This window comes from Arachis stenosperma, chromosome 6 (assembly GCF_014773155.1).
Source record: "Arachis stenosperma cultivar V10309 chromosome 6, arast.V10309.gnm1.PFL2, whole genome shotgun sequence".
NCBI lineage: Eukaryota > Viridiplantae > Streptophyta > Magnoliopsida > Fabales > Fabaceae > Arachis > Arachis stenosperma.
The window spans coordinates 129273346-129338462 of NC_080382.1; the positions used below are offsets into that span (position 1 = coordinate 129273346).

Sequence of the window (65117 nt, forward strand, 5' to 3'; positions counted from 1 at the left end):
TACTTAGGGAGTGGTAATAACATATTAGTGAGGTAAAGATAAAAGAAAGATAAAATATGAAACAAAAGATAAAAATCGAAAAAAAAGTTGGTAAAATTTTAATGACAGAGAATAATGGTGATTAGTGAAGCGATCCAGGAACAACATAGTTGCTATTTGAATTGCGCTTAGGGTTAAGTATTACATTAATTGTTGAGATTTAGAAAGGATAATGAAAAAGGTTAAAATGCAGGAAAACCCACGAATTGAAAATCATTGATTATGGGAATAACCCACGAACTGTTGTGTGTGTTGATCTCGAGGATAGCCCACAAACTGAAGATCGTTATTTTGTTGTGTGTTGATCTTAGAGATGCCCACGAGCTGAGGATCACTGTTTTCCGTGTGCGTATATTATGGCGTCGAGCGTTGAGCCAACTGCTAGTAGTCACGAAGGAGTGATATTCTTAACCATCGACACATATATATGAAGGATGCAATGGGAAACTATATCTAGAACTAGTTCCTTGGTAATATCGGGCTGCAGGGTGTAAACCGAGACGTGAGCTCATGGCATGCATAGGACAAACATGCATCATACTTGGTTGCGTATTCTTTCTGTTATGATTGTTATATGAATGTATGTTTTCTCTGTTTGTATTCTATTCTCTATGTTTACTATGTGCTATTATCTTGTGTTTCTCTATTTCTATTCTATTTCTCAATTTTCTCTATTTATCTATTCTCTTTTTTTTCTGTTTACTGTGAAATATATTATTGACTGATAAGCACGACAAAAGTGATTAACATGACTAATTAGCCTAACTCTACTAAGAACTTTCCAGTTATTACCCATTCTCTCTCCTTTTCCCCTTCAGAATGAGGCATGAATACTTTCTCGTAATCCGCTAGTGGTCATTCTACAAAAGAATTCTGCTCTAGATAGTCTTTTAACTCTAGAGCAAGACTCATTTTCTGTTTATATGTATATACCGTGAGACCAGCCGACGTCTTCACCCCGTTTATCTACGAACTTTAACCTAGGTCCTCTGTACGATGTTACTGTTATGTGGCCACTCAACGAAGTACTAGAGAGATGCTCTTTAACGACGTATGATCGTGTAGAGGAGTAGTAGATGATCTTCTGCCTTTTGATGATGTTCCATCTGACTCGAGTTTTGAAGACCTAGAACGTACTTTTCTTTGATTTTGTAGTTTAGAGGGATTAGGTGAGTATAGAGTCTAGGCTAGCTTGGGCGCCACTTTAGAGACTTCTTAAACATGTCAGGGCTTAGAATGTTGTATGTATATTTATATATATGTATATAGTTATTATCTAGCTATATCTAGGGGTGTTCTAACTAACATCTATACTCTAATAAAGATTGGATAATTGAATGTTGTTAACTTCTTGAGATGTATATAAGTGTGGTTCAGTGGTTGTTTTTAATTATTGTATCTATTATTATATGTGAAATGATTATGATTGATTTCGTATAATAATACAAACATTTAAAAAAAACTACCTCGTAAAATAACTACGCTTTTAACAATGACTCACGCTCATATTATAAATAATAGATAATAATTAAAAATACAAGTTTGTAGCGCTCAATTTCTGGTATGATCTAAACATACTGAAAATTGGGTCGTTACATAAAACTTTTTAACACATATGTGGTTAGAATTGTTAATATTTGTTTTATATAAGTTCAACTATAGATTATGAGACGAATTATGAATTATGAAATTTTTGAAAATTTAGATAAATATTTTGTGCTAATTTTAATTGTAATAATATTAATTTTAACTAAAGATATTTTATATTGGGGGTATTTTAGTAAATTTTAAAAATTTAGAATCAACATTAATTTTAACTAAAGATATTTGATATTAGGGATATTTTAGTAAATTTTAAAAAATTTAGAATCAATAATAATTTTAACTAAAGATATTTGATATTAGAGGTGCTTTAGTAAATTTTAAAAAATTAAAATCAATAATAATTTCAACTAAAGATATTTGATGTTAGGGGTATTTTAATTTAAAAAATTTAGAATCAATAATTTTAATTAAATATATTTATTATTAGGGGTATTTTTATAAATTTATTATTAGAGATATTTTTTGTAAATTCAAAATAAAATTCAATGTAAAAAAATAATAATATTTAATTAGGTTTATATTTAATTTTTAGTTATTAATATTTTAATTTAAATGATTAAAGATAATTTTGACATATTACATAATATGACCAAAAAATTTAAATTCAAGAAAATAAAAATTTATTCATTTCTAAGATTATTACATAATATTCTAAAGTATTACATTTTATAACCAAACACAAAAATTTTAAATATTAAATAATTTTATTTCTAAATATTATATTCCTAAAAATAATATTCTTAATAATAAAAATTGTTCTTGCTAAGTTTGGCCGGTGTATAGCTCGTCCGTCGATGAATGTCTTCAAGCTTCTCGTCAGGATGAGTTATACGTCGGCAAGGAGAGAACAAAGGGGTGGGTACCTACAAAAGACACTCCGACGCTCAAGTCAGTAAGTGTTTAAGAGGTATATAATAATTCTATGAATATAGAATGTAAGACATGAAATGAAAATTATCATGTGTTATGTTGTGTTTATAATAATTCTATGAATATAGAATGTATTGTTTATAATAATTCTATGAATATAAAATGTATTATTGAGATTAGATATAGAAGGTTCTTTTTATAGGCATAAAATTGATGTTATGACCGTTTGGTCATTAAGATAGAAATGATAGAAATGATGGTCATTAAGTCGGTAATGAAGGTGTCAGTTACAAACAAAAGAATGAATGATAGTTAACGCCGAGTTATAACTCATAATGCATAATAAAGACTGAGTTATAAGGTGACGGATCACAGCCCCCAAGCTTTGTCCGTCGATCATATGATCCAGGCTAAGCTTAGAAAATAAAATGAGTTATAACTCGGTTAAAAGATGAGTGAATAATGATGTGGTGAGCCCCCAAGCTTAGTCGGGTTATTATGTCGGCACTTATTCAAAAAATAATTGAATGACAAAAGTCATTCAATCAAGATAGTTGTGTGGGGGGATACTTTTCCGCTTAAGAACAATTTTAGCATTTGATTGTATATGAACTGAAAAGTTCAGAGATAGATATCCATTGACGGAATCGATTGTATGATCCGAGGATATAATGGTTAATTGTCTTGGGAATTTTTTCGACCCACAACAACTTATTGATAAATTTTTCTCTCAAAGCAATTATTTATTGAATATTTACAACTTACAGTGAAGGTCTGACATGAATAACATAAATTGAGAAAATGAATAGGTATAAAGTCGTAACATATATTGAGTAATATATATTGTAAAAGTAAAATAGTTCAAAGTAAAAAAAATATACCTTAAAGTTGATAATTATAGAAAAGAAGACGACATATATGAATGTCATACATGCCATATGTGAATATCTGAATTTTGTTTTGTAGGACATGCTTTAATTTGATAATAAAGCAGTAAGATAACAGTTATTGATGAATTATACATTTAGTATAATGTTTCTAGCAGTTACAGTATGACGAGGGATATTCCTCGTGTAATAATAGTAAATTGCCTGTTTAAATTTCTACATTAAACAAATAGTAACATAAAATTTAATAGTATAAAATGAATAGTGTAACAGTTATATACAATTGATATATAATTAATTTTTGATGGAATCCAATTTTAATATTTAAACTCATAATTACTGTCATTTAATTTAATTGTATAAATGAAATCATTAAGCAGTAAGAATATAATACATAAGAAATAAAAATGGAATTGACATGGTTGTTATATGTCATTATTGTATAGAACATATATTGAGGTTTGAATATAACTAATAAATCAGTAAATATTAGCACACAAAATATAAATGCAAAAGTATGTTGAATAAAATATATAATTTTACTTGTGTAAATAGAGATCTTTGAAATACTAAGTAAAATTGATAAGTGAGTTTGTGTTCGAATTGATTGAAAGTCGAATTTGTTCTCAGATTGATTGAAAGCCGAGTTTGTTCTCGGATTGGTTTATTGATCAATTATGAGATATGAAATATTATGATATGTAAAAATGAAGCAATTTGAATGTATAAAGTACATACTTTATAAAAAGTTACGATAGATTAAAATTTGATAAGAGGTATTAAATAAAATCTTAAACAAGATTGTTGAGATTGGTTAAAAAATTTGAATGTAAATCAAGTTTTATGAACCTAAGGGGAGTGGGAATTATTTTACTCGTCCCCACAGACGGCGCCAATTGTTCTTGCTGAGTTTGGCCGGTGTATAGCTCATCCGTCGATGAATGTCTTCAAGCTTCTCGTCAGGATGAGTTATACGTCGGCAAGGAGAGAACAAGGGGGTGGGTACCTGCAAAAGACACTCCGACGCTCAAGTCAGTAAGTGTTTAAGAGGTATATAATAATTCTATTAATATAGAATGTAAGACATGAAATGAAAATTATCATGTGTTATGTTGTGTTTATAATAATTCTATGAATATAGAACGTATTGTTTATAATAATTCTATGAATATAGAATTATTATTGAGATTAGATATAGAAAGTTCTTTTTATAGGCATAAAATTGATGTTATGACCGTTTGATCATTAAGATAGAAATGATGGTCATTAAGTCGGTAATGAAGGTGTCAGTTACAAACAAAAGAATGAATGATAGTTAACGCCGAGTTATAACTCATAATGTATAATAAAGACTGAGTTATAAGATGACGGATCAAAAACTAATCCTTGAAGCACATGACCTCTAAGTTCTAGTTTAGATAGTTTAGAGTGAGCTTTGCTCCATAATTTTTTAATGAAAAAAGGAATAGGCTGTTTTTTCGTGAAATTAATAGGGGGTTAGGATAGAATTTGTCTCAATATTAAAATAGTATTTTCTCCTGTAATTTTAAAATATATACAATTTTCATAATAGTGAATAATGAAAGAATTAAGAGAAAATGATTTTTTTCTCCTGCTAGATATCTAAATGGTACTTTCTTTTTTATTTTTAAAATATACAATTTTTTCTTTTATAATAATTAAATAACATATATTTTAGTCTATTTGACTAAAATAATCTTTAATAATAATTATTATAATTATATATTAGTAATAATAATATAAAATATATTTATTATTAATAAAATAAATTTAATTTATTTTTAATTTTTTAACTTGTTACAAAATATTTAATTTAAAATTTTTATATATTTTGTGATTAATGATAAAATATTAAAAATAAATAAAACTTATTACTTTAAATATATTATTATTACTATTACATAATTTAAATATTTTAACGTTTTACAAAAAGATTTAATCGAAAATTTTTATATACTTGTGATTAATGATAAAAAATAAAAATAAATAAAAATAATTATAATAAATGTATTTTATATTATTATTTTTACTACTATTATATTATTAATAATAATAATATAAAATATATATTACTATTAATATAATATATTTTAATTTTTTTTAATATTTTTTCATTAATCATAAAATATATACAAAATTTTGAATTAAATATTTTTGTAATAAGTTAAAATATCAAAAATAAATAAAAATAATTACAATAATAATAAGTATATATTTATATTATTTATTTTTTTTGAAATAATAAAATAATTATCATTATTTTATATATAAAAATAATTATTAAAGAGTATTTTAATTAAATAGACTAAAATATATACTATTTAATTTTTATAGAAAAATGTACATTTTAAAAATAAAAGAAAAAAATATCATCCAGACATCTCATAGAAGAAAAAAGTGTCATTTTCTCATTAATTAAAGTTGCTCAAGATTGATATGGCACCAAATAAAAAGAAAAAGGCCGATGGTGATGGATGAATGATGATGGTAAGAACTAAGAAGAGACCCAGCAACTTTTACTGTGTCCACAAGATATTTAGGCCCATATTGTTTCTTTTTAGGACGGGCCTCTAATCTTTCGGCCCTGCGGGAACCATGTGCTTTATGACATGTCACATGTATAATGTATTCAGCAGTTTTGAGTCTGACCTTTAGGTGTTTTGTTTATATATCTATATATCAATATCTCAATATCTTATATACTCATAATTTAAATGAAACTGAATAAAATATGAAACAAAGCCTTGTTGAAAAGTACATCAACCAACATAAATAAAAGTTTAACCATTCATGCTTAACTATGTCTTCTCGATCTTAAGTGAAATCAATTGCAAATTGAACTCCAAAACTCCTATATAATTGACATAAATCTCAAATTTCAACCTAAAACCCAAGAAATATATTACTAAAGGGTTACATTAACATTCAATTAAAGTAACACATAAAAATATAAAACGCTAGATAAAATAGTTTATTTTACTTTATCCGAATAAATTTATTATCTATTATCTAATTAAAAAAATTAAAAGATGGCGCATGAGTGCATGACACTCTTTAATTACAATAAAAAAATAATTTTCCCGTTCTATTTGTAAAAAATAGTTAGAAATTAATTTGGCGATTGGATTTTTTAAGAGATATTTGATAATCAAATTTTTTAAAAGACTAAATTGTCTATCTAAATAATCGTTAGAAATTACCAAAAATATATTACTAAAATAAAAAGGTTTAATAACATTAAACTAATAACTTGCACCAAAAAGCTTTTAGAGTTTGACCATAATCAACCATGAGAAAAAAAAACGGTCCAAACAAATGAACAATAATGCATTAATTTGGAGATTAAAAGGTGCCAGCGTAATTCAATGATGCAGGAACATTATGGATGAAGCTTATTGTTACATTGACTCTATGAAAGTGCAGACTTATTGAGGGCTGCTGCATAACTCCCAAAGAGAGTGTTCGCTAGACTCTTTTTTTGGTAAAATGAACGTTTTAAGTTTTATTTTCGCAAAAGTTAATTTTGCAAGAGATTTTTTCGTTTTGTCTTATACACAGAAAAGAAACATAGAAGAAAAAAAGAGAAAGAGGCCATCATATATTCTGGTTCAGATTTTAAGTGTCATGAATCTTATGTTCAGTCTCCACCATAATCATGGTGAAATTTTCACTATAATCAACTTATTACAATCACCAATACTATTGAATTACAATCTAATTCAACTAGTATCTACTACTAAGCTTTCTTCACCAAAGATCATCTTCCCAAGTGCTGTCCCAACTTGGAATGGGAACCTAAACAGATTCAAACACACCAAGTGCTATCCCAACTTAACACGGAAAACTAGTCCTAGTTCAACAACCTAAACAAATTTTAGTGGCTCTTTTATGCATCTCTCTTGCCTTTTCTCTCATGACTTTTTCAACTCACATATTCAGCCTTTTCTCAATACAAAAGATGACACAAGATAGCCATAACAAATAAAATCATAAATGAATCTCTAATAAAAGAAAAAGAATTCAGCTCAAGTGTTGAGATGATGCTCTTGAATATGCTTTCTCTTTTTCTTCCTCTCAAATGTTGAAGTGAGGCATTTCTTATAGACTTAGCTTGCTCTTCCAATTTATTCTTCACTGTCTCTTCTAATTCCTCGTACCATCTACCCGTTGGAGCTGTCTCTGAGGACATGCAGTCATTTTTCATTCTGTTCCACTAACTCTATTGGTTGAGGAGCCATTCCACCATCTATGTTGTCCTTGGATTTGCTTTCTTTCTTGGCATGCATTTCTTTCTCCCTCTACTCTATTACCTTTGCTGTCCGAAGAACTGCTCTACTGCTTCTGCTCTTGTGCAAGTGTATTTTGCTCTTCCATATTCTGAATGTTGCTTTACTGATGTCCTTGTAATGAGAGTGACCCCAGCTGTCTTTATTTTTTGTCGTAGTGTTATAGCTGTGAGCTGTCCTTGTGTGATGCCAAATGTCCTTCTTTTCTTTTTTTGTTCCCACCATTGTATTCGGTGGTCTCTCTCTCTTGGCTAATGGGACTAATTTGTTGTTCATTAGCAAGAAATGGGTTTAAGTGTTGGAGCTATAACATTTTAAGATGCTGAAGCAATACTAACTTGGACTGGAGCAACATATAAATGGGCCTGCATCACTTAGCACACACATTAAACGAACTTGGGCTTTTATCCCAAATAATGTTTGTCATCATATATGAGCCCCAAATCAAACTTAGCTCAACAATTTCTTCTCTTGATGACAAACATGATAAAAGAGGATAATTAAATTTAAAATATTAATTTAAATGAGTTGAAGGCACTTCCCTTTGATGATGATCCGAAGTGTGTTGTACTCCTCCTCACTGTTAGCATTTTTTTCCCTTAGTCATGGCTTTTCTCTTCAAGTGGATAAAACTTAAAACAGCCAAGAATAATTTCTAAAGTAATATATCACAGTAACAATAACACCAAGCACAGAGCAATTAATACCAAACATAGAGCAATTAAAATTAAGCATAGTAATAGATATTAAGCATCATTGTCCATATCCTAAGCCAATGCTCACATGCTAACTTTTCTTTTTTTTTCTTCCCCTTTTGTCATCAAAGAGGAAAAAGATCCTACAAAAACTGTTAGTGGCTGTCCAAAAGAGTCATCAAGCAGTAAAGTAGTTAAGTGTTACAGTCATCTAAATGAAAAAAATCAAGTAAAACAGTCCAATTCACAAAAGAGATGAAAATATTCTAGGCATCAGAGTTTGAATCTTCGAAGGCTTCATCATCATCTTCATTGTCAGTAGTTGTAAGGCCAGCCTCAATGTCCTCCACATAATCCTTGAGTATCTGAATCCCCCCTTTTATTTTTTTGAGTGCATTCTCTTCCATAACTTCATTCCTCTTGCGCTCGACTCCATAGTTGATGAGAAGGTCGGTGAGACTGAAAAACTCTTGGAGCATATTTTTCATGATACCTGTAAGGACTCTGATCTTGGAGGAATTAGATGTAAAAATCAGTGAATTTTCATCATGGGATGAAACTTTAGTGCCTTCATCAGTGTTGTGGCACTTGGTCGTTGTTCTTTTTACGCGGCTGTGGCGAGCATGGGATGAAGGTAGCTCTTCGTCTTCTTCACAAAGGGGTCTCTTACCCCAAGAAGAAGTAAGTTGAGATGAACTGAGTTGTGAAACATTAGGCAGAGTGGAGGTAAGTCGAAGAGTAACGCCGGGACGGCGAGTTGTGGTTTTTGTGCGAGCCATTTCAAGAGAATTATTTTGAGGAGATGTGGGAGGAGAGTTGGTGGGATATGAAGAAGGAGATGATTCAGTATTTAGTGAGATAGGAGTGGAGGGTTGAGAACATGAAGAGTGAGCCACACTATGAGAGCCTATGCGGACTGCTCTTTTCATGCGAGCCATACTTATAGGACACATGTTAGTTTCAGAATATGAAGAGTGGAGTGAAGGAGAAGTGGAGGAGTTGAGTGTGAAAGGATGCATGTAGTGGAGCATTAATATAGGCCTTGGATAGTGTAAAGATTTTATCTTAAAAAGGATAAAAACGAAAGCTTTGAAAACTTTTGAATTTTATAGCTGCAACCACTGTAATTTCAATTTTAAAAATTTAACTTAAAATGAAAAGCAATTTAAAAGAAGGCCCAAAATATAAAATAAAGTTAAGTTTTAGGACCAAAAAAAAAATCTGAGAACCAAGTCCAGAGAGGGCCCATGGTGTTTTAACATAGGCGGCCCATTTGATGATAAACAAGTAAACACACCAGGTCCACCAAATCTCACTTGCTTCCAACGAGACTAGAATGCATCTCAAGGAATTAATGAAGCCTGGTCATCATCTGCTTAGAATAATCTCTTCTCGATTTAAGAGACAAAATTCTTAAACCAGAATATTAGAAAAATTAAGAAAAATTAGATGAATCAAGAATGCCTAATGAAGTTCGTAATTTGCAGAACCTCTCTTCTATTAATGGTTTACTGAAAATATTAGCTAGTTGATTTTCGGATTTAACAAACTGAATATCTAAATTTCCATTGTGCACATGTTCTCTTATAGAATGAAATCTAACTTCAATGTGCTTTGTTCTTGAGTGCAAAACAAGATTTTTTGAAATTTTTTTAGCACTCATATTGTCACAAAATAATGGAATATTAGATACTTTCAGTTTATAGTAAGCTAACTGAGTTTTCAACCATAGTAATTGAGAGCAACAAGAAGAGGCTGCAATATACCCAATTTCGGTAGTGGATATTGCTACTATTGCTTGCTTCTTGCTTAACCATACATTGAGTGATTTACCAAAAAAGCAACACATGCCACTTGTGCTTCTTCTATCAATTTTTTCTCCAACAAAATCTGCATCACAATAACCCACTAATTGAAATGAATCAGTTTTGGGATACCATAAACCATAATTAGTGGTACCAAGCACATATCGAATAATCCTCTTGATAGCTGAGAAATGAGATTCCTTGGATTTTGATTAAAATCTTGAGCACACACCAACACTATGTATGATATCAGGCCTTGAGGAGGTTAGATACATCAAGGAACCAATCATTCCTCTGTATCTTGTCTCATCAATATCTCTAGCATGTTCATCTTTGTCAAGCTTGATATTTGAATACATGGGAGTTCCCATTGGCTTAGCACATTCCAGCCCAAATTTCTTGACAAGTTCTTTGGCATATTTTTCTTGATGAACATAGATGCCTTCTGTAATTTGCTTGATTTGCAACCCTAGGAAGAAACTTAATTCTCCCATCATGCTCATATCGAATTCACTTGTCATTAGTTTAGCAAAATCTGAACACAAAGCCTCATCGACTGAACCAAAAATGATATCATCAACATAAACTTGCACAAGAATAAAATGATTATTGTAATTCTTAATAAATATAGTGGTGTCAATGGCTCCGCTTTAAAAATTATTTTTTAATAAAAATGAGTTAAGCCTCCATACCAAGCTTTAAGAGCTTGTCTTAAACCATATAAGGCTTTAGCTGGATTGAAAACATAGTTAGGAAAGGTTTTGTTTTCAAACCCAGGAGGTTGAGCCACATAGACCTCTCTATCTACTATACCATTGAGGAATGCACACTTTACGTCCATTTGAAATAGCTTGAAGCTGCAATGAGCCGCATAGACTAAGAGTAATCTAATGGCTTCCTGATCCGAGGGTCACCTGAAACTGTAGGTCGATCTCGGAAGAGATCTTCTGTACTGGTCGGAGTTGCTCTGTCCGACTTGTTGGACTTGGTAGTGGTGCTGATCCTTTGTCCCCGGAGGGTGAGGGGTACCTGCAAGGGATTCCGATGCTTAAGTTAGCAAGGGTATTAAGCAGGTATTGAAAAGAATCAGAGTATGAGTTATACCTGGGTGCTCCAGTGTATTTATAATGGTGTAGAGTGACATTTTCAGATAAGATAAGTTAGTTATCTTATCTTATCTTTATCTTCATGGGAACCGCCCTTATCTCTATAGGCTTGGGCTGCCTTTGGATTCAGGTCGTGTTCCTCTATTTGGGCCCTTTATTTGGGCTTCCCTGGTAATTTGGCCAAGCTCTTTGAGAAGAGGTCGGATTGTCCTGACCTTGAAGAGGTCGATCGCTTTGTAGAACATCCCGGGTCGGACAGCTCGACCCAGGGTATGAACAGTGCCCCTGCTCGAGCTTGGTCTTTATCTGGAGGTCGAGTCTTAGTTTTAAGACTTCGAGCCTTCTCGGGTGAAGCCAAACTCGAGCATTTTGTCGACTTCTTCTTTGTAGAATTCTCCTTTGAATGCGGAACATTTGAATTTTATTCTTTTGGAAACGCACGTCCCTTTGCTTTGGGATTGTGCGAAGGTTTAATGACCTCATTAATTCTTTTTAATGCTCCGTTTCTTTGTTCTTTTTTAATTTTTCACAAAACGATTTCTCTTCTCTGTTTCGTAACTTCCCTTTTCTTTCTCACCTTCTATTTTTCCCCTGAAAAGTTACGTTTCTTGGTGTCTCAACGTGGTTTTGGCGATCGTGAGTGCTTCCGACGGCAACTTCTGGCCTCTTCGTCTTCAACCTTCTTTCGCATTCTTCTCCTTTTTTCAGGTTGGTTTTGCTTTTTCTTTTGTTTGTCTATTTTGCTACTCTGTATTTGGTTTTGAAGTTCTGTCTGAGTGCATGTTGGAAAGCTTGAATCTTTGTATATTATCACGCTCGGTTTATCACTGTGATGCACGCCTTCTGGTCTTCTTTTTGCCCTTATGTATGCTTCTGGGTGTTTTTTCCTAATTTGGCTTTTTAGGGCTTCATATGCTACTGCTGATTTCTGAACTGTTGTTTTTTAGGAAGGTTTGCTCCTTTTGATAATTTTTGTTCTGTCAATTGCCTTTCTTTGGTAAAGGTTGCTTCGTAAAAGAATTTTTCCTTTTGGCAGCTCGTTTGATCTTTTTTCGCGTTTGTTTTTCTTTTTGGGATGTTGCTTTCTGGGAAAGGGTTTCTCTCTGTTCTTGCTGCGAGTTTTTGTTAGGACGTTAGCCTTGTAGTTGCTGCGTTTATCTTTTGTTCCTTGATTGCCTCCAAAGGATGCCCCTGGACCTTCTTGGTGTGTGTCCTGGGGTTTCTTTTTGCTGTTTGTGCCATGTTTGGACTGTGCTAGTTGAGTTGTTTTGATTTCGTCCGAGATGTTTTAGTAATCCACTCTCCTTTTCTTGTTTGTAGGACTAGTTGGCTATGTCTTCTCGTAAAAATATTGTCGATACGTCTTCTAAGGTTCCTGAGGGTATGTCCGATTGGTTGGACTCCCTCATTTTGATGTGTGTCTCTGTGGTCAATGCTGAATTCTGTGTGGAGCTTAGGAAGCATCACCGTCTCTGTAAGAATAGGGATCAAGAGAAGAATTATGAGTTGGTGGCACCTGACTCTGAGGAGAGGGTTTGCTTTCCTGCCCTGACCCAGGGGGAGCACCTTTTCTTTTATGCTTATGACTATTTCTTCAGCCAGTTGGACATCACCTTTCCTTTTACCTCGTTTGAGACCGATTTGTTGTGGTCGTGTAATGTAGATCCGTCCCAGCTTCACCCAAAATCCTGGGGCTTTATCAAGATTTTTCAACTTCTTTGTCAAGAACTGAATGATATCCCCTCTCAAACTCTTTTCCTTTATTTGTTTGTTTTGACTAAGCTCGGAATTTCTTCAAAAAAGAAATCCTCATGGGTTTCTTTTAGATCTGCACAAGGACACAAGGTTTTTACCATATACGATGAGTCTTTTAGGGACTTCAAGAATTATTTTTTCAAGGTTCGAACTGTTGAGGGAGCTCGTCCCTTTTTTTTGGAAGCGAATGGGGAGCCATCCTTCCCTTTATGTTGGCAGTAGAATGTAGTAGTATCCCGTTATACGTGGGAGATGCTTGATGAGATCGAACAGGCCTTTGTGACAGTTTTGGAAGATCTTTGGGGGAACCCCCTCATTTAGATACCCAAAAAGTGTTTGGGAGACCCCTCCCTCGTCCGAGATATATTGGGTATTACTTGATGTATACTATTTCTTGTTTTTTGCTTTTCCCCTTTCTTCTCAGTATGATAAATTGTTGTTCTTCATTTTTTAGAGATGGCCAAGAATAATGATACAATGAAGGCCTTCAAAAAGGCGAGGAAGGCCACTGCAGCTCAAAACACCTCGGCCCGTGTAGATGGGGAAGGGACTTCTCAGGTCCCATTGAAGCTGTCTGTGCCGAGCTCTCCTGGCCCGAGGAGAATGATCCCTACACCTCGGGTCTATTTAGTGGATCCCCCACAATCTTCTACTGCTGCTGTGGTTTCCTCTTCAGTCGTCCCTCCTCCTAAAAGACCTCGAACCGTTGAACCTTTCAATCTGGATGCCCCGGATTTTGACCCTATTGGCTTTGTGGACCAGCGGATCGCACCTTATGGTGCCCGCTCTATGGATGATGTATCTCTCCTTCATCACTTAGATTTTATAACTCGGAGTAGCGTTAAGATGGCTCATATGGGAGCTGCTCTGTATCGAACTGCCCAAAATCTCCCTCTGCATGCTACCAAAGCCTTCATGGAGGAAGCTAAGCGAGAGTTTGATCGGATGAAGGGTCTAAAGGAGGAGTTTGAAGTGGAGGTGACTAAACTGAAGAAGGAGTTGGAGGGGGAGAAGGCTAGCTCTCTTGCTTTGGCAGCTTCTGTGCGGTTGGCTGAGGACACGGCCTTGAAACACAAAGAAAGCTATGTCACGTCCTACCGGGAACTGATGCGTCTTCGGGAGGAGTTAGAGTCGGTCCGGGTTGATTATTCCGAGCTCCAGGGTCACCTCGTAGGCAGTGTAACTGCTGCTTATAAGAACATAAAGGAGCAGGTTCAGGTTCTTGCTCTGGAGGTTGACCTTACTTTATTTAGTTTGGATAATGTTGTGAGGGATGGCAAGATCATCCCCGATGATCCTGATAATGATGACGATGAACCTCCCTCTGAGCCTGTTGCCAAAGCTTCTGTCGTGTCGGCTTCTTCAACTCCTGCTTGTTCCGTAGTAGATCCTGATTGCCAGATATTGAATCGAGATGACGGGACAGTGGACGCAGTGCCTCTCCAAACTCACCCTCCTTCATCCCGTGCTGATGCTGTTGAGAAACCTTCGGGTGTTTAATCGATTTCTGTAACTTTTTGTGTCGATAGCCTGACTTGTGGGCTTTTGAGCTCTTTATTTTGTTGACTTTTGACACCTTTTTAGTTGCTGGTTTAGCAACTTTATTTTGATAAACAAAATAGGTTCCCGGCTTTGTAGGCTGAACTTTTTAGCCTCTGAAGCTGGCTATTATTATGACTTTCTGTTTTCATATCATATCTGTTTGCGTTTGTCTTGGTATCTTCGTAGTCTTTGAGAGTATTGGGATGATCGACTTGATTCCTTTGCCTGACGCTGCTTTCAAAAATTTTGAGCTTTGTTCAGGTCTTCATTAGGAATTATAATACTGAGATTGCCAATTTCTTCAACTTGGTTTTTGCCCGAGTTGTTTGTTTATAACCCTCCTTTTTGGACTTTACTTAGGTCTCTTCCAGGGGTAGCTTTATCATGTCGGATCCTGTCGAGTTACTTGGTAATCCTCTTTCTTGGACCTTGTTCAGGTCTCTTTCAGGGATTACCTTTTGTAACTTTATATCTTGGGCCGACTTCATCATGTCGGGCCTTGTCGAGTTACTTGGTAATCTTCTTTCTTGGACTTTGTTCAGGTCTCTTTCAGGGATTACCTTCTGTAACTTTATATCTTTGGGCCGACTTCATCATGTCGGGCCTTGTCGAGTTACTTGGTAATCCTCTTTCTTGGACCTTGTTCAGGTCTCTTTCAGGGATTACCTTTTGTAACTATATATCTTTGGGCCGACTTCATCATATCGGGCTTTGTCGAGTTACTTGGTAATTCTCTTTCTTGGACCTTGTTCAGGTCTCTTTCAGGGATTACCTTTTGTAACTTTATATCTTGGGCCGACTTCATCATGTCGGGCCCTGTCGAGTTACTTGGTAATCCTCTTTCTTGGACCTTGTTCAAGTCTCTTTCAGGGATTACCTTCTGTAACTTTTTTCGTAGGAGTCCGACTTCATCATGTCGGGCTCTTCTAAGTTATAGTAATCCTCTTTTATAGGGTTGGCCAGACCTCTTTCCAGGGCTTTACTTATAACTTGGTTGTTGTGGCTGGTCCGACTTCTTTGTGCCAACCAGTCTTTAAGTTATTTTATAGCAATCCATTTTATTAGGACCTCGTCGGGTCCTTTCTATGGATCACTTTCTAGAACTTCTTGCATTATTCTGTTTTCATCTTTGCTGATTTTGTAGAGTTCGGGTTTTAACCCTCGTTTGGTCGACCTTTTAATGAATTTGGTTTTCATTTTTGGTCTTTATCGTGATCGCGCAGTGAATTTGGTTTTCACTTTCTATAGATCTGTAGCTTTATAATCGGGCGATGAATGTTTTGGAATAATGCGGCTTGAGTGTTTGTAGAAAATCTAAATAGATTTTATTAAAAGAAAATGCAAATATATACATGCGGGGGTTAATTTCCTAAGTCGGGTGATTTGTAAGTCTTGGCTTGGTGCCTCATTAAAAAACCTTTTCAGGAAAAAGAGTGCGCCTTGTCCAAGGTCCTTTATCATCCCTAGCTATAGTACCTTCTTAGGTTGCAGGCGTGCCATGACCTAGGAAGCTCTCACCCGTCGAGTTTGGAAAGCCTGTAGTAGCCCTTTCCCAGCGCTTCTATGACTCGGTAGGGTCCTTTCCAGTTTGCTGCCAACTTTCCTTCACCAGGTCGAGTTGTTCTGATGTCGTTTCGGATTAGGATGGGGGGTCGTCCTTAGCAAAGGCCTGCTGTATTACCTTTTGGTTGTATCTAGAGGCCATCCATCGTTTCAACGCCTCTTCCCTTATCCGAGCTCTTTCTCGGATTTTCGGAAGTAAGTCGAGCTCTTTCCTTTGAAGTTAGGAGTTGGATTTTTTGCTATAGTGGATCACTCTGAGTAATCCTTCTTCGACCTCCACTGGGATCATTGCCTCCATTTCGTAAGCTAATCAGAAAGGTGACTCCTTTGTAGTGGAATGTGGAATCATTTGATATGCCCATAGGACTTGCGGGAGCTCTTCAGCCTAGGCTCCCTTTGCATCTTGTAATCTCTGTTTTAACCCTGCTAATATGACTTTATTAGCAGCTTCCGCTTGCCCATTGGCTTGGGGTGTTCGATAGAGGTGAATTGTTATTTTATATTCAAGTCGGCCGCTAGTTTTCTGAAGCCTGCATCTGTGAACTGGGTACCATTGTCTGTAGTGATGGAGTGTGGAATTTCAAACCTTGTGACGATGTTTTTATATAGAAATTTTCAGCTTCTTTGAGCAGTGGCGTTAGCTAGGGGTTCTGCCTCAATCCATTTTGTGAAGTAGTCTATTCCTACTATGAGGAATTTGACTTGTCCTGATCCTTGGGGAAAAGGTTCGAGAAGATCGAGTCTCCATTTTGCGAATGGCCAAGGTGAGGTTACGCTGATGAGTTTCTCTGGCGGGGCGGTGTGGAAGTTGGCATGTTTCTGACATGGTGAACATTTCTTTACAAATTCTATGGCTTCTTTTTTGTAGAGTTGGCTAATAAAATCCTGCCCGAAGTACCGTTTTGGCGAGTGCCTGCGCTCCGAGGTGATTGCCACAAATGCCACTGTGTACTTCTTCTAGAACTTCTTTTGTGTTGGAAGTCGGTACGCATTTTAGCAGTGGTATTGAAATCCCTCTTTTGTATAGAGTATTATTTATGATAGTATAATATTGTGCCTCCCGTTTCAACCTCTTTGCTTCTTTTTCCTCTGTGGGGAGTGCTTCTGTTTTGAGGTAGTTAATTATGGGAGTCATCCATCCCTGATCGTGACCTGTTATGGCTAGGACTTTTTCTTCTTCTGAGATTGATGGATTCTGTAGAATTTCTTGAATGAGGCTTCTATTGTTGCCCCCTGATTTGGTGCTGGCTAGTTTTGAGAGTGCATCAGCTCGGACATTCTGTTATCGGGGTATGTGACGAATCTCATGTTTTTCGAATTATCCGAGTTATTCTCTGGCTTTGTCCAAGTACTTTTTTATGATGGGGTCTTTGGCTTGATAGGTTCCTCCTATTTGTGAAGTAACTACCTGCAAGTCGCTAAAAATGATAAGCTTTTGAGCTCCAATTTCCTGGCCAACTTCAAACCAGCTAGTAGTGCCTCATATTCTGCTTGATTGTTTGAAGCAGGGAACCCAAATTTGAGGGAGAGTTCAATTTGGGTTCCCTGGTTGTTTTTAATTATCACGCCTGCGCCGCTTCCAGTTTTATTTGAGGAACCGTCCACGTAGAGATTCCATTTTATGGGGATTTCTGGTGTGTCTGTAAATTCTACAATGAAGTCGGCCAGGTGTTGTGATTTGATGGCCGTCTGAGTTTCGTATTAAAGATCGAATTCGGACAACTCGAATACCCATTGCAAGATTCTGCCCGCGAGGTCTGTTTTCTGTAAGATCCCTTTCATGGGCTGGTTGGTCCGAACTCTAATGGTGTGGGCCTGGAAGTATGGGCGAAGTCGTCGTGATGTTAGTATGAGAGCGTAAGAAAATTTTTCTATTTTCTGGTAGTTTAACTCGGATCCCTGTAATGCTTTGCTGATAAAGTATATGGACTGTTGCCCGCTGTCGTCTTCCCGGACCAGTGCTGAGGCTACTACCCGATTTCCTACCGCGAGGTACAATATAAGTGGTTCTCCTTCCCGTGGCCGAGTTAGTATGGGTGGCTGTCCCAGGAATCTTTTGAAGTCTTGAAAGGCTTGCTCGCATTCTGCTGTCCATTCAAACTCCTTTCCCTTTCTTAGAGTGGTGTAGAAGGGGAGAGATCTTATTGCCGATCCGGCCAAAAATCTGGACAAGGCTGCCAACCTCTCGTTGAGTTGTTGTACCTCTTTGACACAAGTCGGAGTTTTGATGTCAAGTATGGCCCGGCATTTATCCGGGTTTGCCTCGATTCCTCTTTGTGTGATCATAAAACCCAAGAATTTACCAGCTTCTACCGCGAAGGTGCATTTTGCGAGATTGAGTCGCATGCCATGTCGTCTTATAGTGTCAAATACTTGGGTCAGGTCGGCTAATAACATCTCTTCGTTTTGTGTCTTTACTAGCATGTCGTCCACATAGACTTCAATGATTTTTCCGATGTGATCCGAAAAAACCTTGTTCATTAATCTTTGGTAAGTGGCTCCCGCATTTTTAAGACCGAAGGGCATGACAATGTAGCAGTAATTTGCCTTTGGGGTTAAGAATGAGGTCTTTTCTTGGTCGGGTGGGTACGTTGGGATTTGGTTATATCCTGAGTATGCATCCATAAAGGAAAGATATTTATATCTGAAGGAGGCATCTACCAGTGCGTCGATGCTTGGGAGTGGATAAGGATCTTTTGGGCAGGCTTTGTTGAGATCGGTATAGTCAGTGCACATTCGCCACTTCCCGTTTGACTTTTTTACCAATACGACGTTAGCAAGCCATAACGGGGATTTGACTTCTCTTATGAAATCTGCCTCTAGTAAAGCTCATACCTGTTCTTCCACAGCTTGAGAGTATTCTGGTCCTAGCTTTCTACGCCTCCATTGTATCGGCCGAGATCCTGGGTAGACTGCTAGCTTGTGGCACATCAGTTTGGGATCTATGCCTGGCATGTCTGCGGCCTTCCACGCGAAGAGGTCGACGTTGTTTCGTAGAAACTGTACGAGTGATTTTTTTATGTCTCCTTTCAGGAGTGTACCGATATTGGTCGTTTGGTCCAGGGTATCCCCGATCTGGATTTTCTCTATTTCACCTTCAAGTTGTGGGCAGAGCTCTTCCCTCCTCTGAACTCCACCGAGCTCAACTGTGTGGAATTCTTCTCCTCTACCTCTGAGGCTTAGACTTTCATTATAACAGCAGCGCGCCATCTTTTGATCTGCTTTTATCGTAGCTATCCCTCCTGTAGTTGGAAACTTCATGCATAGATGTGGAGTCGAGACTATTGCACCGAGCTGATTTAACGTTGTCCGACCTATTAGGGCATTGTAGGCTGAACCTACGTTGACTACGATGTAGTCTATTTTGAGTGTTCTTGACTGACTTCCTTTTCTGAAAGTCTTGTGTAGCGGGATGTATCCCATCAGTTGGACTGGGGTATCTCCTAGTCCGAACAGGCTGTCCGGATATGCTCTGAGTTCCTTCTCTTCCAAGCCGAGTTTGTCGAAGGCAGTTTTGAATAAGATATCGGCGGAGCTCCCCTGGTCTATCAACGTGCGGTGGAGATTTGCGTTTTCCAGTATAACAGTGATGACCATGGGATCGTCATGTCCTGATGTGATGCGGGATGCGTCTTCCTTAGTGAAAGTAATCGTCGGGATGTCGGGTGCTTCCTCATTTCCTGCGACGTGATATACATCTTTGAGATGTCTTTTGCGAGATGATTTGGAGATTCCTCTCCCGTCAAATCTGCCGTGTATCATGTGGACATGTCTTTCTGGTGTACGAGGTGATCGCGCGGTTTGTTCGACATCTTCTGCTCTTCTTCTTTTTCTTTGCTCATCGTCATGGGTGGCCAGATATCGATCTAGCTTTCCTTCTCTTACTAGCTTTTCTATGACATTTTTTAGGTCAAAACACTCGTTGGTGGAGTGCCCGCGGATCCGATGGTATTCACAATATTCGGCCCAATTTCCTCCTCCTTTTTTGCCTTTGAGTGGCCGAACTGGTGGTATTTTTTTCGTGTTGCAAACCTCTCTGTATACATCTACAAGAGATACCCGAAGAGGGGTGTAATTGTGGTATTTTTTATTTTCTCTCCATGTCGATCTTCCTTCTTTCTGGAATCTTTGTCTTTATCCCGGGGGAGGAATCCGGCCTTCGAGGTCTCTCCCAGTTGGGAGTTTTCCTCCATGTTGATGTACTTTTCCGCTCGTTCCTGCACCTCATTCAGAGATGTGGGGTATTTCTTTGATATAGATTGACTAAAGGACCCTTCTCGCAAGCCATTAATGAGGCCCATAATAGCGGTTTCCGTTGGTAGGTTCTGTATGTCCATGCATGTCTTGTTGAATCTTTCCATGTAGTTGCGAAGGGTTTCCTATTCTCCTTGTCTGATTCCTAGTAGGCTCGGAGCATGCTTTAGCCTTGTCTTTTTGGATGGGGAATCTGGCCAGGAATTTCTTGGCCATGTCATCGAAACTTGAGATGGACCTAGGAGGGAGGTTGTCGAACCATCTAATTGCCGTCTTTGTCAAAGTAATCGGAAAGGCTTTGCAACGAACTGCATCTGAGGCGTCGGTGAGGTACATTCTACTTCTGAAATTGTTGAGATGATGGTCGGGATCTGTAGTGCCGTCGTATAAGGTCATGTCTGGGAGTTTAGAGTCCTTTGGGATTTTCGTCTTCATGATCTCCTTGGTGAATGGGTCTTGTTCCTTGCGGAAGTTATCTTCGGGAGGGGATCGACTGGCTTTATTCTTGACATCGGCTTCAAGTTTTAGGAGTTTATTCTCCAATTCCCGGTGTCGCCTTATTTCTTTTTGTAGGTCTTTTTCGGCCTCTCGTTGACGTAGGGCTTCTTCTTCAAGTTGTTTTAACCGGTCTTGAAGTGCATCCATGGCTCCCTCGTTTGTGGAGTTCTTCTTGTTGTTAATTTGGGAAGTATCTTTCGGTATGGTGTCTGAGTTTTTTTGCGACGTTCTTTCCTCTAAATCTGTAGTGTGGTCGTTGTCATGGTCGTCTGCCATGGTGATGGGATGACTTCCAGGATCCCCGGCAACGGTGCCAATGTTCCGATGGTCACCTAAAACTGTAGGTCGATCTCGGAAGAGATCTTCTGTACTGGTCGGAGTTGCTGTATCCGGCTTGTTGGACTTGGTAGTGGTGCTGATCCTTTGTCCCCGGAGGGTGGGGGGTACCTGCAAGGGACTCTGATGCTTAAGTTAGCAAGGGTATTAGGCAGGTATTGAGTAGAATCAGAGTATGAGTTATACCTGGGTACTCCAGTGTATTTATAATGGTGTAGAGTGACCTTTTCAGATAAGATAAGTTAGTTATCTTATCTTATCTTTATGTTCATGGGAATCGCCCTTATCTCTATAGGCTTGGGCTGTCTTTGGATTCGGGTCGTGTTCCTCTATTCGGGCCCTTTATTTGGGCTTTCCTGGAAATTTGGCCGAGCTCTTTGAGAAGAGGTCGGATTGTCCTGACCTTGAAGAGGTCGGTCGCTTTGTAGAATATCCCGGGTCAGACAGCTCAACCCAAGGTATGAACACTTCCATTCAAGTTACAGGTGTAAATGATTCATTGAAATCAATCCCTTTCTCTTGATCATAGCCTTGAGCAACCAATCTTTCTTTATTTCGGACAATGGTTCCATCTTTACCCAATTTATTTCTGAAAATCCATTTTGTGCCAGTGACTTTCTTTCTATTTGAGTGAGGCACTAAGGTCCAGACTTGATTCTTCTCAAATTGATGCAATTCCTCCTCCATGGCTAATACCCAAGATGGATCAGCAAGTACTTCTTGGATATTTTGAGGTTCAATCTTTGACATAAGAGTATGTTATTAGATTTGACTCTTTTCAAAGATGACTTAGTAATCATTCCTTTAGAGGGATCACCTATTATGAATTTCTCAGAATAATTTCTTAGAAATTTCTATTCTCTAGGTCTTCTGGTTTGGGTTGAGGATTCAGGTTCCTATTGATCAACAATTGGCTTAGCATCAGAATTTTCTACAACAACAGGAGATAATTTCAAATTGTCTCCTGCAGAATCAGTATTTTCATTGTTTGTAGATACAGTTTTTTTAGGACTTAAATTTTGTTGAACTGTCACAACATTCTTGGTCATTTCAACTTCAAAACCTGGACTATCATCAATACAAACACTAGGAACAGAGTTAGACTCATAGAATGTGACATGCATGATCTCCTCAATAGTTTTAGAGTTCTTGTTATATACTCTATAAGCTTTGCAAACACATGAAAGTAGTTAAGATTAGGTGGATGTCCTTTCCAAAGTTCATATGGAGTTTTCTTCAAAAAATTTTTTACAAGGGTTCGATTTAAAACATAACAAATTGTATTCACAGCTTTAGCCCATAAGAATTTGGGAACTTCATATTCACACAACATAGCTCTAGCCAGTTTTTGTAAACTTCTATTTCTTCTTTCCACAACACCATTTTGTTGTGGTGTTCTAGGACATGAGAAGTTGTGTGATATACTTAGTTTATCACAAAAAGATTCAAAATGTTGATTTTTAAATTCTTTGCCATGATTACTTCTAATTTGAAATAATTTTTAAACTCTTTTCATTTTGAATCTTCTTGCTGAATTTTTCGAAAACAGAAAATGTTTCATGTTTATGAGCTAGAAAGAACACCCAACCAAACCTAGTGTAGTCATCCACAATAACTATTCCATAACTTTTTCCTCCAAGACTTTGAGTCCTAGTAGGTCTGAACAGATCAAGATGCAACAACTCCAATGGTTTTTTAGTTGAGACATCTTCGTTGGGTTTAAAAGATGTTTTTGTTTGTTTACCCATTTGACAAGCATCACATGTGATGTCTTTATCAAATTTAATGTTAGGAAGACCTCTTACTAAGTTGTTTTTAAGAAGTTTAGAGATTTGGAACATGCTAGCATGTCCTAATCTCTTATGCCACATCCATTTTTAAAATTTTATTGAAGAGAAACAAGTCACATTTTGAACTTTAAGATTATCTAGTGTGAGACCATAAACATTGTCACTTCTTTTTGCAACAAATAAGGCAGCCCCTGTTTTCTCATTAATGACCCTACAATCTAATTTTCTAAAGGTTACAGCATATCCAAGGTCACACAATTAACTTATACTCAATAGATTATGCTTTAACCTATCTACTAAAAAGACACTATCAATGCAAGTAAAAAAATCTTTGTCAACCTTACCAATGACAATTATTTTACCTTTACCATTATCTCCGAAAGTGACAAATCCTCCATCATACTTGTTGAGTTTGATGAAGAAAGTATTCTTTCCAGTCATATGCCTCGAACATCCATTATCAAGATACCACATGTCCAATTTCTTCTTAGATGTAAGGCAAACTTGCAGGTTCTTCAACTGACTTTAGGTATCCAAATCCATTTGGATCCATTATGTGAAACATTCTTGGTTGCCCAAGAGCATTTTAATCATGAATAAATTTATATAATTTACTATCATTACCAAAAGAGTTTAGAAAGATGAAGCATTGTTGAGGATCATGACATTTTCTATTGCACTTATAGCAATGATTCTTGTTCATTGATTTTTGTGGTTTATTGAAAACTTTTTGTTTGACAATCTTGGAAGAGGAAGCTTCAAATTTTTTAACATTTTGTTTGAAAACAGCCTTATTTTTCTCTTTGAATTCTAGTCCAGATTTTTCACAACCAAATTTTTGACAAGCAAGTAATTTATCAAGATTTTGTGAACCTTGAATAAATTTTGCTAAGTCTTCATTAAGGTTTTTAATTTGTTCATTCAGCTTTTTATTTTCAGCAATCAAATCAATGAAGGCAGTGACCGTATGCTTGATTTTGAATTTGTTTAATTCAGCTGCTAAAGCATTGTTTTCTTCTTTTAAAGACATTTCATCACAAGCTTCGGTTGCCTTTACTTTTTCCAGTAAAAAGTCATTTTCAGCTCTCAATACTTCATTATCTTTCTTGCATTTAACATATTTATCTAAGAGTTTCTTAGAGTTCACAGTAAAGTCTTTGATAATGTAGTACAATTCATCAATAGATAGGTCAGAGAGATCTACCTCATCTTCATTATCGCGATCAGCCATCAAGCATAATTGAGTCTCTTGATCTGAGTCTTCAGAACTGGTGTCATTTTCCAAGTCTTCCCATTTTGTCATCATCACTTTCTTTTTGTCCTTCTTTGATTTTTCACCTTTCCTTAATTGGGGACAATCTGACTTGAAGTGACCTGGTTTCTTGCAGTGGTGATATGTGAACTTGGCTTGATTCTTCTTGAAGTCTTTGGATGAAGAACTTCCTTTGCCTTTATTTTTGAATCTCAGTAATCTCCTCATATTTTTGCAAAGAGCACCATTTCTTCATCTTAGAAATTGTCATCAGATTCCTCTTCTTTGGCTGTCATTCTTGATTTTAGTGCTACACTTTTTTTCTTGTCATCTTTATCTTGAGACATGTGAGTAGTTTCATACGCCAGCAGCTTGCCTCTTAGCTCATCATAGGTAATTTTTATCAAATCATTTCTTTCAGAGCTGGCTGTATTTTTTACTTCCCACTTCTTAGTAAGACTCCTTAAGATCTTCCTTACCAAGGTTTCTTCGGAATAGCTCTTCTCCATGGCATCGAGATTGTTGATGATTATTGAAAATTTTTCGAATATTTGATCGATGCTTTCATCCTCCTTCATATTGAATATTTCATACTCTTTCATCAGCATATCAATTTTGGTCTCCCTCACTTGTTTAGTGCCTTCATGGGTGAGTCTGAGCTTGTCCCAGATTTCTTTAGCCGTCTTGCACCTTGACACTTTTCTATATTCTTCAAAACTGATTACACAGTGCATTAGGTTGATTGCCTTTGCATTGAGTTCAACTTTCTTCTCTTTTTCCTCTGTTCACTCATTGTCTTCTTTTGCCACAATTTTTCCATCAGCATTTTGCTTTGTTGGAACGTCTGGTCCGTTAAGAATAATCTTCTAAATGTTGTAGTCGATTAATTGCACGAGGATTATAATTCTCTCTTTCCAGTAAGAGTAGTTGCTGCCATTAAAGTAAGGAGGTCTATTATTTGACTTTCCTTCCGTGAGAGTGTACGCCATGATGTTGGGACCCATATTGTTGGCGATAGATCTTTGCTCCAAGTTGTGAAGTTTGACTCTTTAAGACCTTGTTTCTGATACCAATTGATGGAACTGATTGAACTTGAGAAGAGGGGTTGAATCAAGTTGGCTAAAAAATGAACGTTTCAAGCTCAGTTTTTGTGGAAGCTAATTTTAAAGGAGATCTTTTTGTTTTGTCTCATACGTAGAAAAGAAACAGAGAATGGAAGAAGAGAAAGAGGCCAGCATGTATCCTGGTTCAGATTCTAAGTGCCCTGAATCTTACGTCCAGTCTCCACTACAAATATAGTGAAATTTTCACTATAATCAACTGATTACAATCACCAATACTATTGAATGACAACCTAATTCAACTAATATCTACTACTAAACTTTCTTCATCAAAGCTCAGCTTCCCAAATGTTGTCCCAACTTGGAAGGGGAACCTAAACAGATTCAAACATACCAAGTGCTATCCCAATTTGGCACGGAGAACTAGTCCTAGTTCTAAAACCCAGATACACAAATTTTAGTAGCTCTTTCATACATCTCTCTTGCCTTTTCTCTCATGACTTTTTTAACTCACATATTCAGCCTTTTCTCAATACAAAAGATGACACAAGAGTGAACTGACACATCCTAAAACTTTTTTAAAAGTAACCAATCATATAACACTATCTTTCACAGGCTTTTATCACACTCGATCATTTTAACTTTTTAAGAGACTTACTTTTTTATTTTATAGAATAAATTTCTGAGTTTCATAAAGAGATTTTTTTCTATTCATTTTAAGAAAAATAAAAAAGAGAGAATGAAGAGAAAAAATAATAAATGATAGATAGACATAGATTTATTTAATGGAGGAAATATATATTTTTTCTCCCTATTTTAAACGTTACTGATAAATGGGAAAGGAACTTCGTTAGGTTAGATTATGGCATCAAAAAATGAGAGCCATCCCACTTATATTATTTATGCCTAACCTGCAGGCGTTCTTTCTTTAGATTTACATTTCCTTTATAGTTTCTAGTATTCATGTCATAAAATAAAACGCTTACATAAAATGCGTTAAAAAAAGTTTCTCCTTATAATGTGTGTATGATTTCTGTTTGATAAAAAATTCGAAAGAATGGTGCATTTTGGTATTTTTCTCAGCAACTTTGCTAAGTAATCAAATTAAGATGGTAGTCAATTACTATATAAATTAGAAACAAAATCTAACAATAAAAAAAATTAAATCCACACATCTTTTCAATAAGGAAGAAAAGAAAACTTAATTTTATATTTTTTTTAAAATTTTTTATTAAAAAAAATATGAATTTAAATTATCATAAAATATTTAAAATTAAATAAAAAGAAACATTCAAAATCTAAAAAAATATCTAAAATCAAATAAAAAATATCTAAAATTATTGTAAAAATAATATCCAAAACTTAATAAAAAAAATATTTGAAAGTCTGAAACGTAACAAAAAAATTCAAAATCTAACAAAAAAATATCCAAAATTATTTTAAAAAATTCAAAATTAACAAAACGAGACATTTAAAATTAATGAAAAAAATTTCGAAAACTAAGAAAAGAAACATCTAAAACTATTTAAAAAATTATCAAAAACCTAAAAAGAAGACACTTATAAAAACATCCAAAATATATATATAAAAAAAAGACAAATATGAAATCTAGGAGAAAGAAACATCTAAAACAAAAAGAATCATCCAAAACCTACAAGAAGAACGTCGTCTGTCACGACAAGAGGACTTCCACTGGATGGCAGCATGACGGGACGAGAGAAGATGGATGAAGAGGCTTCACGGTGAGAAGGGTTGGGAGAGAGGGGGCGAATCGCAACGCGAAGGGTTGGCAAGAGTCAGGAAAGGGAGGTGCGGTGGTCCAGTGATAGTAGACAGACTAGGAGTGATGAGAAAGGTTAGAGAGGGAGGGCGCAACATCGCGATAAGAGAAGTTGGAGAGGAAGATTGCGACGTCAAGGGCTGGAGTGAGAGGATGCATATTTTTTTACCTCCACTTGATTTTTTGAAAAGTTAGCTCCACTTAATTACATTTAGAGTTGATTCCTATACTTTCTCTTTTCTCAAATATGACATTAGTGAAAAAATTCGGAGGACAGATTTCGACCACCAACAAAAAAACATGTGAAATAAAAAAGCTTCTATTTTTATAAAATTTAAAATAAATTAAAATATAATTCTCCCATAATAAATTCACCTTTTACAAATAATAAAAAAGGAGTAAAATTTGCCTCCAAATTTTATTATTTTTAAAAGCATCTCTAACTATATTTGTATGTGTCGAATATTTTTTAAAATCATCTATAATTTTCATTTTTAGAGATTTAGTTTGGCCTCCCAAATCATTTCGCCTCAAATTATAAGCTCTCAGATTTTGATTTCTTTTGGGATTATGATATCATAGTCATATTTTGGGGAAAAAGCTAGTAAAAAGTGCTTTTTGCCAAAAATCATGTTTAAAGCTTTCCTGGTTAGTTGTCATGCAAAACTGTACAATGCAAGCAGTTTTGCTCCCTGCAAATGTGAAGAAAAAGCAATCGATCACTTATTAACTCTGTCTCCCCACTTAACTAAAATCTTTCTTGGTCTTAGACTCTTAGTTGTTATATAGTTACGCATTTTAGTTCAGTGTCCTACTATCATTTATGCAACCAGCCAATCAATAGCTGAATGATTGTTTTAGGGTTAGTTTTCGTTAGAATCAGCAAGTGTTTATCACTATTCACTAGACAAAAACTCATGGCGTTGATAACGCTGCAACCTATCAAGCCCAGAAAGTGATAAAGACACCACACCAAAAGATATCACATAATAAAGACGACGGACACATTATAGACAACTTTTTAAAGGGGGATAATACAACACAATATATGTATGTGCTAGTTTATTTTTTGGAACACATTAGAGACTAACATTAGTGAAAAAATTGAGTTAGCTTTTTCTTTTTTTTTTTTATGGGTATCTCTATGGTCCAACATATCAAGAATTATTGTATGCACAAAGATAAAATAGAATTTGTATTTCAAAATTTATTTAAAAAGACTAATAAATTAATTATTAAAATAACTCTAATTGATTAAAAATGGATATATTAAAATTAATTATTAAAATTAAACTTATATATATGTGAGTAGCTAATCCTAGCACATGAAAAAAATGTTGGTTATCTTTATTTATCAATTTATTTTTTCACCGAGGAAAGGAGGTACTCCATAACAAATCATCAAGTCCTAAGCACCCTTACTATGTGGTTGTTTCTTCAATTGTTTTAATCAGCCTTTATCTTCCCTTCAGATTCCGAGATGACCAAAATGATTCAGAAGATATCCTCCTTTGCTGTGTCATCAGCCACCTTCTGCAGTGTCCATTTAGCTTTTCCTTGAAGTGTTTTGAACACTTCCCGGTTCCCACCATATTACCAAGTGAGTGTAATTATGGCTGTTTCCTTTCTTGATATTTGTAATTAAAAATTCTGATTATTACAAACCCTGGTATGTCCTATCCAAACTCAAGGTCAATAACACTTAATTATATTATATGGTCTCGTTGCTACTATATTCTTCGTTCTTTCTTAAATCACCATCTGATTTGAGCAATTTCAACTAGAAGGAACAAAAATTCTTCCAATGCCTCCAACATATTTCCCTCTTCGCTGGGAAAGCACAGGGGACCAATGGTGGTTCGCATCGCCAATAGACTTGGCTGCTGCTAACGGCCACTACGACTTGGTTCGCGAGCTTCTTCGAATCGATAGCAACCACCTCTTCAAGCTCACCTCGCTCCGCCGTATCCGCCGCCTCGAACTAGTATGGGACGACGACGGCGGAGACCAGTTCCATCACGTCGCCAAGTGTCGCTCTTACGTAGCCCGGAAGCTTCACGATGAGTGCGAATCGAAGAAAGGAAAGAAGAAAAATGATTCTCTGATCCGCTCCGGGTACGGCGGGTGGCTCATGTACACTGCTGCATCAGCAGGGGACTTGGAATTCGTTCGGAAGCTTCTGGAGAGGAACCGTCTGCTGGCTTTTGGAGAAGGCGAGTATGACGTCACTGATGTGTTGTATGCTGCTGCGAGGAGCAAGAATAGTGAGGTTTTCCGGCTGCTGTTTGATTTTGCGGTTACCGGAAAACAACCTGGGAGTCTGGAGGAGGAGATGGTTCCGTCTGTTTATAGGTGGGAGATGACAAATAGGGCTGTTCATGCTGCTGCTAGAGGGGGTAATTTAGTCATTTTGGAGGACCTTCTTGCAAATTCTTCTGATGTTTTGGCTTATAGAGATGCTCAGGGATCTACTGTCTTGCATTCTGCTGCAGCTAGAGGCCAACTTGAGGTTAGCTTCTACTCATTTTACTCTTTTTTTTAAATAATTTTTAAAAAAAGAATCATCTTATTGTGAAAAATGTCAATTTTTAGATAAATATATCAAATGATAGCAACTAAAAGGGGTGTGTGTGTCAATTGAGTGAGGTTAGAGGGAAGAGTAAAGGAAAGGAAGGACATATGAAGATTAAAAGGAACTCTACTTTACTCGAGTGTTACCTTCCTTTCTTTTCATTTCAAAACACTAACTCACAAACCGAATAGTTTTGTTTTTCAATATTACATTGACTTTCTGAATTCAATGATGTAGCCTTGTTTTCACCCATGCAGGTAATCAAATATCTCACATCATCATCCTTTGAAATTATCAACTCCACAGACCATCAAGGCAACACTGCATTACATGTGGCTTCATACAGAGGCCAACTACCTTCAGTTGAAGCTCTAGTCTCTGCATCTCCATCATTAATCTCTATTAGAAACAATTCTGGAGAAACCTTTCTCCATAAGGCCGTGTCCGGTTTCCAGTCACATGCGTTTCGAAGATTGGACCGACAGGTTGAGCTTCTAAGGGAGTTACTGAGAGGGAAGAAGTTTCACACAGATGAGATCATCAATGTTAGGAACACTGATGGAAGAACAGCTCTTCACCTTGCCACCATTGGAAACATTCGCATTGATCTTGTCCAACTCTTGATGACATCTCCTTCAATAAATGTCAATGCCTGCGATGTTAATGGAATGACTCCACTTGATTACCTAAAGCAAAACCCGAATTCCACAGCATCGAAAGTACTAATCCGAAAATTGATTGCAGCTGGGGGAATGTTTGGTTTTAGAGGCTATAATTCAAGAAAAGCCATAGCTTCACACTTGAAAATGCAGCAGCAGGGGAATGGAAGCAGCCCTGGTACTTCTTTCCGAATCTCGGACACTCAAATCTTTCTGTTTACAGGAGTTGAGAATAATGAATGGGATGCTAGTTCTGATGAGGGAAGCGCGACGGCGATAAGCGCTTTGTCTTCATCAGAACACACAGCATACGACTCTGCAGCTTTAGAGCACAGAAGATCAACCACTAGCAAGAGGCTGAGTTCCATGAACTACGCGGCCGCTGCTCGGTTGAGAAGAGTCTTTCATTGTCATAAGGGGAAGAAGGACAAGAGAAATGAAGGATTCAAGAAATCATTTGATAACAAGGTTTCGGAAGAAATCCCGAAACCACTTAGGCACAAATATTTTAGGCCTTCAATGGTTGTAAACAATAAAAGGAACTTTTCTGTGAGGAGTTACCAGTCAAGTCCGAATGCAAAGAAGAGATTTGCTTCGGGAACTGCGCACGGCGATGCGCAATCCGTGCCACATGTAAAGGTTTCAGGGAGGTCAAGGTCTAGTTCATTTTCTATGATGTCATCATCAGTTTCTTCACCAAGATCAATGGATAAGCAAAAGGATATTTGCATTATTGACAATAATGATGGAGCTTCTTGCTCAAGTCAAATGAACAACGATGGTGATGAATCAGAAACTTTGGGAAAGAGAGCTTCTTCAGTTAGTAGAAAAATGAGGAGTCGTGGTTATTTGTGTTTTGGTGAGCGGAGACTTCTTAATGCGAGAACAACCTTGAAGCGTAAACAAGAAAGCAAGAGCGGGGTTTAGTATATAAGTGATTATTATTTCTGGTGTAATGAAATTCAAGGAAAAGCTTTAGTAATTAAATAGCAGCTAAAAGTTGAATAATGCTTTTCAATGATAAGTTGTAGAATAATGCTTTTCTCTTCCTTTTTATCAAACTATCCTCACTTGTATCCTTCATCCTTATTACATAGTTCAAGTCCATAACACGTTAAACCAAATTCAAACTTGATATAAATTGAAATAGACTCAGACAACATTGTTATAGGAACTAGGACGAATAAAAAATATCATTATCTCAGAATACGAGATGCTAGTAAGAAAAACTACATCAACGCTTAGTAGATAAAAAGAAGCAAATATTCTACAGAATAAAAGAAATCTAACACTAATAATGAGTCTTAATCAGAGGCAGATCCAGGACGCCCCTTCATCCTAAGAGCCACATTATTTGAAAACACTATTCTTATAAAGTTGAAGGAGATAAAATTGAAGGCGATTTCAAGTTTACTTAACAGAGGCAATGTGTCGGACCAAGTCAATAACACGTGAACTGTATCCCCATTCATTGTCATACCAAGAGACAAGCTTGACAAAGTTGTTGTTCAATGAAATCCCAGCCTTTGCATCAAAGATGCTTGACCTACTGTCACCGACGAAATCAGAAGAAACGACGTCGTCCTCGGTGTAACCAAGAATTCCCTTCAAGCTTCCTTCAGAAGCCTCCTTGACAGCAGCTTTGATTTCGTCGTAGCTGGCTCCCTTTTCAAGTCGAACAGTGAGGTCCACCACTGAAACGTCAATGGTGGGTACTCGGAACGCCATTCCCGTCAACTTGTTGTTCAGTGCCGGTAGCACCTTACCAACAGCCTGCATAGTTGAAAGAGTTAGTTACAAGTTAGTAGTGGTGATAACGGTTTTCTGTTATAGATGCTGAGCTGGCAGAGATTGACATACCTTAGCAGCTCCTGTACTGCTGGGAATGATGTTGGTGGCAGCAGCTCTACCACCTCTCCAATCTTTCATTGATGGTCCATCAACGGTCTTCTGAGTCGCTATGTAACACAATAAACCATTAAATTATAATAATAATAATACCATAACTAATGAAGACAAATAATCCATATATATACTATATTATTTACCAGTGGTAGCATGCACAGTTGTCATGAGACCTTCAATAATTCCAAACTTGTCATTAATAACCTGATATATAACATTAAATCAAACAAGATCACTTAATTGAGCTATTAATTAATTAAAAAGTATTTATTTGAAGTCTGAAACTACCTTGGCAAGTGGAGCCAGACAGTTGGTTGTGCAGCTAGCATTGGAGAGGATATTAATATCTGACTTGTATTCTTTCTCGTTAACACCCATAACAAACATTGGTGCATTCGCGCTAGGAGCAGAAATAATCACTTTCTTTGCACCACCCTATATTTCAAACCATATACAAACCAAATTAATATAATATATATGGAGTATTAAATTAATTTTTTTATTTATTTAAAAAAGAAACCTTCAAGTGAGCAGCTGCCTTGTCTTTATCAGTGAAAACTCCAGTGGACTCAATGATGTATTCAGCACCAGCCTGACTCCATGGAATTTCCTCTGGATTTCTATTCAACCAAACAAAACAAAAAGCAATTTAAACTTAATTAACAACTGCATATATATAGCATTGTTAATTAGTATAGAATTAGAATAATTATGTACCTGCAGCCAAAAACGGCGACAGGCTTGCCACCAAAGAGAAGGGTTTTTTCATCCTTAACCTTAATTTCAGCATTCTTCCATTGTCCATGCACACTATCGTACTTGAACATGTAAGTCTACATCACAAATTATCCAAATTTTTAGCACAACACTTTTTTATTTTACGCACTAATAGGAACATTATTAAATAGCTTTTATAGATATGCACTAATAGGAACATTATTACATACTGATCATGCGATTATCATTTTCTTTCTTCTAAAATTCCTCAGTCATTCCCTACAACTCTTTATATCAACAATGGCCTAGCCAAATATTGATTCAATATCTTGCTCACAGTTTCAGATGTTTCTTCTAGACATCCTCTTAATTTTTTTTAACAATTGAAGAAAAAAAAAAATGTGATTTCTCTTCATTAATTTTATAAGTAGGATAAAAAAAAAACACAAGAAAAAGAACATTGAAAGAATAAAAATCACACTTTATTCTCTCAAATTTCTTTAATAATTAAAAAGATCTATTTCCGTTTTTCTACTACCCAATTTAGATTGTGCGAGTAAAAATTACTCTATTCTTTGTTTTCCATATCCTCACATCACAATATAATGAAAGAATCTTATGTGGCATGTATAAATAGACTAAATAATGTAGTAGTAAAAGTATTAATATGTATAAGTTGTAGAATTTTAATATTTGTAACTAAAATTTTTATAATTATTATTATGATATTTTTAGTGTATATTTATTGTATTTAATTAGTACTTTATGTTTTAATAAAAAATAATAAATAAGAGTTTTTTTAATTTTTTTTAAAAATTACTAAAAGATGATTGGTTGATTTTTAAGTTTTGTCAAATTATCAAAATTGCTGATATGATATCAATAAAAAAAATATAATTTAGACTCATTGTATAAAAGGTTTGTATCAATTTTTATATAATAAAAATAGATAAATAGATTGGGAGTGAATTTTATAATTTTTAACTTTCTTGAAATCAATATTTAAGAGATAAATCGACAGGCGTATATTCCTTTATTAAACATATTTGAAAAAGTGGTAAATGAATCATGTAGAAAAATGTGACATTAGATGTTTAAAGTGGGTTAAATATAAGATCCACAGGAACATTAAATTAATAATAAAAAGTTAATTCATAATAAAATCAATCAAAAAAATTTTCACACTTCATAGAAAATGATAAAAAGAATTACACAATTACAAATTAAGTGCATCATAGAATAGGCCAAAGTGAATCTCATACCATGTAATCAGTATTGATAAAGGGATCATTGACAGCTACAAGCTCCACGTCATCCCTCTGCAAAGCCACCCTGGCCACTAAGCGACCTATTCTTCCGAAACCTTCATTTATGATCCAAATAAGAAACACATACATCACACACAATAATACATCAATCACAATAAGTCTAACCATCTCTTTTGAAAAGTCTATGATGCAAAACTAGAGAGAAGAGGATGTGAATGTAGTACCATTGATCCCAATCTTGATACCCATGATCTCACTTAGTGGCTGAACCTTAGCTTGGAGCAATTAGAGATTATGAATGTGAATGTGAGAAGAGTATGAAGGGTAGAAGTGAAATGTATGATATATATATGTTGGAAGTTAGAATAAATGGAACGGTTAACAAATAATGTGGGGCATACAACCGTACCATACATGTCGATAGAAGCTAAGAAAAATTCAACAATTAACCATCAACACCTAAACATACCCGTTAAGAGACAGAATCGGTAAACACATAAGAAAACAATTGTTTATATTTAGATAAGAGGGCCCAAGCCCAACAAGGTTTTAGTAATAGTCATAACTCATGAAATTGGGTAAGAGAAAAATATATTAATATATGTAATATTACATTATTAAGATCAAATCGAAAAAAGAGTATTTTTGAGAAAAAGATTTAATTTTGACCAAAAATTAAAATAAGACGAAATAAAATGTTTGTAATAAATTATTAGAGACGAAATTGAAATTTTATCCAAATCTTAAAGAATAAAGACTAAAGTGGTATTTTATTTTTAAAAAAATGTGTATTTTTTGTTCAAAATTTATATTTACCTTATATTTATATGTACCCTTTAGACATAAATAGTGAATAAGAGAAATAAAAATAAAAACGTTTAGTTTTTTCAATATTCATTTTTTACTTTTCTATCGTGATTAGTCGGTTAGAAGAATCAATCAAAAGAAAAAACAAAGACAGCTTACCTAAGCGCATATTATGTTGCATATACACACACGTCTTGTTTAAAGAAATTTTGTTCCTCTAAAGTTGAAGAGATTTTTATAAAGAAATAAAATAAAGGACTAATTATTATTAAATTTTAACTCTTATTATATGTGATTAATTTTATTATTTTAATTTAAAAGTGATCAACTATTTATTTTATTACTTTATCAATTTTTTATTTTAGAAAAATTTAATCTTAAAATTCTATCTCTTTATTTATTATTAATATATTAAGAATTTAATTTTAATATATTAATATTATAAAATATTTTATACAGTGCTGTAATTATATCCAAAAAAATTATTTACGCATTCAATATAAAAGATAGTTATTTTTGCTGATATGATATTATATAATTGGATATATGTATAAAACAATAACATTAAAATTAAATTCATATATTAATAGACACTAATACTAAACTATAAATCTTAGATAAATTAATGCAGTTTATTATAAATTAAATGTAAATAATAATAAATTTAACATTAACCATAATTTATGATGTATGGACACTGACACGGATACGAGATATTACGGACACACAAATTTTAAAATCTTATAAGACATGGACAGCATATATATAAATATAAAGTGTTTCTTAAATAAATTACAATGAATTTTTGATATTTTATTAGTATTAAAATATAAAATAATTTTTTAATTGTTTTTAATGTCTTCTTCTAACTATATAAAAGTATTCAAAATATTTTTTGTTTTAATAAATAATATATATTATTTCTAAATTCATTTTAAGAATATATATTAAGAATAAGGCTGAATACGCTGATAGGTGATGACATTTAGATATGTCCAAATGTGTTCGGAAAAAAATTTTGTTAAGACACTGCATACACATGTGTCGGACAAGTCGATGAGTATCGTGTCCAAAATGTATCCGACACACGAACATAACAACTCAACAAAGTGTTCATCCTCCCTAGACCATCATAATAAATATATTACAATAAAATCAAAAGTTCAAAGTTTCAATTCTTGGAATTAATAAAATATTTTTTATAGATTACATTATTCAGGAAATGTCAGGCACTGCGGATACTTACAACGCTAAAGTTAAAAGAGTCTACAATGAGGTGAAAGATCATACATGAGGGTATTTTTAAAAAAAAAATTATATACCAACTCTCTCTTATATTTCCGTATAGTATATTAATAATAATTTAAAAAGAAATTTCTATCATCCCTTACCAGTTACCACGACGTGCGAATAACATCTAACATGTTGGAGTTCAATTAATATAGATTATATTCCACTAAAAGTATCTAGATGTCTAAAGCATTGAAAGCAATCATGCAACCGACCAAATATGAAGATTGCAATACTTGAACCGAAAAGAAAGTGGCCAATACTTGATGTCATGTTATTTTTACGCAAAGGCAAGTATGAAGCTAAAAGAATGGGAATGAAAAAGCAGAAAAGGCTTTTATTAATAAAATTACATATTCTTTGGTCTCTAAGGCAACAGAAGGAGTTTCCACAACCAAAGATTTGTTCTGGAACTCATCATGGTTACAGAACAGTAGTCAAACGGAGTAACCATATATTTACACCTATAGCATACGCCCAGAAAATTGTATAATCTGAACACACACCATAGGGTGGATACCCCTCCCCTCAAGGTGCTTCCAATATTCAGGCTAACAACGAATCGCAGCCGGAGCATATAGCTACAGCCACCCATTTTCACTTGGCAAAAAGCCGTCTATTTTTTCTCAAGGTTGTCTTTGTCATTTGATTCAATTATGCTCACAGTTCCTGCGTGAGAGGCTCATCTATATTCGGCTACTATGCGAACCCCTCACCACAGGTATACAGGTATAGAATAAGTTTGGGGCAATCACCTCAAAAGATTTGGGATAATAGCACCGAGGAAATTATGTTAGGACCATGACATATTTATATTGCAGCTACGTTCGGATTCATGCAATCAACAAGTAGAAAATGATGAAACAGTTGGCAAAAAAAATAAGAATATTAAGTGAACATTATCTATCATCCACTAATCAGCAATCATATAGAAATATAAAATGATCCCATATTCAAATTTATAATTAAACTTTACACACAATATAATCAAACTAAATTCATAAATAATATATTCAAAATATGAATAAAGGTGCAAAAATTACAATATTCACTAATTAATGCCTAACCTTTTGTATTTATAAGAAAATTAATTATTTTAATAATTAATTACTCTAATAGAAAAATATGTAAAACAAGTATAAATATACATAATTATGTATTCACCAATGCACATCTACTAAGGAATCATAGAGAACAAGGTCCTTTTCAATCCGAATTCTTAATGTTATCGAAAAAACAGTATCCTTGGACAAATACGCAGGAACAATTCTCCGCATAGAATTCAACAATGGGCCTGCTCTATATCACTCTCCAATTCCAACAAAATTTTTCTGTCCTCTCTCTTCCGGTGTAGGGAAAAATGAAGGACAAAAATGAGAAGCAAACACTTAGCTATGAAGCCATATCCTCAAGCATCATCAAACTAAAGTTCCAAATACCGGCCAGTGGAATCTCCAAAAAGCAAAGCTGTGAAGAAGATCTAGGATTTTTCATTTTTGTTTCATTGAAAGTTCTGCTTCTCGACGTAGCATGCAAGTTGCGAGAATTGTGGCCTTTTTCTTTGGCATTGAATTGTGGCTTTTATATCATCCAGATATCTCCAATAATGTTGCCTTCATTGTGGATTGAAGGTGTTTAACATCTCCACACACTATTTTGCTGTTACGGCGGTGGTACCAAAAGCCCAAGCATAATATAGAGAGACCAGTTCTTGCATAAGTTAGAGACCAGTAAATACTAATGTTGGAAGTCCAAGAATGATAAATTCCATAGTTGTGATGCAAAATTGGTCCTAACATCAGTAATCCCAACTGGAAGATTAGATTGACCTCAGCAAACTCACTGACAACGAGAATGTTCATTAAAAATTTATATATTTTCATGAGAAATAGTACATAATACACAGGAAAAAATGGCACAGGAACATCCAATTTTCATATGCATGAAGAGAATGTATCTCACTAGCTCAACTAATCCTAACTTTGACAAACACTATCTTACAAAAAAAGAAGTAGAAGGTGGCAAAACATCGAACCAATGTACATCTAACACCTTATCAAGCATCAAAATGAATCAAGTAATATATCACAGATCCCCAAGGTAACAGCAGCAACACAGTGATCTGAGCTGATTTGAAACTTACCGGAAAAGATCCCACCCGTCGTGATCATCTTAATTTTTTATATCCTACTCAGTAAGAGAATTCATGACCTCTACGTGAAATATACTTCTTGACCCAGATAGCAATGTCCTCAGCACAAACCTGGGCCTGAGGGCTTTTAATAAGTACATCGAGTGTCGCAAATTCATGCACTGCATCCTTGTATTCAAGCACAGGTGCATCAACATTCACCTTCCGGAGCTCCTCTGAGTAAGCAATGGCACGATCTCTCATCCAGTCGTGTTCTGCCACTACTGTCAATGTTGGAGGCATTAGCTTTAAAGGAGGACCTCGTCCCGAGATTAAGGGATTAGCGGCTGGATGGTCCAAACCAAATTCCTCCTCTGGTAGGAAAAGTTTCCACGCAAGCATACACATAGGTTTGTCATAAAAGTAGGAGTTTGCTAACTTTATTTCAGAATGTGTGGGCACACTTCCAACGAAAAATGGATACAGCAAGACCTGTGCTACCACCTTGACTGGGTCCAGAAGTTTGCCTCCTTCCACAGCTTTTCGAGTCACATAGTCTGCAATATTTGCACCACAACTTGCGCCAAGAAGAATACACCTATTAAAGAAGTTAGAAGGGTAAGCATCAGATATATCGAAGTATGGAACTCCATGAAGATTATCTTACAACTGGAAGCAAGGAAGCATGATGATAACAAATTGACAAACAGTGTAACAGCATATCTGCAAATATGTGACCTTGTAACTAATTAAGATTTCAATATTATTATTCAGTGCACACCAAACATGGGCCCTTTTGGAGAGGCATTGCATCACAGCATACCCGCCAGTCCACCACTGCCATTACCAACAGTGGTAATATGTAAATCTAGGCCTAACATCTTATTAAACCATCCAGTCACTTTGACCTCAACAGCCACACACATGCTCTGATAAAAAAAGATACTTTATTATTTGAAAAGTTCTATTCTGAGGGGAAAGGATTATGGCATTGGAGTACAGATACTCTAAACTCACCTAACCAACCTTCATTATTTATATATTGGGTTTTTAGCGGAAGACATCCCGATAGCAGCTTAGTATAGAAAAAGAAAGCTGATATACAGTGGCAAGAGTAAAAGGAGAAACACATCATATTAAAACCACAGTGTGGATGCCTACAAGTCAATAAATTAATTTACAATTTTAAGAGGTTGGTAGTTACAAAATTAACAATAGTACCAAAGGTATACTATCTTTAAAGTACAAAGAAATGATGAGGTTTCCTGCAAGGGAAGGGGGGTAATTTACACAGAACATTAAAAAGTAAAAGCAGGAGTTGAAGATAAAAATAAAAAGAAGGGTGTCCTATTACTTGATTAAAAATTGTGGGAAAACTGAAGTCTGATACTGACAATAAATATGGCAAGCAAATCATCAGACCAGGTATCGAAATGTAAGAAACATAACAAAGCCTTTTTCCAAATCCAAGAGATCTCAATGAAAAATTCCACAGGAGCGAGATGTTTATATTGTCATTGAAAAATCTCTCATCTCTATATCCATTAACATAGCATGACCTGTTCCAGACACCAACTACCCTCCACCGGCAGAATACGTGGCATGCTATTGTCACTTTATCACCTCCCTTTCAATGTACTTATTGACATGCCAGAAATGGAAAGATAACACTGATATAAAACAAATGCAAAGAAACTAATATCTTTAGCTTTTAAATCCCAATTCCGATTCTTAAGCATCCTCCATGCTTGGAACCACGAAAACCAACATGCAACTTTCTCACAGTTAGGGGATTTAAACAGCAATGGGTAGAGAAATTAGTAAATCAGCACACAGACAAGAAAAATAGCAATTATGTTTGCTCGAAATCTTAATAATCATCAGCATAATGTGAACTATCAAACACATGAAAACAACTGTGCCGTGGTTCCTCTCATGTGAGATACCTAGCTGTTTACTAGACTAATAAAAAGCATACAAAATTCAGTCAATCAAATTGTATCAACATAAAATTTGAATTTCATCTTATACTTCCAGTCTTCCACCCACCAAAAACCAAGCAATTATCAAAGTTCATAATCCACTGTCACTTGTAAACTCTCATACATAGGTAGGGATCCCTTGACATAGAGAGGACTACCTTACGCTACATAGTCTACTCACTATATTCGGCAGAGCCAACAAAATGCATTCAGGATAGGAATCACAGTTCAGTAAACACAAGGACAGCCACATTTATATTTCAAGTTCACTAATTCCAATCTAAATTTCAAAATGCTTAATCAAAATAAACTAACCTAACAGAACAGGATCATGACATGAATAAAGAGAAATTTAGAACCATAACAGTGTGACAAGAGTTGTTACCTTGATGGATCTCCATGAGCAGCCAACCACGGCTCGACAATGGAAGCTCCAAATGAATCAACTATATGCCTATGAGCATCTGGTTTCTTGAACTCAATCCCACCAACACCGCCGCCGACACCACCAATTCCTCCTCCACTACCAACCTTCCCAACCCCCATCGACTTGCTACATTCCGCTAAATTCGCCTGCTTGGCTAACCAAGTCATCACTTTCATCCCGTCCTCAAACGCCGCCGGATACCGATTCTCCGGTGCCAGCCTGTACCCAACAGCCACCACGATCACATCGCAGAGCTTCGCGATCCGCCGACAGAACATATCGTTGGCAACAGAATCATTACTCCCGCTCACCCAACCGCCGCCGTGGAACTGCAGCATCACCGGAAGTTTCCGCCTATTGTCCCCTGCCGGCGAGTACCCCCGGTAAACGCCGTTGGACATTAAGTTCAAACCCTCAACCACGCCGTTTCCGGCACTGTTCCTTCGCATCGATTCCTCCCTGTGCATAACAGTGGAGGGTTCATAGCTGTTGCGGCGCGATGGAAGCGAGTTCGAGTCGCGCGTGGATGCAGATCCATGATCGGACCTAGGTTTGCGAGCAGCGTTGTTGTGGTTAGGGTTGGAACGAGGTTCGGGAGGAGTCAGTGCCGATTCGGGAAGGAAGATTCGGATAGAGAGGGAAGTGAAGGGGTCGATGTGGATGTCCTTGGTAGCGACGCCGTTGGTGAAAGAAGGGTTGGCGGCGGCGACGGACTCTTCGGGTCGGGTGGTAACTCCAAAGGCGTCGGAGTGTTCGGGCGGTGCCTGAATCCGGTTCTGTAAACGGTGCTTCAAGAGGAACTTGAAGAAGACGCTGTAGAGCTTCACAGCCACACTTGGCATTTCTCTCTTTCTCTCTCTCTCTCTCTTCTCTCTTTACTCTCTCTCTCGAACCGCTTCCACTATAATACACACAACCCAACCCAACCCAACCCAACTGTGTTCCTTTGCTGGAACTGGGAACTGGGAACTGGGAATGACCACTTTTTTAAATTTTTTAGTTTCTTTTTTATTTTGATGTGATAGATTATAGTATAGATATCAAAAAAAGAAAAGAAAAGAAATTCACGGGTTTAATTTAATAAGGATTATGTTGAAGCTGGGAATCATGGGAATTATTAGGGGTTTTGTTTATGTGAAGAGGAAATGGGTTTTTAGAATGGGAGGGTGAGTTGAAAATGAAAAAAGAGAATCAAAGAGGCTTTGCTGGTTGCTGCAGGCAGGGTGGTGGGTGATGGGGTCATACATGATACACACATGCAACTTTACGCTGCTTTTGTTTCTTTGCATTTTTCCAAAAAAGTATTTTGTCTCTGTTTATTATTATTAATTTATTACTATTATTTTGGGATCTGCCTTTACACATCATAGCCTTGCGGATTTAATCTTTGCCTTTTTTTTTGTTTAGGTTTAATCTTTGCCTTGTGTATAGAAAAAAAAAAGTTGGGAAAATTAGCGACAAGGACTATCAAAATATTTCAATTAATCATATTAAAATTATTAAAAAAAATTAAATAGATATTATATTAAAAAAGACTAATAATAAAATTTAAATAACAAAATTATTCTATTATTTCTTCTTTTTTTATTTTTTATCCGTATTTTTTTTCTATCATTTTATTATTATTATACTTTTTCTTTCTAGATATATCTTCTCATTCTTATCGGTTTTATCTTCTTTTGACAAATGTCTTTATTATTGTTGAAAATTTTTCAACGAGTTTCTTTCTATTCCTAAGTTTTTTTTATGAATTCACTTTCTCAAGTGTACCATGCAATTTTTGCAAAAATTACTAACTTTTTTTATATGTTATGAAATTTGATGGAATCTATGTTTTATTATTTGTTTGAATTAAACAGATATACCTAAGTTTACTTGTTTATCTATGATAAAGAGAAAGAAGTGTCACCAAAGACATATATATTTTATTTTAATTTTATTTTGCTATTATAAAAAATATGTAATTTGTTTTGTTGAGTACCTTATTCATTCGTCTTGGTTATGAATTAAAACAGGCACTTGACTCGAAGTCAAAACAGAATTTAGCTAGTGTTCCAAAACGTCTCTTAGGTAGCGTTTGTTTGTAGAGACACGACAGAACAGGACACTAAGACAAAGACAATAGGACAGAGACATTAAAAATTATGTACACTAAGACAAAGACAATAGGACAGAGACATTAAAAATTATGTTTTGTGTATCGTGTTTGGATACGATGGATAGGACACTAATGTAATGTTCAGTATTATGTTTGGATACACATGGACAAGACTAAATATTATATAAATGACTAAAATAGCCATGTGATTCCAAATTTTTTAGTATAAACTATTTAATAAATAATGAGTACGTAGGAGTACAGACAGTGGAAACTTGAAAAAAATATTTGAAGCAGTAAAAAATTTTAATAAAAAATTATAATAGTATTTATTAAAATAAAATTTATAAATTATTTTTTTTAAATTTATTATTAATATGTAGGAATACATATGGTTAATATTAACAAAAAAAATGAGTTTGATTAAAAAAAATTTCATTTAGGTTAATAAGCCAATTAATTTAAATACAAAATCAGTTTTAAAAAAAGAATCCATTTTTAAATGGAAAAAAATTAATTTGCACATAAATCTATTTTTATTTAGAAAATTAATTTTTTTATCTAAAATTTTATTTTCTTTTCAAAAATTAATTTTCTTTAAATTATAAAATCAATTACAATTTATAAATTATTTTTAGCATTTTAAAATATCAATTTTACCTTTATAATATTATCTTTTAAAGTCTCCAGACTAATTATTTTTGTTATTATTTTATTACAAATCAAATAATATAATATAAGGTTAAAATGATGTTGAAGTAAGAATGATAAGAAAAAAGAAATTATCCAGTCCAATAAAAATTTTTATAAAAAGGAGAGAGTGCTTGAAAAGGGGGTAACAGTGGAATAATAAAAAATAGCACCATGGACAAAAAAGAAAAAAAATTCATAAAAACAGTCCGTGTCCCTCTTCCAAATCCCGTGTCCATCATTGTCCTTCGTAAAAGAGTGGACACAAAAGTATAAAAAACTGTCCCGGAGACAATATGTTCAGTGTCCATGTCTTTACTTCCAAATGCTTTTTAAGAATGTGCTGTCCATGTCTCCGTGTTCTGTCTCCGAAAACAAACGTTACCTTATGTCTTATATTATGTTAGAAGAATTTAAAATGTTCAATTTCATATTCTGTATTTTACTTTTTTTGTATTAATAATCTCTTATCTAAATTGAAAAACAATGTCTTACTCATGAAGTTTGTATAATTTTATACTTTGTTTGATATGTATAGTAAATTGTAATTTCATAATTTTATTTTCAAAATTCAAAAAATAAAAAACCTTTACATTCAAAAATCTCCAAATTGCTTTATACAATTTAATGAATATTTTCATGTACTAGATAATCAAGGCTGCTTCAATTATAATAAGGTTGGTTTATTTTATGTTTGGAAGATTATTTTTATTTGCTTACTATTAAATGATTAATTATAGTATATGCTTCAATTATCATCAAACGATTCTTCACTCTTATATGTTGATTGTTTTATTTTTATCTTATTTTTATCTCTGAGACTTAGTTGTTATGCTAATAAGTTAGGAAATTTTTGAATAATATTCTGAATCAAAATTTAAGCTCAGTCATTTATAAAACATGCTAACTACATAACTAACTTAGAGATTTAAAGTAAAACTCTTGATCTTAAATGTGAATGAATTGGTGGTCATAATTTGAAGTTAATTAACTGCTTAGTAAGAAATGATAGTAAACTTTGACAGTAAACAATGTTTTCTATAACTTTAGTAAAACTCTAAATTTTAATTGCATATTTTATTAATAATGTTATATTTAATTTTTTTTCAAATTATGCATATTTGTATGCATTGCCAAGATATGTCGATGCCATACCCTCTGTAGTGAACTCGAAGCTTTGAGGTAGCTAAGTTTAGATAAGGTGATGCCAAGTCAAAAAGGGATGATATTAAATATAAAAAATATGAATTAAGACTTGCTCAACATCAAAATCAACTTCACTCGAATGATCCTAGTACACTAACATCATCTACTTGTATAGAAGCATAAGAAATAGTAGTATAAAATTTACTTATATAGAAGCATAAAGAATAGTAGTATAGAGGTATTAGAGTTGTCTAACTTTAACTAATGTACAATTTTTTTGGTGTCTAAACATACAAAGACACAAAGCAAACACTATCTCATATTCGAGCGGATGATTTGCTGAAGATCAACGGCTCAGACCAAAATAACATGATTAGAGTTACTCTTGGCATTATATCTGTCCATCTAATTTGCAGCTCTATTTGCTTCTGGGACACCCACTCAACGTGTACAAGGCAAAGACGAAATAAAAGCTCTTGAATCTTGTGAACCAAATGTGTTACTTCAGATGAATATCCACTTGTAGGATCATGCATGATGGGCGGAATATCAAGGCAATCCGTTTAACATATAATATTCCTCAAATCGTAATCCGAAACTAAAACCAACCCCCTCCAAGCAGCAAATAATTCACAATCTGATGATAGACCAGGGAAGAATGCTTCCAGCGCAGCCCGAGATCCAATCTCTCTTAAAATCTCTAATAATACACCTGAACCCCACTAAATTTGAATCTAGATACAAGCTTGCATCACAATTAACTTTAAAACTATTGCCTGCTGGTGGTTCCCAACACAGGCAATTTTGGAGAGATCTAAAGGCATTTTTTCGATTCCTGTAAACTTGTAAGTTCTTGGCGGTAATTCTGCCCAAGGCAACAACCTTGTGGTATATCCAAGGGTTGTCAACATTGAATATGTCATTGCACATATGTCTCTATACCCACCAAAACCCTGCACCAAAAGACGCTTCATTGTCAGTCAAAGCCTTCCGAAACCATTCTTTAAGAGCAGTACCAGCCGTCGAGTCCAGGATATTAGGATCCAACATATGCCAAGACAATGCTCCATTATTTCCTGTGCCTTATTACATCTCTTACACATATCTGAAGAAACTAAATGCCGCTTGAATCGAAAGGTTTCAGTCGGTGGAGCATCATGTAAGTCAAGCTACATAGTAAATTTGAACTTCTCCGAAATGTTAGTATTTCACAACCAATTCTAGTTGCTATTAATCAAGCTAATGCATAATTATTCATTAAATCTTTTACTCGTAATAAAATTATATTAATTAAAAAATTTATAGAAGGTGTTTTTTTTTTAGATTCTTTTATTTTGTTTTATTAATTTTAGTTTTGAATTACACAATTTTAGTTCAAAATTAGAAAGATATTGAAGAAGCATTTATGATAAATCAATAATTGTTATTACATACAAAATTTAAGAGAAGCAATTTTTTTGCAAAAAGATAAACAAGTAAGAGAAAACGCGAGTAAAAAGACTTACTAGGGATGAATTGAAGATTAAGAGATTCACTAACATTAAATTATTGTGGTAGATAAATGTGTGTAAATAAAAAATTTGAATATAATAAAGAATCAAAGAAAATATATTTATAAAAATAAATAAATAAAAAAACCACTTAAAAATATATTTATTTTTTTAAAAAAATTTGATCATTTTCTCTAAATATTATAAAAATTTATTTTTTAATATTTTTTTTATTAGCAATTCTTTTTTATAATTAAAATCTCTGATCTCTCACGGTTTTTTATAATAATTTTTTAAAAAAATATTTAAATATTTTGCCATAAGTTAATAAAAAAAAATTTCTATACTATAAAAAAGGAATGATTTTTTTTTTCATATTAATGAATTATTATAATAAACTACAAAATAATTTAAAATATTTAAAAAATAAATAAATAGTTATAATTAAATTTAGAGTAAAAGTCCTATATTCCATAAAAGAAGATAAAATATTAATCATTGTATTAAAACAAATATTTTGGTTAAAAAAAAACATTTATTATCGTCCTTAGGTTTAGTTATTACTCAACTGAAAAGATTTGAGGTTTGTGTTTGGAAATTAAAATATTTTAAGACAATAAATATATCTCATATGATAATACATAAGTATATAATTGTGGACTTTGTGACTAGGGGTAGCAATCAGATTGAAATTTGTTGTATTAGTCTGCGTAACTTGTTAAAAAAGATGGTCTGAACTGAAAATTAAATATCGCTAAACTTAAAAAGTTCGCCTAATCCAATTAATTTATGAGTTTTGACGATCTTTGGCTAGGCAGGACGGGTTTCCCGGAAAAACATGCTTTTTTTTTGTCAAAACTGTTTTTTACAAATTTATATGATGCTTTGTTCTACAAGAAGATGAAGATAATAATTGAAGATATTCTATGTTATATTTTGGGTTATATTTTATGTTTTATTGATTATAAACTTCAAGATGTTTAATTATATGTGTTGAACAATGTTTGTTTTACTTTGGACAATGCTGCTTTTATTATTTTGTTTCAAAAAATTTGGTTTATAATTATGTTTATTACATATTTATAATTATAAAGAATTTAATATTTGTGAATTTAGAAATTATAATTTTTTTATGTCTTTAAAAATTATAAATTTATTTAAATAGTTGTGAAAATGTATATTATTTAATATTTAATAATTTATAAAAAAAGATTTGGCAGGCTTCGCCGGCTAATTCGCTAGTCCGCCGTTAAGCGGGACGGAAGAAGAATTCAGAATTGTCGCAGTAAATAAGATGGGACAGACTAATCCGTAAAATAGCAACCTTTTAGCAGAATGGAACGAAATAGGATAGAACAGAACAGATTTCTCCATTTGCCACCTCTATTTGTGGCCAACTATTTTGATTAATTTAATCATTTTCGATTAAATGTCTGCATTAACAAAAACAATTAACATTTATGTTACGAATTTTATTCTACTAAACGTGCTGGTGCACACACACTGAAGTGATGCTGACACAATCTTCATATTGTTGGTGAAGTCATGTATTTCTATAAATTTATTGTTGCCTGCTGTTATTAAATAGGGCAATTCACTTTAATAAACCAAATACTTGCCAATATTATTTGGATCTCCAAAATTATAAAAGGTTATGTGAAAGTCTCAATTTCTAGTTAATATGTAAATCGAATTGAATAAATTCGATTTAACTAAACACGTAATAAATCGAATTCATTGGTTGAATTACATGCAAATTGTGATTCCTGTACAAATCGAAGCTAATAGCTTCGAATTATCCTGTCCCTGCTAAATCGAAGCAAATAGAATCAATTTATACCTTATATGTAAATCAAATCCGTTGAAGTAGATTTATAATGCGATAGCTAGCTTGTGGTAAATCGAAACTATTAGCTTCGATTTACTATGTTTCGTACAATATGATTAATTCGAAGACACTTAATTCGATTTATGGAGTGGTAACGTATATAAAAACAAGCTCAACGCAAAATTTTCATAATAGTGAGATTTACAATGGCTAGTGATGAGAGTTTTTTAGCTCTTGTGCACTATAGAGGATCCATTAAGAAAAAAACGCGATCAGAAATTAAATTTACTGATAAAGACCCGTTGAGTATTTTTCTCAAACCTTTGACGAGTTTTACTGAGTTTAAGAATGCTATACTTCATAAACTAGGTCTGCATGGAGTGAAACGGGTGGAGAAGTTGTTCTATAGAATTCCGATTTCCGTGTTACGCGATGATGTGAAGTATGATTCATTCGTTATTAGGAGTGATGAAGATTTGCAGGTGTTGTTCCATTTCGTCATCAGTTTTCTGAGGTGAGGACTCCAGAGCTATTGGCAAAGCTTGTGGATGTGGTATCTAGTTCTGGAGGTTCGAATAGGAATCCTCACTCCTCAGGACATCCAACCTACTCTAGTTCCATGCCTGTTGGTTCCTTGTTAGTTGTACCGGTGCTTGCACCTGAGGCAGATTTAGTTACTTCTCCTTCCTTTGCATTTAATCTGAACCACAATGGTGATACAGAAGTTGGTGAGGCTGGACCGTTGGGAGAGGTTGCAATCGCGATGCCTGATTATCCTATGATGGTCCTAGTTTTTAGAGAAGTTGGAGTACCTGATGGGGTTGATAATGCACTGCATGATAATGATGATGGTGATGATGTGGAGCTTGCCACGATAGCTGATGATAATGACGATGAGATAGCACGGACGACTCCAACTGTGGGTGGGGGAGCATCTAGTTCAGGTACTAATCAGTACCCCCTGCACTTCTCTACTCTGGACTTGGATGCCATGGCACCTCAGGGGGATCCGAGTGTACCTATTGACTTCGAGGCAAGAGATACACATAATACAGGAGTTGTATCTGAATTTCAAACTGGTCAGCAGTTTCAGGATAAAGAAGAAGTTGTGTTAAACGTGAAGACTTATAGCATTCACTGTGGTATTGAGTACAAAGTATTGGAATCCGATAATCGCAAGTACTATAGCAAGTGCAAGGAGTTCGGTTCCGGGTGCGCATGGCTCACTCAGGTTAGCCTCCGCCAGTGCAAAGGCATTTGGGAGGTAAATGGTACAATGGTCCTCGCACTTGTCTAGCCACGTCGATATCTAGTGATTACAGAAAACTTGATTATCATGTCATATTGTCCTTCATACTACCCATGATTAGAGCTGATATGCTGCCGTCTCGATCAAGGTACTGCAGAATGCAACGGAGGTACACTTTGGGTTCAGAATGACCTACAGGAGGGTTTGGATGGCTAAACAGAAGATCATGGCTTAGATTTATGGAAATTGGGAAGAATCATACAACGACTTGCCACGATGGGTATTGGGTGTACAGATCACGATGCCAGGTAGTGTAGCTGTGTTGAAGACGAGTTCTGTTTGGGTTGGTGGGCAGGTGGACGACTCTGCAACTTATTTCCATCAGTTTTTTTGGACATTCCCACCGTGTATTAAGGTATTTCGACATTGCAAGTCATTGGTCAGTGTGAACGGTACCCACCTGTATGGCAAATACAGTGGTACACTGCTTGTCGCGATTGCACAAGACAGCAACTCCAACATTATTCCTATTATGGAAAAGAGGATGCATACATAAAGGGAGAGTACCTCGATGCCAACGACCAATGGAAGACATAAAGTCCATCCGGCTGGAATCCAGGGAACCTCCAAAAGATCCACGACTGGAGGAGCTGCAGTAGACCGGCCAACTTGACGATATTTCTGTTCGCACACGGCACATGCACCTGTATAGCCATGACAGTGCAGCAGACCCCCAACTATATTGACCCATGTCCTCTAGCCTGGCGACGTAGGATAGCCAACGGATGTGGAAGCGGGTACCTGACTTATCCCCAAATAGCTGCGTCGATAGGAGCATCATGATATACGCACGGGCATACCTCCTAGCCGTCTCATCATCTGCTCCCTGAGGAAGCTCACTAAACGTCTCCTGAAATTATGTACATTTCACGGTGAACTTGTCGATGTAGTTCGCAAGAGGCAATACACCCAACAGCTCCTCAAACCATACCCACGCTGGGGGGCCATCCTCGATATGTCACACAAAGTCTGTTAGGCATTCACTAACATACTGACTGTCGATCGGGAGCCCTAGCTGGTACGCTACATTCTGGAGGGTGATCGTGCACTCCCTGAACGGCATGTGAAAAGTATGCATCTCAGGCTGCCATCTCTCTACAAATGCGCTCACCAATGGCTCATCTAATCGAAACCAAGTCTCATTCAGTCTTACAAGATGGTACAAACCGACCATCTGCAAGTACGAAATGATCCTATCATCCAACATCATACCATGTTACCGTCTCATGTTGGTGATGCATCGATGGGGCTGGATAATGATAGAAAATTTATTATCATAATCGTCACAAAACAATGTTCAATGCATAAAATTCCGAAAATAATAAATATTGCAAGCTCTAATTTTAAAAACTTGTTTATAATAACGCCCTATGAATGCTTCATAGTAATTAACACAAATCACTAAATAATTCATGACTTAATTCTTTAAAAAAAATTTACCAAAGCATATAGTCCTACACGGGTACACAGAACATACAAAATGCTAACACAAAAATTCCATAAGTGCATCACAAGTCCAAAAAAAAATTATATTTATTGTTTTAGAAAAATAAAAAAATTTATAGTTAATCCTAATCATAAACCAAGTCTTATTGAATATAGGACTAACAACTTCAAAAATCGAACATATCCTACAATTCTAAGTAACCTTCTTACGTACTATTTCGAGTTATCAAAATATAACCACCTAATAACTTACTACTTCTAACATGTACATAATTCAAATTTTTTTCTTTTGAATAATCCCTAATTAACGACGGTAAGAAACTACTACACAAACTACGTTAACATTACTAGAATGACTAATTTATTTTCCAAAAAAAAAATTCTTCACTAGCCTCGAGGTGGATGGCGTCAGCAATATGCGCGACTCCATCTAGCCGATATAGATGATTCGGATCGTCCTCCATGTGTACAGATTCGATGATTCCCGGGTTGCTTTGCAAGATTTTTGGATTTGGGTGGTGGGGTTGGTGTGTTTTCTAGTTCGAATGAAATGAATTCGATTTGTATATATAGCCACATTCAATGCAATTTGAAACCAATGGATTCAAATTAGTAGATATCATAACAGCATGTAAATCGAATCTATAGATTTTGATTTACAAAACCATCAAATCGAAACCATTGACTTCGATTTATCATGGGTTGCTTTACGTGACTAAATCGAATTGCATGAATTCGATTTACTATGATATGTAAATCGAAGTAATTTAGTTCGATTTATTAGGACATTCACCATGCATCTAATTGGAATCCAATGTATTCGATTTACTATGTGTTTGGTTAAATCGAATTTATTCAATTCAATTTATGTAGAAATAGAAATTGGGACTTTGTCTTTCATAATTTGGGGGATCCAGGTAATAGGGTAAAAAACACAAATAAACCATGGAAAGAAAGTTGTTACATGAATAAGCCAAATTGAAGATTGATTCACGAATGAGCCAAAGCATACTTATATGTAATTCGAACCTATTTGGTTCGAACTACATTTGCATATAAATCGAACCTATTTGGTTCGAACTACAAACACATAATTCGAACCTAATTGGTTCGAATTACACACGAATAGGTGCCATCACATAATTCAAGCCTAATTGGTTCGAATTACTCATGATTAAGTGCCACCACAAATTCGAACCTAATTGGTTCGAATTACGTACAATTGGGCTATATAAGGAGTTCGAATCAAGCAAATTCGAACCACTTCTCATTTTTCATACCCCACCAAATTCCAGAGAAAACGACCCAAATTCGATCCTAGAAATAGTAGAATCGAAGACTCAGCTGATGGGGGACGATCCTGCAAGGCTGTACCAGTTGGACGGGGTTGCTCATATAGCCAGGGTCATCAATGACGAGGTTAGTACATAGAAAACTTTGTGCACACGGTTTATTTGAGTTAGTGGTTTTACATGTGGTTTTAGTGGCAGTTTATGTTAGTGGTTTATCGTGGTGGTATTGCAAATGGTTTATATTAGAGGTTTTGCATGCGGTTTAGTTGGTGGTTTATGGTAAGTGGTTTTTTTAAGTGGTTTTATATGCGGTTGTATTAATGGTTTACGTAAGTGGTTTATGTTAGGTGGTATTGTTAGTGGTTTATTGTAGTGGTATTGCAAATGGTTTATTTTAGTGGTTTTGCATGCGGTTTAGTTGGTGGTTTAGGGTAAGCGATTTTTTGTAAGTGGTTTTATATGCGGTTGTGTTGATAGTTTATGTAAGTGGTTTATGTTAGTGGTTTTATATGCGGTTGTGTTGATGGTTTATGTAAGTGGTTTATTGTGTTAGTTTTTTTTGTTACCAGTATTGTATGTGGTTCTAATAATGCGGTCCATTTAATGTGCAGCCACAGCGATGCATCAGGAGCATGCGGCACAACAAGGCATGCCACTCGATGAGCGTTATGTTCCCTACTTGCAGATGGCTGGGTTATACCATCTGGCTAGGCTGAATGATAGATGGTTCCAGTTAGATGAGCCCCTTGTCAGCGCCTTCGTCAAGCGGTGGCGTCCTGAGATGCACACCTTCCATATGCCATTCAGAGAGTGCACGATCACGCTTCAGGACGTGGCATACTAGTTGGGGTTGGTAGTGGACGGGCGTTATGTCAGCGGTTACCTTACAGATTTCCATATGTATATCGAGGGTGGACATTCAGCTTTGGTGTGGTTCGAGGAGTTGCTTGGAGTGATTCCTCCTCTGAGCCAGGTTCAGAAGTTCGTAGTAAACTGTACCTGGTTCCAGGAGACTTTCGGAGAGTGCCCCGAGGGAGCCGATGAGGAGACTGTGCGACGCTTTGCTCGTGCCTATATCATGATGTTGTTGGGCACTCAACTGTTTGTCGACAAGTCCGGCAACCGCATTCACATCAGATGGCTTCCCTACGTAGCTAGGCTTGAGGAGATGGGTTCCTACAGTTGGGGGTCTGCAGCATTGGCATGGTTGTACCGGTGCATGTGCCGAGTGGCAAATAGACATGTGGTGAAGTTAGCGGGCCCACTTCAGCTACTTCAGTCCTGGATCTTCTGGCGCTTTCCCAAGTTTAGGCCTGCTGGGTATGATACGTGCAGCTGGCCTTTGGCATCGAGGTACGCTAGTCAGGCTTTTCTATTTCAAGTTAAAATAGCTAATGTTCATGTACGCTTGTACTGTATTACAAATCTGTCATACTTCTGATTAAACATAACACCCATGTGCGCTGTAGGTGGTCAGGTTACAGCCCTTCCTACAGCGAGAAGGGTCCTAGAGTGCAGAGCACGAGACTGAAGATAGACATGTTACATCCCAGGGATGTGAGTGTTGTTCCGGATACTTTTATTTGAATAACTATACATCAGATGTTTCTGTAGAGGGAGTTGGCGTGACAACATAGCTATTTTTTGTGCAGTTTATCTGGATGCCGTATAGCTCCCCCCGAGGTACTTCAGGTTGTGCATCCAGAGGCGTTGGAGCCTCGACACATGGCGGTGTGGCGGTCTGTCACGTCGCTGATATACTTTGCTGTTGTAGAGTGGCATCAGGTAGATAGGGTTCTACCGCAGTTCGGTGGTCTGCAGCCCCTCCCGCGTCCCACCCTTAACATCGACTTTCTGATGTCGAAGGACGGGAGAGGCGGTGATCGTTGGTTCCCGTTCGCTTTACAGCATTGTCATATTCTTTGGGAGACCCGTGCGGACCACGTCCTCCGGTTCGATGTTGTTACCGGCCCTGGACCTTCGCACACCTACCTAAACTGGTGGAGTCGGCATGAAAAGAGGTTCTTGTCACCCGAGTTTTATCTGGGGATCCGAGGGGCGTTCCTATTCCTGTCGAGACGTCACAGAGGGGTCCTGGGCGAGTTCCTAACATGGATCGAGTCGACGACGTCCCTAATAGACGTCGAGTTGAGAGGAGAGCTCGTGTCGGGACACGACAGAACTAGCGTGAGTGGGGCCTCCCAAATTCAGATAATCATTCACATCAGGCCTGTCAAATAAACTGACAAGCAAAAAGAATAAATTTTTTTTATTAAACACTTAATCAATAACCTCAGTTGTTTAAGCATTTGTTAGCAACACCGTAATAACTTTTTTTATATAAATGTATAGGAATAATCTATTTTAGTTATAGGTTTAATACTGCTTGGGAAAATTTTTTTTATGACAATCATTGTCTTTTGTGTGATTGGTGAACTGGAATGCCAGTTCAAATTACTTGGCTAAATCTAATGGGTTATTGACTTATTGAGGAGGACTTTTATATTCTCTGGTGCGTGAAGATTTCATATTTTGAACAAATTAAAAAATCAGACGATCCCCGCAGCACAGCAGGAACAAAAAAAGAAAAAATAAAAACAGCATATGGGTACTCTTAACGGAAAAGGATTGCTAACAATAATTTATTATTGTTAATTTTAAGAAATAGATGACAGCTTTATCAGAATAATGTAAAGCATTCCTAATTTTGTTAAAAAAAAAAAAGTTCTATCCTTTTACCGTTCCTTGATTTTTTTTTTGAATTACCAAAGATTAATTTTCATTATTATTGTATATTGAGTTTCACTCCACCTATAGATGTTGGCTCTCAAAATTTAAAACAATTCAAACTTCAAGTATATAAACTTAAACAATTAAAAAATATCACAGTATCATCTTCAAATGTTATGTATGAAAAGCTTTACTTTTTAAAAAATCGAACTTTAATTATCACAACAAAAAATAACTACAAAATCATTGTTATATCTGAAAAATCGAAATTGAATCTCTAAAAAAAGTAAATGAATATATACAAATATATCTCTATGAACAAAATTTTTTAGTTTTTTATCTCTAGTTTTCGTTTAATTTTTAATGTTTATCATAAGTTGTCCTGTTTACAAACTTTTTTTAAATCACTGTAAATTAATAGTCATTTAAATATTGGCCAATTATTCAAAAGCATTAAGAATAATTATAAATACTCATAGTTCATAACATAAATTATTAAATAACATCAATTCATTGCTACCAATTTACAAAATGTGCTATACCAATATTCAGTAAAGTTAGTTAATAATAAAATTAAATAAAATAAAAACTATAATTAAAATTAAGAGAAAGAAGTATATGATGTAGTTAATAAAAATTTAACTCTTAAGTTATTATAGTGATATTCCAATTACTTTGAGATGTGTTTCTTTGATTGCTCACTTCTCTCTATCCCTCCTTTTTACTTTCTCTTGTGTTACTCTTTTACATCCAAAGATTTTTTACATAAATAAAATAAAGAGATCCTAAAATTATATAAATCTCCTAAATAAAATTTAAAGACATAAATTTCCTTTTTTATTATTTTATATAAATCGTTTGAGGGCTCCCAACTTTAATTTAAAAAGTTTCAGCAGCTAACACTTTTATTAAAATTTAATCAGTATTTAACTATTAAAAAAAACGTACAACTCTATATTATTAGATGTAATTTTACATTATTAAAAATATTAATAATAATTAATTAATGACTATAAATCACAAAATATACTTATCTCTTAGCACTACTATAATTTAAAATATAAATCATCATATTGTAAGATAATTTATGTTAGATTTAATATTCAGATATGTGAATTAATTATTTCAGAATAATGTGTCTTAGAAACAAAAACATAAATAATCATCTTAGACTAGGATAATTTATTCTCAACTATTAAAATTTAGTGGCTTAGGACTATTTATGTATAAATGTTTAAACACATCACTTATAACAATTTATGTATAAATATGTAAAGTTATCAGCTCGAGTCTTGAGATGATTAATGAAGAAAAAATTTCCTTTGAACACTCACCACGATTTATTTATATAAAATTGAGATGGTTTAAATGAGAGGAGAGCATGTGGCTATGCCATATGGCTTTCCGACACTAATGAAAAGTGAGGTCTTAAAAAAATTTTGTTTAAAGTAAAAAAAAAAAAGTATTAGAATTTTTTTTTTTGTTTCTTCATTTCATTTACTTGTCTTAAATATAGTAGTATAAAAATATGTTTTAAATAGATGTGTTAAAAATTTTAAATGATTAGATCAATTAAATCGGTTTATATTTCATCAAAGCTTTTAAATTTTAAAGATAGTATAATCTAAAATAAAAAAATTAAAATTAAAAGTCGTAACTTTTTTTAATTATATTCCTTTGCATCTCTATCAATACTCTTGATTTTTTTTTTCAAATATTGGAACTCTTTCTCAAACATGTTAAAAAAAAGTAAGACGCATTGTGAATCAAACAAAACAACCAACTCATTTATTCATAAATGGATAATCTTTTTAAAAAAATATGGGAGACCAGCAGATTTGAGTAATTTTCAATATTTAACTAGTATAAATATTAAATTATTTTCAATAAATAAATTTTATGAATTATGTACAAATTTTGATAAATATAAATACAAATTATATTAATTTATATGTATAAACACTAATAAATATAGCTGCAAATTATATATTTTATGTGTATAAATCTTTATAAATGTAAGTGTAAAATATAAATTTTTGCTAGTTATGTAACGTTTTGTTTTTCAACTACTAATAATTTTAATATTTTTTATTTCTTATTTTTTTACTAATTTTTTTATGAACTTATTATTATTTTGAATTTGACTAAAATAGTTTTTATTATTATTATAAATACTTATACATTTTTAAAGTTGTATGAACTTATTATTTTATTTATTATTAAAAATACCACAAGTGATTATAATATATAATTTTTCTATTAATTCTGCTTAGAAATACAACATTAGGATTATAATTATATATATATATATATATATATATATATATATATATATATATATTATATACTTTTTTGTATGAAATGAAGTATAATTTTGATAGCATCCTCAAAAAAAAAAATCAAGCTATCCTTTTCAATTTAATTTTAGTTTTTGATGAGTTTGAAAAACTCTAAATTTGTGATGACTAAACATTATTAATTTTATTAATTGCAAAATTATTAAATTGATTCTAATTCTTATTTGTTAAATTAATAATTTTGTGATGCAGGTTTTTAATTGGGCCGAATATAAAAGAAAAATGTTGCAAGCCCAAGTGTGAATTGTTGTTTAGCATTGGTTCAAAAATAATCAATAAAGTGTGGCTGAATTATTAAATTTTGTTTGGGCCAGATTATATTAACATTATCATTAGCCCAACTCAAATCTTGGTTGGATACACCAATGCTTGATCCGAAACCAAGTTAGAAGGAAAGCAAATGTTTTTGTTGCCTTATGCCTTCAACGGATCTCAACTTTTACCATGTGACGGATTCCAAATTTATTCAATTATCATTAATTGCATGGAAACAATGAGAGAGAAAAAGGCATTTGATTTGATTGCAGCACTTAATGCTATACGCTACTCAGCAAGGGGAGAATCATTTCATTTAATTTCATTCTCTTTCCTAATTCAATGCTTTTCAAATTTTTGTCTTTTCTCTCATTTCTTTCCTTCATCTTTTTTTGTCATTACACAACAGCTATGGAAGAAAAATTAAGCTACCAAAAAGAAGAAAAAATACGCCAAAAGACCATCACAATGATGGTAAGAAAACATAAAAAATATAGTGACTAAGATTTTCATCACTTATGGTAAGATATGGTGATGAGATCTTGACTTCTTCATACCAAAAATAGTTGAAGGAGATTCGGCCAGCAAGAAGAAGATCCATGGAAGGATGGCTTGTCTCTGATTCTTCTCAACCACCACAGGAAGTAGCTAGGGTGGCTACGTGATGGAAGAGTCAGAGATTAGAGCAGATGAAGCTATCCTCATCATGAAGCATCAAGGGCCAGAAATTCATCTTGGAGAGCAAGGCAATGATGGAGCGCCCAGATTGATGACCAAGAAAGGACTAGAGGTAATTGCATGATGGGTTTTGCATGAGTTATCTCTTTTCTCTCTCTAGCCGAACTGGTTCTATTTTGAAGAAGAAGAAGTTTAGTTTGGTTTGTTTGGTTTCAACCGTGGAGGCTTCCCCTTCTCTATATAAGGGTGAACAGCCAGGGTTTGAAACAAGGAGAAAGTGTGAGAGTGCAAGGCACAGAGTTCTCAAAACTACCTGAGTTAACAGACTTTCTTCTCCTTCAATATATTCTGTTTTGTAATTTTTCTATTTAATTTTGTCATGTCTTGAGTCTCATGAAAAAAGGCAAACAGTGAGGTTTGTATGAAAAAATCATCGAGCGAAAAAAGGCAGAGAGTGCAAAATTAAAAGAAAAAGCCATAGATGTCCTTAGAGTTCCTTTGTACATCTGCGTTGTGTTTTATGATTCAGTAGGAATTCCCTTGTAAGTTGGGTTAGCACTTTACAGTTTGTAATCAAGAAGATTATAGTGAAATTCCATCATTGTTGTGATGGAGACTGGATGTAGGATGCACTGCACTTAGCAGCTGAACCAGGATATATCTGGGTGTTATTTTTCTTCTCTTCTACTCCATTTTTTGTTTCTGCTGCCAAGGAAATAAAACCGCAAAATATCTCGTGCCAAGTGACGAGACAAAAAGAAAAGTCTCGTGGTTAAGGACGAGACAAAAATCACCAGAAGTTGTTTAAAAGACAAGCAAGTGTTACTAAGCAAAAAGTGGGCTAAGATTCAACTCCCATTCTCTTAGCCACTGAAACCATAAGTTTTTATTAAAATTTGAAAGTTAAAATTAAATAAAATTGGACAAAATAAGCAAAAAAATAAAAATAAAAATATTGAGATATGTAAAAAAACACAATTAATTTTTATTTATTTTTTGTTATATATCAAAATTAATGAGTTTGAAAATTTTAATACATAAATTGTGGCAGCATATAGAACTATTATGTACAAATATAAATAGCTGATAACTTAAGATAATTTACGTATAAAATGAGTTAAACATTTAGCACATAAATCGTGATACTCTAAATTATTTATGTACAAACTTAAATAACTATATATTAAGATGATTTATGTGTTAAATAAAAATTTTAACAAATAAATCTCTATCTCTAGGACTATTTATGTATAAACCTAAATAATAACATTATAGGACAATTTATATAATATTCGAAAGAGAGCGTTTGCATAACTAATTTTCTTTTTGGAGATACATTCTATCTAGTAATTTTTTTTTATTTATTTACCTATAAAAACCATACCTAAATGAGTAAAACTTGATTATGAAATTCCGTGTTTACTTGATTGACATTCTTCTTATTTTTAATGAAGTTTGAAAGAATGATAAGATTTCTCATGGAGGATAGACTATAATAGAATGAATTGGTAGATATAGAGCATTAGAGTGGACTAGATTGTCATTTTAGTGTTAATATCTTTTAGTATCTTTTACATTATTATACCTAAAAACAAAAAAAAGAAATTGATGAAATAAAAATCACAATAAATAAAAATAAACTAAAAATAAATACTTTATTAATTTTTTTAAGTTAAAATAATATTTGTTTTAACATGATAAAAATTAACTCTTATTAAAAAGTTATTAATTAGACGAATTTATCTGTTATAAAACGAAATGAATTAGATATTTTAATTTATTTAATTTTTTTGGTATTTAAATGAGGTGAGAAGATTTAGAAAATAGAAAAATTACAAAGAAAAAACTAAATGGGGTAAGATAGCCTCTTTATATTCAAAAAAAAAAGAATCATCTTAAGATTGTTACTCGGTTGACCAACGAAGTGGTATCCTGACTCTATCCTAAAACTTTCGTTTGCCAAAAGATCTACCGCTCTATTCCCTTCTCTGTATGTATGTCGTATGGTAATCTTTTAATTTTTTTGCCGTAGTTCTGCAATTTTTTTCACCATAGTATTCAGGTGTTTTGCAATGGAAGTATTCATCTTAAGCACTTCAACTACAACCTTTAAATATGTTTCGTGAATAAATCTTCTCAACCCTAGATCCCAAACTGTTCTTAACCCATAATATACGCCTTATAGTTCTACTCGAAATGCACTGCAGTAGCTAATATTGGCTGTGAAGTCAGCAATCCATCTTCTTTGTGAATTTCGAAGTAGCCCACCACATCTAGCAGTTTTAGGATTCCTTTTCGCAGCACCATCAGTGTTCACCTTCGTCCACTCCTTTGTGGGTAGGTGCCAAGTGATGTGGCTTTTCAGTTTTTTATGGCTACCTTGCTTTTCAGTAGTAAAAGTTATAAGAATATTTTGAACCTGTGCTACAATAAAGGCCATTGGCCAAAAGGAATTTCGCTGAGGTGATGCAAAAATGTCTTCATTTTTCCATTTACACAATCCCCATTAAGTTACTAAGAAGTAAGATTCCCAATTACTATTTTTAACGGCGCTCAAATTCACAGTGAGATTCCACCTACTCAAAGCATTAAAGAGGGCTCTAAAAACAATCATTCATATGTTGGGATGAATCATAATTGTCCATAACCATGAAGCCAGGGGACAGTCTCGCAACAAGTGTATCACGCTCTCTTTTGTGGCTGGATATTTATGGCAAGCAGTACTTACGTCAAAGAGATGTATTCTTTTTTTTTTGCTGTTATGATTTGTTGATGGAGAATAATTCAGGTAAAACATTTGATTCTCTAAGGTCTTTTCTATTCCCAAATGATTTTCTAAACCTCATCAATTTTTTTTTCATAGTTTGTGAGCATTCTGTACGTGCTTGACACCAAAAAATTGCCATTTGTAGAGAAATTTCATCCCAAGAAATCACCCCAACTCTACATTCATTAGTGGTATTTTCTGGATCTTATTGAGGGTCTCTTTATTAAGAAATTGTTACAGTAAATTAAAATTCCACTGACTATTAGCCGTAGCTTCCTTGACCCGCATATCTAACATATTGTCACTAATAGTTGTTTTTGTGTTCATTAGCAATGGTTCCTCATTTTGAATCCAGTTATCTTTTCAAAGAAGAATTGATTCTCTATTCCTTACTAAAAAGGATATATGCTGTCTAAAGATGTCTTTAATCTTTAATAAATCTTTCCATAAGAAAGAGTCTGCAAAACATACCTTCATCTCATGCAGAAAATTTTTATTTCTCCCATATAAGCGAATGAGAATCCTTGACCATAATGCCTCTTATTCAGTGTTTAGTCTCCAAAATATTTTCAAGAGAAAAGTATCATTTATGATACCCAACCTTTTGAAGCCTATGCCCCACTCATACACTTCGGTTTACAAAAGTGTCTCAGTTTACAACATGTATGCTTCTTTTCTCAATGTCCCCACTCCATATGAATTTCTTTTGGAGTTTTTCTATTTCACCACATATTCTCCTAGGTATCCTCATAGGCATCATATCAAAATTTAGGGATGGGCTAATGACTAATTAAGCAAGAGTAACCCTCCTTGCAAAAGATAGGCAGCTTCCCTTTCACCCTGCAAGTTTTTCAGCAACTCGATCAATAATGTTCTTGAATTTATCCTTGTCTTTTTGGCCATTTGTGAGCATGACACCCAGATATCTCCCCAAGTTTTTCATTTCAATAAGGTGGCCTTGAGTGCCTCTCTAGTACGCTGGTCCACATTCCTAGAAAAAAGGATGGAAGTCTTCATCTCATTCACCCTAAATCTTGATGTCATTCTGAAGACTTCTAAAACATCATTGATCATCTCATTTGTTCCCTGGTCGTCTCTGCAAAAAGTAGAAGATTGTTGGTAAAAAGAAGATGTGAGATTTGTGGATCAAGTCTCCCTACTTTCATAAGGTTCTAGAAACCTTTTTGCACTTTTTTCTCTATAAATTGGGATAACTTATCCATGGTAATGATAAAGAGATAGGGTGAAATCGGGTCTCCTTGTCTAATGCCGTGCTGAGGGATGAAACGTTCATGCTTACATCCATTCTAGAACACTTTATACGAAACAGACTTTACTCTTGCCATAATGATACTTCTCAAGTGTTGAGGTATACCAAACTCTTAAGACAGTTATAGATAAAATTCTAGTCTAAACAATTATAGGTTTTAGCAAAGTCAATTTTTATTTTCATGAACGACCTCACGCCTTTTATCTTCTGCATGTTATGAGTCATCTCTTTTTTTATAACGATATTATCATGTATCGTGCGTTCTGGGTGCAAAACTTGACTGGTTCGGAGCTGATCTGCCTGCTAGGAAAGGTTTAATTACAGATACAATGATTTTAGATACACACTTATAAACCACATTGTATAGGGCTATTGGACAAAACTGTGAGATGAACTCCAGTTGAGAGACTTTATAGATCAGGACTAGCAATGTGTTTACTTTATTTATAGCTTTTGGATGCTGCCATAAGTGATTAATATAGACATAGAAAGAGTCTTGCAAGACATGCCAGTGTTTTTTGAAGAAATATGCAGGGAAGCCATTTTTTTCCGGCACTTTGAACGAGCCAATGCCAAAAAGAGCTTCCTTGATTTCTTGATAAGTGATGTTTGCTTCCATTTCTTTTCTGTGTGCCTCTGCCAGAGGGGGATAAGTTAGCATGGTGCTGAGAGTGGACCTTCCATTAGGCTCTTCTTTATAAAAATTTATAAAAAATTTCTGACTAAGTTTTTCAGAATCTCCATATCATCACATCATTCTCCATCACTGCTTCTCAACATGATGATGCGATTTTTTCTTCTTCTCACAATGGCTTTTGCATGGTAGAAATGAGTGTCCCTGTCACCATTTGTAATCCACATCTGCTTTGATTTTTGGAGCCACAACAATTTTTCTTGCTCTAAGATTGATTCCAGTTTCTCAAATAATTCATTTTCAAGCCTAAAAAGAAAACTGACCATAGTTTAAAAATTTTTGTATTTCATTCAGTCTCCTGATGACACGGTCTTTTTTTTTATCACATATCCAAACACATTTTTATTCCAACTTTTCATATTATTTAGATCATTAGGCAAGAAAGAGGAAGAGTTTTGCATCCAAGTCTCCTTAACAAAGTTGCAAAAATCAAAATGAGTTTTCCACATCACTTCATATCTGAAAGGTTTTTTTCCAGTATCAACTCTATTCGACTCCATATTAATGAGAAGAGGGTGATGGTCGGAGCTACATCAAGTCAGGACCTCAACTCTAGCATTAGGATATTTCATTCGCCAATCTATGTTAGCAATGGCTCTATCTAGTCTCTTCAACACCCTCTCCATACCAAGTTTTTCTCCTCCTTTCCAAGTGAATTTTGCACCCACATACCCTAAATCAAGAAGGTTGCATTCATTAATCCAACTCTAAAACTTCTTACAAGCTTGCTGGTTTTTACTCCCTCCGCTTCTTCTTTCTAAAAGATTATCTATTTCATTGAAGTCACCCGCTAACATCCAGGGACCATTTATAATATTGACAATGTTACTAATATCCCCCTAAAGCTTCCTTCGAGTGCTTTTCTGAGAAGACGCATAAATTGCAATAAAGAACTGGGCATCATGACCACCAGACTTTTTTTCAAGATGAATGAATTGGGGTTGTTTAATAAGAGCATTTACCAGCAAAGATGCGTCGTCTCATAAGACCCATATACCAATGCTAAAGCCAATTGCTTCCACGAGTAGTAGTATCGGCACCCCACATTTCTGATTATCTCCATTACTCGCTGCCCACTGCATCTGGGTTCTAGAAGAACAATAATGTTAGGTTTGCGCTTCCTCTTAAGCTCCTTCAGGGTGCGAACCATTTCCATATTTGCAATTTTCCTTACATTTCAGACAAAGATATTCATAGTCCAAAAGATAAATAGGAAAGAAAAACAAGCCTAAGAAGCCTAAACTTAGTAAACTATTTTCTCCACAGTATGTGAAGTTTCGAGAACATCTTGGTCCACTTTATGAACCACACCCTGCATATCATTCATATGCTTTACCTCCCCGTCTTTGGATCAGAGTTTACCTCTTTTTCTGTCGACCCAGATGAGGATCCGATCTCCCGAATTTTGGCCTCTAAACTTAGTAAATTGGGTTCTATCCAATTTTTCTGAAAGTGTGGTGGCTTAGTGATAACTTTGTTTTGGAGGGACGTGTGGACTAATAGTGATCTTGGTTATGTTAAGAAAAGGGAGTGAAGAATATTGGACTTTTTGGGTAGTGCCCTGATTGATTGGATGTGGGTCAAGTTCCATGATTGTGATATCTTTTTGGGATGGCTTTGGCTAGGGGTCTTTTTGAGAATTTAGGTCTTTTGCTATGTAGGTTTATTTTTTTTTTCAATAGGGACAGATTTCCTTTTTTTGCAGCTGTGTTTTTCCTTTGATTCTCATTAGCGTCATTTATTTCAACCACATCATGATGTTGTACCTCCACTGTATTTGTTTCTTCATTTTGCAAAACTGAGAATCTAAAAAGATTACTTATAATTGTGCATGCAGTGTTCTTGCCAGTATCTTTTCTACCAACATTCTCATTATCCCCTGATTTTTTATTTTTCCTGCCACATGTAGTCTTTTGTACAATTATCCATGTCATGTATAACTCTGCATTTTTTCTGCTGCCTTTTTACCCTTATCCTTTTCAGAATTTTCACAATTGTTCTCATCCTCTTTCTCTGCCCCCAAGGATTTGCCTACTTTAGCAATGGCCGCTTCAGAATTCTTTTTTTCGACACAGCTAGCCTTTTCATGTCCCACTTTTTCGCAGAAGAAACAAACTTGGTGCAGACCCTCATACTCAATTGCATGCTTTTTCCCATTGATAAT

At 34.7% G+C, this 65117-nt stretch overlaps 5 protein-coding genes across 8 annotated transcripts; 3 read left to right on the plus strand and 2 right to left on the minus strand.

Moving 5' to 3' along the window:
• The first annotated feature begins 28508 nt into the window (after window positions 1–28508).
• LOC130936856 (uncharacterized) lies at window positions 28509–31481 on the plus strand. 2 transcript variants are annotated; one of them, XM_057867019.1, is made up of 3 exons: window positions 28509–28745; window positions 28930–29654; window positions 29975–31481. In XM_057867019.1, exons 2-3 carry the CDS (start codon window positions 28950–28952, stop codon window positions 31301–31303), a joined length of 2034 nt encoding a protein of 677 aa, XP_057723002.1. In that variant the 5' UTR covers window positions 28509–28745; window positions 28930–28949; the 3' UTR covers window positions 31304–31481. The 2 variants fall into 2 exon arrangements, with proteins under 2 accessions (XP_057723002.1, XP_057723003.1); XM_057867020.1 differs by having other exon boundaries at window positions 28933–29654.
• Window positions 31411–34577, minus strand: LOC130936859 (glyceraldehyde-3-phosphate dehydrogenase, cytosolic-like). The gene is made up of 8 exons (XM_057867026.1): window positions 34491–34577; window positions 34261–34361; window positions 32999–33114; window positions 32802–32901; window positions 32570–32716; window positions 32425–32485; window positions 32237–32334; window positions 31411–32149 (listed from the first exon to the last, which is right to left on the minus strand). Exons 1-8 carry the CDS (start codon window positions 34513–34515, stop codon window positions 31787–31789), a joined length of 1011 nt encoding a protein of 336 aa, XP_057723009.1. The 5' UTR covers window positions 34516–34577; the 3' UTR covers window positions 31411–31786.
• Window positions 34578–37402: 2825 nt separating this feature from the next.
• Window positions 37403–42155, minus strand: LOC130936857 (probable carboxylesterase 11). Of its 3 annotated transcripts, none has more exons than XM_057867024.1 (3): window positions 40862–42155; window positions 38507–39092; window positions 37403–38205 (listed from the first exon to the last, which is right to left on the minus strand). In XM_057867024.1, exons 1-2 carry the CDS (start codon window positions 41743–41745, stop codon window positions 38555–38557), a joined length of 1422 nt encoding a protein of 473 aa, XP_057723007.1. In that variant the 5' UTR covers window positions 41746–42155; the 3' UTR covers window positions 37403–38205; window positions 38507–38554. The 3 variants fall into 3 exon arrangements, with proteins under 3 accessions (XP_057723007.1, XP_057723005.1, XP_057723004.1); XM_057867022.1 differs by having other exon boundaries at window positions 37404–38155; XM_057867021.1 differs by lacking the exon at window positions 37403–38205 and having other exon boundaries at window positions 38207–39092; window positions 40862–42154.
• A 6206-nt stretch (window positions 42156–48361) lies between these two features.
• LOC130934609 (uncharacterized) lies at window positions 48362–49452 on the plus strand. The gene is made up of 2 exons (XM_057864166.1): window positions 48362–48524; window positions 48638–49452. The coding sequence occupies exons 1-2, from the start codon at window positions 48362–48364 to the stop codon at window positions 49450–49452; spliced, it is 978 nt and encodes a 325-aa protein (XP_057720149.1).
• Window positions 49453–53100: 3648 nt separating this feature from the next.
• LOC130934610 (protein MAIN-LIKE 1-like) lies at window positions 53101–54443 on the plus strand. The gene is made up of 3 exons (XM_057864167.1): window positions 53101–53555; window positions 53672–53759; window positions 53895–54443. Exons 1-3 carry the CDS (start codon window positions 53101–53103, stop codon window positions 54441–54443), a joined length of 1092 nt encoding a protein of 363 aa, XP_057720150.1.
• The last annotated feature ends 10674 nt before the right edge of the window (window positions 54444–65117 follow it).

Bases quoted from the DNA above. Each gene is read 5' to 3' on its own strand.
- LOC130936856 (XM_057867019.1), top strand. From the start codon at position 28,950: ATGCCTCCAACATATTTCCCTCTTCGCTGGGAAAGCACAGGGGACCAA. The intron at 29,655-29,974 runs GTTAGCTTCTAC...TCACCCATGCAG, and splicing joins CAGCTAGAGGCCAACTTGAG to GTAATCAAATATCTCACATC.
- LOC130936859 (XM_057867026.1), bottom strand. From the start codon at position 34,515: ATGGGTATCAAGATTGGGATCAATG. The intron at 32,717-32,801 runs GTTTCTTTTTTA...TTTGAAATATAG, and splicing joins AGGCAGCTGCTCACTTGAAG to GGTGGTGCAAAGAAAGTGAT. The intron at 32,486-32,569 runs GTAGTTTCAGAC...GTTATATATCAG, and splicing joins GTCTGGCTCCACTTGCCAAG to GTTATTAATGACAAGTTTGG.
- LOC130936857 (XM_057867024.1), bottom strand. From the start codon at position 41,745: ATGCCAAGTGTGGCTGTGAAGCTCTACAGCGTCTTCTTCAAGTTCCTC. The intron at 39,093-40,861 runs GTAACAACTCTT...CTTCTTTAATAG, and splicing joins GCTCATGGAGATCCATCAAG to GTGTATTCTTCTTGGCGCAA.
- LOC130934609 (XM_057864166.1), top strand. From the start codon at position 48,362: ATGGCTAGTGATGAGAGTTTTTTAGCTCTTGTGCACTATAGAGGATCC. The intron at 48,525-48,637 runs GTCTGCATGGAG...GAAGATTTGCAG, and splicing joins TGCTATACTTCATAAACTAG to GTGTTGTTCCATTTCGTCAT.
- LOC130934610 (XM_057864167.1), top strand. From the start codon at position 53,101: ATGTATATCGAGGGTGGACATTCAGCTTTGGTGTGGTTCGAGGAGTTG. The intron at 53,556-53,671 runs GTACGCTAGTCA...TGTGCGCTGTAG, and splicing joins AGCTGGCCTTTGGCATCGAG to GTGGTCAGGTTACAGCCCTT. The intron at 53,760-53,894 runs GTGAGTGTTGTT...GAGGTACTTCAG, and splicing joins ACATGTTACATCCCAGGGAT to GTTGTGCATCCAGAGGCGTT.